Source organism: Sapajus apella, unplaced genomic scaffold (genome assembly GCF_009761245.1).
Source record: "Sapajus apella isolate SASKATOON/1434 unplaced genomic scaffold, GSC_monkey_1.0 scaffold72, whole genome shotgun sequence".
In the NCBI taxonomy this organism is placed as follows: Eukaryota; Metazoa; Chordata; class Mammalia; order Primates; family Cebidae; genus Sapajus; species Sapajus apella.
Window position 1 is genome coordinate 3,191,165 of NW_022437012.1, and position 72,089 is coordinate 3,263,253.

Sequence of the window (72,089 nt, forward strand, 5' to 3'; positions counted from 1 at the left end):
ATCACATTCATGGATATTAACAGCACTGATTGAACTCCTGTTTAAAACCCTGAAAAAAGGTACCAATTCTTCCAAATTTTTGAATCTAGCCTTGTATTCAGCACCTACATTTCAGGCCAGACTGAGGAAATATAACCAGCACTGTGTTGTATTCCTCACATATGGGTTAAGAAATCAAGAGTTAGGATGTTTGGGATATAAATACGCACAGATGCCTCTTGTCAACACAATGAAAATTCATAGGGACATAATATAGGTGAGTGGAGTGTGGGCTTTGATGTCAGCTGCACAAGGACTGAGTCCTAGTCTGGCCATTTGCTAGCTATTTGGCATTAGGCAAGTTGCTCAACCTCTCTGAGCAGTTTTCTTATTGATAAAAGCATTAACGCGAATATACATAATGTTGCCTGCACACAGGAGTCCAATCGATGATAGCTATCATAGAATGAAAAGCTTCTCACATTTTAAAACTAGACCTTCAGAATAGGTTTTAGGCCTCATTATTGACATACTTATTAAGTTCATATGTAGGCATAGTCCATCCTAGACACGAGCTCAATGTTCTTCAACCCATTCTCTGTCCCTCAACCCTCATCCCTTACTTAGTAACCTAACTGGGCAATTCAAAGTAGTGAAGTCCAACTGTGCTAGACACATTCAGAATTCTCCCTTGGTTTCCCTCATTGCCCAAGTTCACATTAGGTCAACCTCCTAAAACATGGAGGTTGAGGAGGCCACTGGAGGGCTGAGGGATTAGGATGGGTCAGGGAAGCCTCCTGGAGGAAGACTGTGGAGTCTTCAAGTGGAGACTGGGGAGCGCTCCTGCACAGCCTGAGGGAAAACCTGGTGTGATGTACATGTGTGTAACCACATTGTGGTTACAAGGCTGGACCATCATCTACATGGAATGGACAAAAAAGCAACTTAAACTGAAAAATAGATACAAAATGATTGTATTTGGAAAGACATTTCTAAAATGTGACCTAAAGTGTCTCTTAACCTTTCTATGGCTCAGTTTACCTGTGGAGGTTATGATTATACCTACCTCATAGGATAGTTGTAAAGTTTACCTAAAATCAACAAAATGTGCTATATCCATACAATGAAATATTATTCAGTCATGAAAAGGAATGAGGTGCTGATGTGTGCTGTAACATGGATAAGCCTTACAAACATTATGCTAAGTGGAAGAAGCCAGACACAAAATGACACATATTGTATGGTTCTCTATACATGAAACGTCCTGAATAAACACATCTTAGAGACAGAAAGCATTTTGGGGTTGTGAAGGATGGGGAGAGAGGATCATGGATAGTTACTGGTAGGTATATGGTTTTGGGGGAGGGTGATGAAAATGCTCTGGAATGGACTAGTGGTGATGTTTGCACAACATTGTGAATATGTGAAAAATACATCAAATTAATGTACACTTTTTAAAGGGTAAATGTTATGGTATGTGAATCAGCCTTAATTTTTTTAAGTGTAAGCATATAATATAGACAATTGGCTTGGCACAAAGCCTGGCAGATAGAAATGCTCAGCAAATACTGTTAAGATTATTGGAAAGGGCAAAGTAACAGAAAACAGTTAGATATGGCCTTAAAGCCTGGCTATTCCAAACACTAGCTGTGCTGAGTGACCTTGGGCAAGTTACTTGAACTCTTAGATTCAGCTTCAGCAAAGGTTATTTGGAAGGTTACATTCTTGTTGTAGGTATCAGGTAATACATAAAGCTCCTTTGCACAGTGAACAGCCGGGGTAGATGCTCAGTAAACCATATTCCTTTTCCTCTTTATTTCCTAATAACTCTCATTTCTGTAAAAACCGTTAGAACACAGTTCTAGCTGGCCATGGGTTGGGGTTCCATCTCCGGAACTAATGAGAACCCACCAGAGATGCTTATTGGAATCATGCAAAGTGCTTTCCTAAAGAGCCCCAGGGCAGAATAACCAGAAGAGCAAGTGAGGACTCCGGTGTGACAAGAAGGCAGAAGTCACAGCAGGGAACACAAATCCACACCCTAGGTCTCAGCTAGGCTGCAGAGTAAGTCAAGGGATCAGAACAAAACAAAGCAAGCAAGATCTGGGCGCTAAGACAAACCTTTCAGAATAAAAGCCACGAAAAACGCAACAGTGTTAGGGCCCAAGGCAAAACCAGGTCTGTTTATTTAAAAGATATTAAACTAGATTGAACCTAAGACCTGATATCTGTTATTCCAACTAGTCAGTAAATCATTCTCCCTGTCTAGAAGCCTACGAAAAGGGGAAGGAGTCAGAAGACAGAGGGGGAAGGGCAGAGTGGGTCCTAGGGAACTGGACATGATTAATCATCACCACCTCTCCCTGGACAGTGCAGCTCAGTGTGCAGCAGCTGGGGGTGGGAAATCTTTTCTTGAAAATTCTTCGTCTTCTTATCCCACAGTCCAACAATCCTGCCAAAACGTTGCCACAGGATAAATTTTAGGACAAAATGTAGTGATTTGTTAGATGCAAAATCTCTGAGATGGGAGGCTTTTGCTAAAGAGTTGAAATTGTTGCACTGATAAATGGTGATGTTGTCTACTGCTGGCTGTCTCAGGAGTTTGGGGAAAGAGGGAGATTTTGATCCCATGAAGAAATTTCTCCTAGTTGTCCCTTAATCTGTTCTGTGATCAATATTAACACTGTCAGAATACTTAAAGTCTTTTTCCTTGTGGTCACCCATCTGTGTATAAATTCATTACAAAGGCCAGATACAGGACAATAAAGTGTCTGCAAATAAAACAAGGGAAGATTATTTTATTATAATCCATAGAGAAGGTACTCGGTCAGGAAAATAAATGACACCAGACACCTTCACTGCTAATGGTGGGGCTGATTCAGTGTTTTTTTTTTTTTTTCCTTCATTCTTCAACAGAGATCCATTTCCTTAAAGGCCATGGTATTCTGAGGCAGAGGCGTGCACATGTGTTTTTGCTTAGGGCCTGTGTCTGCAGTGATGTCCAGACTGTTTCTTGGGGACCTGGCCAGCACAACTTAGTAGACGTTCTGTGTTTCAATAATTTCTGCTTTCAGAAGAGTATACTGTACCTCCAGGCAGAGTCTGAGGTTTGGAGCCTGCCGGGAATGCGACGATAACAAACAGTCTTAAAAGCCTTTGGCTTCTAGGACCATGCAGGTTCTCTTGGCAGCACTCCACTTACTGATTAGCGCATTCACCCACTCCCTGACACACATAGCCACTTACTTCTACAAATTGAGATTCACAAATGTGCAAATCCGTGTGCATCTCGCACACCCACATACACACATACATACCCAAACACCCTTATGCACACAATTGAAAATATACCACATGCACGCCTGTACATTGCTCGTGTATATGGGAACAAGCATAAAAACTCACACACACACACATACACACACACACACACACACACATTCTTTATGCACATGAACATGTTGGTCCTCATACCCATGGCAGGAATTCTGTGACAACTTTGCGGTGTCCAAATGATAGTAATATTTATAGTCTTCTAGACAATTGTGCCCTGCTATAAAAGTGACGTTTTTTAGGAGACATAATGAAAACAATAACAGCAATTGTCTCACCAATTGTAAGGCACAGTCTATAAATCACTGTGCCTTACTCCCCAACAAAAGAAGCAAAGCATTGTTCAGAACAGAACTGAAATGTGACCAGGTATTAAGATTGGAAAGGCTTTCAAGCGGAAAAATCAAGGCACCAATATTAAACCAAGCCAGTAAATAAACAAAGTCTGATTTGGCCACCAGCAACTTGAGAAACTTCTGGTTTAAGGTGGATGACGATCTGAGAGTGATATTCTGGTTTGTCAACCCACACACATCTCTGTGGCTTTCAAATAGAGACAGGCTTCCTGAGCTCCTTCCAGCTGGGGGATACTATTTTTGCTAATGGCGTTTTTAAGGGTCCAAACAGGCCGTTTGCTTACATAAGAAATGCAATGGAAAGAGGCAACATCCTTTTTGTTGTCATTTTCCAGTTTGGCAAAACCACACCTTGGAAGTAAAGCAGAAATTTTGGAGGCAGTTCACCTAAGACCTCAAACCAAATTTACAGACAGCTGGGTGAATTCTTTAATGGTACTATATTTGTTCCTAAATAGTTGGCAATGGGAAGTATAATTTTCTTAAATTCATCCCTAACAAGCATTGACTCTTCCGCCTTCTCCCTATCCTATGTGGGACCTCCCACTTCCCCCTGCCCATCTCAAACCCTAATAAGCAAATCCCTGTCTTACGCCATCAGCCTCAGAGAAACATGAAGGAGTTGTTCTTGAGTTGAGTTCACAGCTGCTCTCTCAGGGCCATAGTAGTGTGCCGGGAGAGCTGGAAACCTAGTGGACAGAGAAACCAAAGTGGGAGGAGATTAGGGTTGGGTTGGAATGTGGGGGTGGGGGGAATTTGGGCAAGAACTTTGAGAAGTTAGAGCCCAGGGTGCTGCCTGGAATTCCAAAATGGGGAAAGAGATCTCAGCTGCTTTCATATGGAAATTTGCCTGGAAGCAGACTTTGTCTCTGCTTGGAACCGAAGCCAAGACCAAGTTCAGTGAACCTAACACACCGTTCAATCAACCATTGAAACCCAGGAGAAGAGAAGGCAGGAAAGGGAGGGCAGAGGGTCAAAGAGGCTCGCCTTTCATTTGGACTTGGTTCCGGAGGTGACAGTAAGGAGGAATTAAACACTGGAAACAGCTCGAAGGCAAAATCCCTTCTATCGGGAAGGTGCATTCTGCCTTGCTTTAAATGAAAGAAAAGAAGGGGAGAGAAGAAGAAGGCAATTGAAAAAGAAAGGAAGAAGGCAAAAAGAGAGAGAGAAAGATGTACACAATAACAATCACTCAAAGCAATGATTCTGCAGTTGACAAAATACACGCAAATACATACACTGGGTGTAACTTAAAGAAGGAAAGAACTGGCCTATAGTTGGCCAAGAGTCCCCCCTCCTCACCCCCTTAGATAAAGGCTTTCAGAGACCTGAAGATTGTTAAAGCAGATACTAACTGGACTTCTGAGTTTACTTTTGGACTCACTTTAACTTTCTTTTGTTTTTATTGCATCTTGAAAAGAAAGTTGAAGAAGCACCTACTCTTTGCAAAAAGAAGCTGCTATAGTTTCTTCCTACATACTTTTTTGGGGACTAGTTTCCTGTCTTTTGTCCTTGATTTATTATTGCCTTTATTTGTTCTCCCCATTTGGTTCATTTTATTCTGATTTTAAAAGAACAGCTCCAAAGACCCTTCTATTTTCATGGAAATTGCTCAGTAGTAACAATTTCAGATAGCTTCCAAAAGAATAATCATCACGCTGGCTGTTTTACCCAATATGCTTTGCAGCATTTCACATAACAATTTGCTAATTAATGACAAATTAAATGGAATTTGGTAAGAAGAATCAGAGGTTAGAGTGCTGGTGTATATTGTGTGTAAAAAGGTATGCAAATATCTTCAACCCATTTGTGGTTCATCAGTGGGAAATAATAGCTATTCTACTCGACAATTTCACATGCAGGAGCGCTGCTGCATAGAAGCAGAATTTGGAAACCATACATTGTTTTAACTTTTTTTTAACAGTTTTTCAGATTAGATACTGTTACTTCATTTTAAAGACACAATGAACTTAATCCTTTTTGTTTTAGTAGATGTAAAATCATGGAAATTCGACTATACTTTGCTGCTTATATTAATTACATATTTGCAAGCAAGAAGCAATCTTTGGAAGTTAATGACTAAAGTTTTCATCTTTCATAAGACGAAAAAAAAGGCACTGACTCCAATCTCCTGAAGCAACTTCTGGAAAACTATAGTCCAAAGACCAAGTCCAGCCCTCTACCTACTTTTCTAAATAAAGTTTTATTGGAGCACAGCCACATTCATCTATCTATATAATGTCTACGGCTGCTTTTAAACTGCTACGGCAGAGTGGCAAGAAAAGTCTTGTGGCCCAAAAAGGCTAAAATATTTACAATCTGTTCCTTTACAAAAGGTTTGCCAACCTCTGTCCTAGAGGGTAAAGCTAGGGAGAGAATATTTATCATAAAAACAGAATAAAAGGCTTTAACTTATAAAATATCAAAATTAATTTAATGTGTCCTGTTACTACTTAAAGCCCACAAATGGTCACCATCACTCCAGCTGTCACAGAAATTTGCCAAATGTTCTTTCTTGCCCAGTGCACATGTAAGGGGACATGCGTTCTCTCTGTGTGCCCCAGTTCCTGTGTAGCCCAGTGAACAGGCCAGTCACCTCAGGGAAACACTGGTCATGCCTAATAAGAAAAGGCCTTGCAAAGAGTGAAGTGTGTCTGCCATCCATCGAAGTTCTGGGACAACACAGAAGGGTTCCCATGTCAAATACGGTGATTGCTTTGGACGCATGTCAATTAATTTAGTTTTACTGCTTTTGAGAGTGAGACAAAATATCTTACCTGTCTTTATTATTCATCTTTATCTTCTTTTCAAAATATTAATACTCAAAAGGTATTTGGGATCACAAAAATGTCTTATTATATTTGGAACATTCCCCCCTGGGATATAGGTTGCTACACCCACAGATTTATTCAACTTCTGAACATTCTATTTGTGTTGAGGAGGCAGAGAGACAGCCCAATACAAAACATTTCTTGCACGCTCCCAACTTGGTACCACCAACAGCACCTGTCAGATCACAGCGGAACATCAGCTTAAAGGGACAAAGTTGGTAAGTCAACTTAATGGAATATTATTATTTCTCCCCATTAGTAGGTTGATAAGCATCTGAATTGGCTAGCTGCTCCAGCAAAATCTCAGTCTCTCAGCACAGTGTCAGCCTCTTTCTCCTGCAGCTTCTGGTCTTTACAATACACCTGTGTGAGCTGAGTATGGCGGCTCACACCTGTAATCCCAGCACTTCGGGAGGTTGAAGCTGGCAGATGACTTGAGGCCAGGAGTTCAAGACCAGCCAAGCCAGCATGATGAAACCCAATCTCTACCTAAAAAAAAAAAAAAAAAAAAGCAGGGTGTGGCAGTGGTGGCACATGCATGAAAGCCTGGCTACCCCGGAGGCTGAGGCATGAGAATTGCTTGAACCTGGGAGGTGGAGGTTGCAGTGAGCCAAGATCACACCACTGTACTCCAGCCTGGGCAACAAAGTGAGACTCAGTCTCAAAAACAGAAAAAAGAAAAAAAAAATTTGTATGCATTGCAGAACTGACATTTTAGAAAAAGCACAGAACTAGGAGTTTGTAGCTTGACAGACTATGTGTTCCAGGCGTGTGACCTAACCATTCCAGGTTAGAAGAGGAAATTGGTTTAGCTCAGGATGGCCAAACTCAGTATCCCTGCCACCTCTCAATCAGTCATTCAACAATTCTTCAGCACTGTACTAGGTACTGGGTAAATAGCTGGGAAGAAATAGACAGGGTCCTGTCCTCAGGAAGCTTGCTGTTATATGACTGTGTTGTGAGAAAAGGGGGAGAAAACAAATAAACACATACATATAATGGCAAATTATGAGGCATGCAACCAAGAGACATTAATAGAAGAGGTTTTGCATCAGGCAGGGAAGGCCTCTACAAATAAGTGACATTAAAATTAAAACTTAATGGATGGGATGGGCAGTGGATCATGCCTGTAATCTCAGCACTTTGGGAGGCTGAGACAGGAGGATTGGGGCCAGGAGCTTGAGATCTGTATGGGCAACATAGTGAGATCCTGGCTCTACAAAAAATTAGCCCAGCGTGGTGGCATGTGCCTGTAGTCCTGCCTACTCAGGAGGTTAAGATGAGAAGATCACTTGAATGCAGGAGTTCAAGTTTACAGTGAGTTATGATCTCACCACTACACTCCAGCCTGGGCAACAGTGAGAGATCATGTCTCCAAACCAGCTAGAAAAAACAGTGGTGAAGTGGGGAAAGTATTCCAACTAGAGTGTGCAGCATGAGAAAAAGTGCTAAGGCTGGAAAGAGCTTTACACATTTAAATAATTAAAGTAAGATTTGCACCCATGACAGACATCACTAATTGATCACAGCCCTCTTTTCTGTTGAAAATAGACAAAGTCTCAGGATTCTTAACATAGCACTCCAGGCAGCCACTACTAATCCATTGGAGTTGGCAAACACTGAAACCTATTTGTCATTCCTGGAATACCCGGTTAGAGAAGGCTCTCCCAGGCCTGCAGTTTCTGATTCTATGATTCTCATTTATTTAGTATTTGAATATTAACTCTTGATCTAAACACTCTTCATGTGCCTGTTTTCTTCCAATGTTGTTGAAAACAACATTCCTAGAGATGATGAGCCTTCTCTCTCATTCCATTCCATTCAGTTTCCACAGGCAAATCCCCTTTCCATACATGCATTCTGAGGGCTCTTCCAATTCCCTTTCCCTAGTGGAATCTCACCCATATGTATCAGTTATCTATTACTGTGTAACAAACCATACCAAAAGCTAGTGGCTTTAGACATCAGGTTACCTTTTCCAAAGATTCTGTGGTTGACTGATCTGTTCTCAGTCACAACAGATTGCAGATGGGCTGAGTTCATCCAGGGCAATAGGGAGAGCAGAAATGGCTGGGCCTCTCTCTACTTGGTCTTCATCCCAGCTTCTTCCATGCATAGCAGTCCCAGGGTAGAGTTATAACAGGGTGAAAAGGAAGCTTCAAGGCTCTGTAAGGCATAGTCTCAGAAGTTTTATCACACGGCTCCTTCCCATTCAGCGGGGCAAAGCAAGTTCACATCAGGCCAGTTCACATCAGATCCACTTCCTTTTTCTTGGGAAAGGCAGCAAAGACACATTGTAAGGGGTGTGCATCCAAGAAAGGGAGGACTTTGTGGACATATTTTTTATATATAGTCCAATAAGAATCTATTTCAAAATTGCAGAGGTAGACCAAATGGTCCAGCTGCCTCACTCCTAGCTTATTGTTCTCTCTCTGCCATTAAACCATTAAATACCCCTAGACCTTAAGGCACTATTTGCAAGTTGGCATTAGGAGGCCTAACAAAATTATCAAAATTCTTCAGAGCATGGCTGGCCAGAGCATGATGCAGCCAACAGACAAACGAAAGCTTCCATCCTGAAATAGGTCTGTTTGCTTCTTTGGTGACATCGAGTCACTGACGTTCAAGTTCCTGATTAGCTCAACTCCCCAAAAACTCAAACTTTGAACCGTCCAGTGCTTTTCCTTCATGACTTAACTACTTATCACTTTCTGCCTTATAGAGATTGTGTTGGATTCGGCAGATGGACAGATTGGAATCCCAAATGCACCTCATACTACTAGCTGGATAGCCCAGAGAAAATTTCTTTGCCTTGGTTTTCTCATCTGTTCCATGGGCAAATAGTAAACTTGCAAGGTGGATGTGAGAATAAATGGAAACATATGCAAAGCCTCTAGTAAAATTGAAGCATACATTAGGTACTCAATAAATATCAGCTATTACTTGTTATTAATGCTATTTGTTCAGGGAAAACTTCATGTAAGAGAGAAGCTTGGACTGAGTTTTGAAGAATGAGTAGAATTTGGGTGCTGGCGAGCTATCAGATGGAGAAAGTAGCAGAAGAAGAAATGCATACCATAGGTAATTTAAGGGTAAGTGGACTCACATGGCTGAAGTGGTCTTGTTTTTACTGTCAGCCTTCCTCCACTGGTTTAGGAGATAAAGTAGGAAAGGAGACTAAGACCAAATATGCAAGAATTGTGAACGTATGGATAAGAAGCCTGGGCTTTTTCTAGCACAGCTGAGGGCCATGGAAGGAGAGAGGGACAAAACGAAAAGCAGGCCATCAGGGCATGATCAGAAAAATTAGTCCTGTCATGATGGCAGGGTGGCTAGACGAGATAGATCAGAGACAGAAAAAACCATTGGGAAGTGAGACGGTGTATGAAGGTCAAGTGTGTTTGATCATATCTTCCAAACTAATGCTTCTCATCTCTTCAACTGAGGCTTTGGGCAGTTTGAAATTATGTCCACAAATTCTTTGACACTGCTCCTATGGAAAAACAGAGTCTATTCCCTCCCCTTGAACATGGGTTCACCTCAGGGACTAACCTATAATGAGTAGAATGTGGCAAAAGTGGCATTGTGGACTTCAAAGTCTAGATCATAAAAAGCAATACAGCTTCTGCTGGTTCTTTTTCTCTTAGGATGCCTGCCCTTGGAACCCAGTCCCCAGGCCATGAGAAAGCCAGGTAGCCCCATGGTGGAAAGGCCACATGTTCCAGCCTCAACTCCAGCTGGGGTCCCAGCTGACAGCCAGCATCATCCTCCAGACATGTAAATGAGAGAGCCTCCAGATGACCCCACCTTCAGCCTTTGATCCCCACAAGCTGATGCTAAGTGGAGCAGAGATGAGCTGTCCCCACGGAGCCTTGCCCAAATTGCTGATTTGCAAGCAAAGTAAATGTTGTTGTTATTTTAAGTCACTATGTTTTGGGGTGTTTTGTTACACAGCAATAGTTAACTGGAGCCAGCTGTTCTGGGTACTGGCTTGGTGTTACACATACACTGGTTGATCTCGTACTTGTCAGAAGGTCAATTACCCAGAAATCATAATTTTTGGGTGGAGTATTCCCTATCACATCACTCTCTCCATTTTCTTCATACCATTTGTCACAATTTGCAATTACAGTCTGTATTTGCTTGTTAGCTTGTTTTCTTTGCCTCTCTGTCTAGAATAGAAGCTCCCCAGGTACCCTGATCTTGTCTGTCTTACTCACTGCTGTATCCAATTACCTATTCAGTGCCTGGCACATGGTGAGCACACTATAAATATTTGTAGAATAATGAATGAGTAGATAAACACTATGAAACTTAGATATATTCAATTCCATTACACAAGAACCACTTACAGAAGACGCGCCAAAGTTTTAAGAAAAATAAAAATGTATGCAGTTTAGGATTTTTTTTTTTTTTTTTTTTTTGAGACAGAGTCTTGCTATATTGCCCAGGCTGGTCTCAAACTCCTAGACCTTGAAACCCAGCAATCTTTCCACCTCAGCCTCCCAAAGTGATGGGATTATAGGCATGAGCCACTGAGCCTGGCCCACTTTAGGATTTTAATGGAGGAAATGATTTGCATTTGCTTTTTTGTTTTTTTATGAATTGGTACCAAGCAACCATTGGGCCATTGTTACTACACCATCTTAGCTGGGTTCACAGAAAAAGTGCTTTTGGGATGCTTCCTCTGAGAGCCATTACCCACATCATGTTGTCAAACCCTCAATAGCTCCATGTGGCAGATATTCCTATTTCCAATTCAGGGATGAGGACACTGAGGCTGATTGAATGATTCAGTACCTCTCTCAAGAAACACAGCTTTGAAGTGAAGAAGCCAGGGTACACACTCAGGCGTGACTCCATACTGGCATCACCTGGGCTAACAAAATTCAGGTGGACCAAGGAAACCTGAATGGATATTTCTCCCCTGTGAGGGCAACCCATGGATGTGCACTAGCTGTTCACAGGCAATTCTTCAGCTTCTGCGGGGATGAGGGGGTAAAAGAAGATACCGTTCCTTCCTGTCTTTGTCTGTGAGGCTGCTGCACCAGAACGCTTTAGACTGGGTAGCTTATAAATGACAGAATTCATTTCTCACAATTCTGGAGGCTGGGAAGTCCAGGATCCAAATACTGATGGATTTCATGTCTGGAGAACCGTGGCTTTCTGGTGCTTCTCACTGCGTCTTTACATGGCAAATGGGATCAGGGAGCTCACTAGGGTCTCTTTTATGAAAAACACCCATTCATGAGGGCTTCACTCGCATGACCTCAACACCTCCCAAAGGCCCCATCTCCAAACACCATCACCCTGGGGATTAGATTTCAACATATGAATTTTAGGGGGACACAAATATCCAGACCATAACACAGCTTTCATTCTTTCAGTCATTCAGCAAATCCTCTCTGAGCACATACTATGTATCTATATTGCAGAGGCCAGACCTTATCATAGGCACTGCCTGTGGGAAAATAAAATGCAGCTCCCCCCAGTCCAGAAAGGGAGGGAAATAAACACAGGCACGGGGAGTGAGGAGGCGATGTGGCAGATGCAAACCAGACGCCAAAGAGGACTGACAGACTCACCGGAGATGGTCTGTGGCCCTGTCCCAGGGCTCCATGATAAATTTCGTCCTTAATCCCAGCTTCATCGGCACAGACTCCCCCTTTCTCCTGAAAGGGGTGCACATCCAAGAAAGAGAGGATTTTGTGGACAGATTTTTTTATATAGCCAGGAAAGAGTCAATAGGACTGAGAACAAGCCTCCCAAAAGAGGCCACGTGGGCAAGTGCCAGTTTCTGCAGCCCACCCCAGGTGCCCCACAGCCCTCCCAGGCTGCATCCTCCATCTCCTCCGCCCCCCACTCCCTCCCGCCTCCTGGGCAGGACCGGCCCATCCCGGGAGCACACTGACTCCGCCCAGAAGTGGGAAACACAGAGGTCCCAGCAGGCCCACCAACGAGATGGTCAAAAGCAATTTTAACGGGGTCCAGTGACAGGGTGAAATATTTTTGTTGTAATATTGTCTCAATAAAAAGTATTGTAATATTTAAAATGTAGTATTGATCCGCCTGTGAACACCATAAATCCTTGCAGGCTTTGAGAGCCTGACCGCAGAGGCTGGGCTCGCCGGGTCGTGGGTGCGGGTGTGTGGGAGGGGAGGGGACCTCGGGAAATGCCGGGCCCTGAAGAGCCCAAAGTCACCTACAAGAGCGGGGCGAGCTCTGCGGGCCGGGTGTCCCTCCAACATCAAAGCGGGGATGCCGGGGGCCCTGGCCGACGCAGAAGAACCTGAGAGAAACGTTTAAACAAAGGAATCAAAATGTGAAACTGAATCACCTGCTAGTGTTTTATTAGGCCTTGTTCCGAATCAATACAAGCCCCGGGGCCCACGAGTCCTCACGCTGAAAGGGAATACTTTTTCATCCTAAAACGAAGTCAAGCTGCTTAGGTAAAACAGATGTTACCGTTGAGTGCCAGCCCCCCGGCCCCTCCTCCCTCACCCCTTCTTCCCGCGCTGCCCCGAAACCCAAGGCGGCTGGGGAAAGCCGGAGCCTTGGAATTTCTCCCTCCTTCGCCCACAAAAGTTTTCTTTTCTGTTTACCGGGGAGGGAGCCCCGAGGGGGCCGGGTGGGGGAGGCCAGGCTGCTCGCAGAGGATTCGCGGGCGAGGTGGCGACGTGCGAGGCGGAGAAGATTTTCATTTCCTGTGTTGCGGGGTGCAAATAATATCAGCATGAAAAACCTGGCGGGGAGATCGGAGATAGCAGTTTTTACATTGATAAGTATTTGTTCATTTCCTGACAACAAAAAAATATAAATCTCTTCAGAAATTAAGCGGCGCGGCCTGTCGGGCGCGTTCGTGGCGCGCGGGCCGCCCCCGCCGGCGTAATCGCGGCATCAGCCATCGGCGCCATCGCGGGCGGCGGCCGCGCGGCGCCCACTTTTTGTGTCACCGATTTTCTCGGCGGGCCCGATTTGCATTTTAATGGAAGTAGTTTATAGACTTCTCCGCTGCCTTCGGAGTGCCACAAGTGGCATCATTAAGTGAGCTAAGCCGGATTAATGCTGATAGTAAAGTCAGATAATACAATAACAGAGGCCTCCGTTCCATTTGCATTAGGTGAGGAGCGCGGGGCTGCCTGGTGGCTGGCGATAATTTGTAAGCGCGATATGTTGTACTTGAGAGGATAAGATTAAATTTAGTGGGTTTAACTGTCATCCCAGTAAGTCAATTACTTCATCTTTTCAGCCTTTGAATTTCTTTTATAAATAAAATAAATGGAATATTGAGCTGCTCCGCGGCCATTTCGAGCTCCCATGAAGAAGAATTACACAGGCCGAGCCAAAAAAATAAAAGGCTTCGGATTCAGCTCCATAAACAAAATATAAACTCCATTCAGATGCCAGCATGGCAGCAGCCCCGAAATATTGTCCATCTCTCATATCACAAGCATGACAGACTCCATTGTGACTTTAGTTTCTCCATAATAGGAAATATTTATGTTGTGCCTGGGTGTTTTCTATTCCTTCCCCTCTTATTGTGGGAGGCAAACAGGCCAAGGCAGGGCCATGTGCTTCCCCCATTCCCTCCCTCGCCTGCCTCTCCTTGCCCTGCGCTAAATATTTAGTGTTGGGGGCGGATATGAAAGCAGCCTCGTGACCCCAGGAGATGCCTCAGATTTCAAGAGGGTCGGAGATCAACAGAAGGGGCCAACTTCTTTCACGCCCTCCCCCTCGCCCCCACCTTGGCCTGTTGCCCCTGTAGATGGCTTCTCTGCATGAAAAGTTTAGCTATCTAGCATCAGCAAGCGGAATCTCAATAGAAGAACCTCAACATCTTCATTTATTCAAAGAGAGTTGGAGGGGCGGGGGAAACAAGGAAGAAAAAGAAAATCAAGCAGTTGAACCCCTAGAGGTGGCACCAGCCAGTGCAAGTCATGTTTTAGGAGACTCCAACTCTGCTGTGTTCTCTACACATTAATAAACATGTACTCAAAAAACATAGGTGTCTTTCCTAATCATTCATTCATGCATGGGTGGATGGATGGATGCATGCATGCATGAGTGAGAGAAAGACACAGACAAGGCATAATCTGTGTCAAAACCCTATAAACTGGCAGCTAAAGAGCTCAGCACAAAGTGCAGTTGAACCAAATGGTAAGAATCAGGAGTCCAGCCAGACAGTCTGACCGTGTGGGTCATGCCCTGCCCTGTATGGGTCCTGTCGAGCAAAGGGAAATCATGAAGGACTGTCCTTGAGAGGATTACCTACATATACTTTGCAGAGACCAAGGAAAATATTCAATAAGCAGCCTTTAATAAAGTGATCCACTGTGATGTATGGATAAGAATGAGAGCATGAAAGAAAGGCTCTCAGGTTCCTGCCCATCTTCCCTCCCTCTTCTCCTATACCTCTTTCATGAAAACACTCTCTTCAGATTGCACCTGAACATGCCATGCATTTGCAAAGATTATTCCATCTTTTTGGAGTGCTTTTCTTTTCTTCACCTGCTGAATTCTAGCCTTTTCAAGACCCATGTCATCCATTCCTCTGTGAACCTTCCCCAGACCACACAAACAGATGAAGGCTCTGTGTGTAATCTCTGATACAGCAGCCCATGTACTGTTCCTCAAGCATTTACTGATACGCTGCCTCTCCTACCAAGGTCCGAGCTCCTTGAGAAAATGACTCTTTTACTCACCCATTCATCTCCATCAAGTGCTGAGTTCACAGCTCAGTGCTGTACTGAGTGCTTGGAACACAAAGATGAACAAGATGTAGTTCTTACCCACAAAGAGCCGAGTCTAGGAGATGAAATGGGCCTATAAACAATTATGTTACAATCTTAGAGTATCTATTTTCCTGCTATTTGGCACAATACTTGACCTGTAAAACATGGTAAGCAAACGTGAAATCAATGAAGTTTCAATGAGACGTGGAGATTTCCTCTGAGAGATTCTGAAAACCCTTAACACAAAAGTTGTGAGGCTGCTATCACATCTTTTTCTGCACCTTCTTTGTCTCCAGCCCTCTCCACCTTGACTATCAATGTCAGATGTTTCAACAAAAGAACTAGAGTAATGTCTCCAGAAGAGGCAATGGGTCTTAAGAAGGTAACAGCCTAAAACCATCTCAGATGAAACGGAGCTGCTCAGTGACTTTTGGGAACCCTCAGACCTGGTGGAGACCTCTATCTCAAGTCAAAATGCAACACTCACTCCAAGCAGAAATCTCCCTAAAAGACGTTCACACTTTCAACACTTTGTGACCTCCCACTATGTGCCAAGCACTCTTAAAGACTTTAGAGGAATATAAAAATGAATCATATTTCATCTTCAATCTGCTCAAAATTCTCTTTGGGTGGGAATTGCAGAGCAGCAGATAAGTATGTTATTTGTTACCAGGGAGTTGTGGATAAAAACAGCCTTGCTCCTGTATTCTGATTTTTTCCTTTAGTCGCCTGTCAATAATCTGCAAGTAAACTATTATTAATAACAGTAATGACAATTTTTATATGTCATATATTTAAAAAACATTTTAAGTGCTTTGTATATCCTGTATCTCCTTTGTTAAGCGCCAAGCGCTACCTTCCCCCACTTCCTGCCCTTAGAAAGGCTCCAGAGGCCTCAATAGAGATCCCAATTGGGAAGCCTTTGCCAGGACAGAAATGACAGATATGCGTGTTTGTGTGTGTCTTTCTCTGACTTCATTCCAAAGCCAAATATATAAATGACTTTTAGATTACCCCTTGTTTTGTATTATCCATGCCTCTGCCCTTCACTAGTGCGGATAATGGAGAGTTCACTGTACTGTGATTAATTATGCAGCCAGGGCTGAGAGCCAACAGCCACAAAGTGTTAGGAGTTTCAAGCACTTTAAGACGGATGAGGATTTTGTTTCTTGGCTTGTTTAATTGTTTAGCTTTTATCTGGTATTGAGTGATTGCCCACTCTCTTCCAGGCACTCTACCAAGCACTTTTATACACGCTGTCTCATTCAGGGCTCACAGCAACCCTGTATCGTGGGCACTATTATTATCCCCATTTGATTGTTTTTTTGTGGGTAACTATATGTTTTAATAAGAAAATTAAAATGTGAAACTTTCAGTGAAAACATATGGAAACAAAATCGAGAGGTTATATTTTTATAATAAGGGAATGCTATGTCCTTTAAATTGTGAAGATTAATTTCTCGTCACTAACAATGTTACCTAAACTAATATACAGAGACTTCAACATTTTTAGTTTATTAAAAAAGCATAAAATACTAAATAGAATTTATTTTAGGGGTGTATTTGAAATTATGCATACTATTACAAGCCCCCATTTCTGTAATTCATTAACTCTGCAAAGAATTCATAAGTTATCCCCATGTTAGAGCTGAGAAAACAGGGTCAGAGAAGGCATGTGACTCTCCCAAACTACTAATGATTGGCAAATATTTTACAAAATATGATTAATGACTTGATTAGTAACCGATGCATTATCTAAGTATCACAAATATTAAATGTGTATTCTCTTTTAGCCTAATTGCCCTAATAATTTCTCTTTAATATCTTCAACATAGGATCCAAAACACTGCAGGATTCCATGTAAAGTTTTCCTGTATCCGTGGACAATTTAGTAAAATGAATTCTGATCTTTTGGATCCATGCTCAATGCATAAATGTTAGAGGTTAGACCTGAAGCTGTGGCCTGGCTGCTTGGGTAATGACAACATATCACATTGTAAGTTTCCTTCTTTACATATGTTCCTTAAAATAAAGGAGAAGACGAGGTACTAGCAAGCATGTGATATGTGGCAAGAGGCTATACATGCATGGACTCATTAATCACAGCAATCTTGAATAATCTTAACACTATTATTCTCTTTTACACAGAAGGACCAGGGGCACAGCAAAATAAAGTGTACACAAAGCCGCAGAGGTCAAAACCAGCTCTGTGGAGTTGCAAAGTTCATATTCCTTCCAGCCCTCTTGGAATTAAGCTTATAAACTATAAAACTACACTATTAATAATGCACCATCAGGGACCTTGATACAATGTTAGTCTGCATCTATGAGACATAACATATTTTTGGTCAAAATATTTCCAGACTATTATCCCTAAGGCTAATGATGAATTTTAGTTCTTCTCATGTGACTTAGACTTATTCAAAACAAACAAATAAACTTTGTATTATTCACTCTGAGCCTATACATTCTTCACTTTTTAGCTCCAACTCTACCATTTCTTTTCTTTCTTTCTTTCTTTTTTTTTTTTTTTTTTTTGTCTCTTAACCCTATTCCTGTTTCTACTATTTCCAAATGTGGTTTTAAAACCATTCCATTGTTCCTATTTTCACACATAACATTTCCAGTTCCTCTGTAGAAGCTTTTCCCTAAATGATATTTGCTTACCAATTTCTGTATCTCACTTTCTGCCCACAAGATTTTATATATATATATATATATATATATATATGCTGTGATCTTCCTACTGCAGCTTTCTTTCCTTTTTAAAAAATCTTTCCCTACAACAAATGAGAAATACTTGGTCAGCATATATCATGTTCTATAGCCCTTCATGGATTTGAGACGCTCACTTCACTAATTTATTTTTACATTTTAGCCAAAAAAGAATGTGCCAAAAGAAAACAGACTTCAAATAGAATTTATCATTTCAAAGCACAGTTTCATAACCAATTTGACTTCAGTTGTTTTATTATTCCAATTAATCTCTTTAAACCTCTCTAAAGAGTTGGCATTTACATTTTTCATTTCCATCATTATGAACATTCTTCTAATAATAATATTTCCTAATGCCTACACCATTTCTGGGTTTGATTCTGTGATACGTGGAAACGTTAATCAGCAACCTAAGCCTGAGTGTTCTTACAGATATCAGTGTCCCATTTTCTCTAAAATTAGCAATGTCACGCAAGCTTTCAGATGCCGTAATTACAACAGCAACAGAGCAGAAAAGCTCCCGACAGCCACCCAGGCTTCGGCAGCCTCGGAATCAGCCCACCCCATCTGGAAACATAAGCATCTCTTCCTCTCTTTCACCTCTGGCTACTTGATCCCTTCTGCTGGAGTCCTCTGCTTTAAAACCCCCAATGCAATCCAAGTTTTGTTTTCAAACTTGCCACTCCCTTCTCCCTAAATGTCCATGCATCTTAGCTTCTAGACCAACCTTGGCTCTTTGTCCAAGACCCCAGGTCACAAGATTCTCAGTCCTTAGTTGCATGAGCCAGGAAAAGGCCAAACCAAATCTTACAGGAGGCAGAGAGGACAGCAGTCTGAGCAGATGATGTGAGGAAGGCTGAAAACATCCTTGTCCTTAGACACTTGGCGCATTTCCCCCACCTAGAACACCCATTTTGCTAACTCCTTGATTCGAAGGCTGTGGAATTGGGGATCTTATCCTTCTGCTTTCCAGAGCTTCAACCCAGTGGATGTTTACAAAAATGTATGGCCTTTTCCCTGATCAAATATTTTCCTTCCATCCCTACCTCCTTTCCTTGGCAGGCAGCAATACTGAACACCCAAGCAGAAACCATTTCCCTCCCTTTCTTAATTTGTTACTTCTTCTTTGATGAGAGCAAGGTAAGGTGGCTTACTCCTGTGTAACCTTGGACATGTATCTTGACCTTCCTTCAGGTACCTTCCACAAGAATGGAAACCTTGTGTGAATGAAAGTGAGATAAGGTCAGATACCATGTCTTACTCAACAGTGCACCCTGGCATCCAGCATAGAGACCAAAATAGCATATGCACTTGATAAATATTTGTTGAATGAATGAATAAATTGAACTGCATGCTTTTATGATCTCCTTCTGAAATATCATATGTATTTGGTAATTATTTGTTGAATGTAATGAATAAGTATAGGAGGACAATACCTCAGTGAGTTTTGAAGGAATAGCTGTAAGGATTGAATAAGATAATCTGCTTAATATAAATTTATTTCCATTTCACATGGTGACTTCTAAGCAAAAATCACATAGAGAGATAAGGTGAGTAAGAGAAAAAGAAAAGATTAAAACAAGATATAAAGATGTCCAAAGGTTAAGCAATTTTTTAAAAAGCCCGTGTGGTGGTTTTAAATGTCCACAAATTCCTTCATATTTCTTCTTCATAAATGGAACCTAATTCCCTTCTTCTTGAGCAATCTGAACTTTGTGATTTATTCCTAAGGAATAAATACAGTTGGATCTTGAACAACAGAAATGTGAGCTGTGAGGGTCTACTCACATGCAAATTTTCTTCCACCTCTGCCACACCTGAGACAGCAAGATTCACTCCTCCTCTCTTGAAGACAATGAAGATGAAGACATTTGTGAATAAATAGCAAATATATTTTCTCTTTATTATGATTTTCTTAATAACATTTCCTTTTCTCTACCTTACCATATTGTAAGAATGCAATTTATAACATATAAAGTATGTGTTAATTGGCTGCTTATGTTATCAATGAGGCTTCTCGCCAAGAGTAGGCTATTGGTAGTTGAGTTTTGGGAGATTTAAAAGTTATATTCAAATGTTTGACTACGTGATGTAGGAGTTGATGTTTGTCACTCCTGTGTTGTTAAAGGGTCAACTGTAAAGTGGGAGTGACAGTGTTCAACTTTGGAGACCGGATCATAAAATGCATGGTGGCTTCCTGCTTGTCCTCACGGATCACTTGGTCCTGGAAAGCTGCTGTCATGTCATGAAGAAAGGCTTACTTGGTAAGGAGCTGAGGCCTCCAGCCAACAGGCAGAGAGGAACAAATTCCCTAGACCAGCAGCCATACAAGTGAGTTCAAAAGTGAATCCTCCAGCCCCAGGAAAGCATCCAGATGACTCCATCTTTGGCTGACAGCTGGTGTACCAGCTTATAAGGAAACATGATCCAGGGCCACTCACCTAAACTGCTTTCAAATTCCTGACCCAAAGACTTTGTAAGATAATGATCGTTTGTAGTTTTAAGCCAATAAATTTTAGGATAATTCATAACTGAAATAGGAAACTTACAAGAGCCCCATAAAACCTCTTGCCAAGAGGCCTGTGCAGCACTCTTGGGCTCAGAACTCCTTTGCTTCCTCCGGCAGATTCAGTCTTATGTCTGTTCATGTCAGGTCTTGGGCAAGGAAGCATCAGCTGACCCTCTCCTTGTGGAGTGGACCTCTTCTTGCATCACCTCCATAAGTTTCCTCTCACCTGGAAATGTACTTTTGATTTAACATGATTGACCAACGATATGTATTTACTTCTTCTCCTTTCAGTTTTTCCTGATTCTATTAGCTGCTCCAGTTTTCATTGCTGTGTCAGCTTTATATCCCTTGCCTCCATTTTTGCCTGCATGGGCAATCCTCAGCAGAGATCAAAACATCCACAGGCCAAAGAGAGCCTTAAATGTTCTTTGTCTGACTGGCATTTTGTTTGGTTTTAAGATGTGAGCTGTGATTTGAAACCTGGAAGGATACTTTTTTTTCTTCATTGATTTCTCTGCTTTCATTTTCTGCTCTTTATCTTCATGTGTATTTACTTTTCAGGTGATTATAGCATTTATAACCACTTTATTGAGGTATAATTGACATGCAAAAAGCAGTAGATATTTAATGTATACAGTTTGATGTGTTTGGAGACAAGTACACACCCACAAAACCATGAAAGTATCATCACTTCTAATATCATAAACATATCTATCACCTCCAAAAGTTTCCTTCCACCTGAAAGTGTACTTTTGATTTAACATGATTGACTGACCCTATGTATTTAGTTCTTCTCTCACCCAATAAAAATAACAGCAAAAGAAAATATAAAAGATATCAGGCAACAAAGGCTAAAATAACCGGAGAGGAGATAATAGGAAACAAAAGATTTTAACAGACTTTTAGATGCAGGTAGAAGAGTGACAATTGGCTTAGAAGAGTGGAAAAAGTCCAAGTTGGGAAGCTCAATATGGGTACAATCTGTCAACTAATGATTGTATTCTCACTTTTCCCTGCCCTGCTTAAGGAATTCTAGTAGCTTGACTTATGAATAGAACGCAGGAGGTTGGGGGATAAATCTTAAACTGAATGATCCCATGGAGAAAACATGTATATAGGCTGACATTAGACACTCCCCACCACAACCAGTGAAAATGTGCCTTACTGCTTAACTGCTCTCCAGAAGAGCCCACCAGTTAATAAGCCTCCTCATATACACAGAGCCACCAACTAACTTTTAGTGCCCTACTTCTACACTTTCACAGCCAACTAAGGATCACAAGTAACAAGACAAAAATCACCAAGAGAAAAGTCAAAGATAAAAAGAAGAGGAAGGAGAGGAGGAGGAGGAAGAAGAACAAGAAGTAGAAGGAGGAGAAAGAGGAGGAGAAGACAGCAGTGGAGGAGGAGAAGGAGGAGGAGGACAAGGAGGAGAAGGAAGAGAAAGAGGAGGAGGAGGAAGAGGAGGAGGAGGAGGGGATACCTGAAGAAAAAGAATACATGAATTAGAAAAAAACTATAAGAGATGTGATCAACAACTTAGAGGAATAACAGAACGTATGAAACAAGAAAAAGACACTGTATTAGTTTCCTATAGCTGCCACAAAAAATATGAAAAATTTGGTAGCTTAAAACAACAACAAAAAAATTGTTTCACAGCTCAAAAGGCCATAAGTCTGAAACCAAGGTGTTGGTAGGGTATCTGGTGGAAGAAATTCCCAAGCAGCAAAGCATTCAAGACATGACTTGAGTGCTGTTAAAGGCATTCAGTTTCATAAGGGAAGCAGAGCATAAAAGTTTGGAAAATTTGCAGCCTGACAATGTGATAGAAAAGAAAATCTCATTTTCTGAGGAGGATTTCTAGCTGGCTGCAGAAATTTGGATAAGTAATGAGGAGCCAAATGTTAATCCCCAAGACAATGGGGAAAATGTCTCCAGGGCATTTCAGGGGTCTTCATGGCAGCCCCTTCCATCACAGACCCAGAGGCCTAGGAGAAAAAAATGGTTTCATGGGCCAGGCCAAGGGTCCCTGTGCTATATGCAATCTAGAGATTTGCTGCCCTGCATCCCAGCTGCTCCAGCCGTGACTAAAAGGGGCCAAGGTATACAGCTCAGGTCATGGCTTCAGAGGGTGCAAGTCCCAAGCCTTGGAAGCTTCCATGTGGTTTTCTGTGCAGGTGCATAGAGGTCAAGAATTGAGATTTGGAAACTTCCACTTAGATTTCAGAGTATGCATGGAATCACCTCGATGTCCAGGCAGAAGTTTGCTGCAGGGGCAGGGCTCTCATGAAGAACCTCTGCTAGGGCAATGCAGAAGAGAAATGTGGGTCAGAGACCTCACACAGAGTCCCCACTAGGGCATCATTTAGTGGAGCTGTGAGAAGAGGGCCACCATCCTCCAGACCCCAGAGTGGTAGATCCACTGACTGTTTCCCCTGTGTGCCTGAAAAAGCCACAGACACTCAATACCAGCCTATAAAAGCAGCTGTGAGGAAGGCTATAGCCTGCAGAGCCACAGGGGTGGAGCTGCTCAAGGCCATGGGAACCCACCTCTTGTATCACTGTGACCCAGGTGCAAGACATGGAGTCAAAGGAGATCATTTTGGAATGGGACTTTAAGATTTGATTGCCCTGCTGGATATTGGACTTGCATGGGGCCTGTAGGCCCTTTGTTTTCAGTCAAGTTATCCCATTTGGAATGACTGTTTTCACTCAATGACTGTACCCCCGTTCTAGATCCCCCTTGTATCTAGGAAGTAAGTAAACTTCTTTTGATTTTACAGGCTCATAGACAGAAAGCACTTGCCTTATCTCAGATGAGACGTAGGAGTATGGACTTTTGAGTTAATGCTGAAATGAGTTAAGACTTTGGGGGACTGTGGGGAAGGTATGATTGATTTTGAAATGTGATGACATGAGATTTGGGAATGGCAGGGTTTGGTTGTGTCCCCACCCAAATCTCATCTTGAATTGTGATTCCCGCAATTCCCATGTGTCATGGGAGGAACCGGTGGGAGGTGATTGAATTATGGGCAAGGTCTTCTTTCCTGCGCTGTTCTTGTGATAGCGAATGGGTCTCATGAGATCAGATGGTTTTAAAACGGGAAGTTTCCCTTCACAAGCGCTCTGCCTGCTGCCATCCACATAAGACATGACTTGCTCCTCTTGCTTCTCCTTGCCTTTCACTATGATTGTGAGGCCTCCCCAGCCACGTGGAACTGTAAGTCCATTAAATCTCTTTTTCTTCCCAGTCTTGGGTATGTCTTTATCAGTAGCATGAAAACAGATTAATACAGTCCCTAACTAGCCTTCCTGCAACACTAGGGCAGGTGGATAAGTTGCAGACTTCAGGGACATCTGGATTTTAGATAATGTTCAGCTGCTGGCATAGGGCTGTGACGCATTGCTGGGGCACACATTTTTGGAAGAAGGCTACCTCCTCTCCCAGTGCCAGCTTCTGTGATCACTGATGGGCAGCAAGACCAACAGTAGGGAAGAACAGCTGGACACAGGGAGGGAACAGCGTGTGGAGCAGGGATCCACTGACACCTATGAATCTGTCACCACCACTCACCTCCTCTAATTATGGTTATGTCCAGCATGTGATGGCTGCTGCTTCATGTCCACCTCTCAATCTTACATAGATTTCTCTTAGGCTGGCTGTAACTCCAAACTATACAGGGAAAGATATTTGGAAAAACGTAGTTTCAATGTAGCTAGGAAGATCAGTAGAAAATCAACACCATGGAACCACTCATGGAAGAGGATTGTAGAAAACATAGTTCTGAGTTAAGCAAGCTGATACAGTATGAAACCACTGCAAGAAATGAGGAAATAATGCAGCAGGTAAAACAAAAGTGTAAAGAGAAAAGTTAAAAGTTTAAGATTTAGTCCAAGAGTTCCAATATCCAAATGATAGAAATGTTTGGAAAAAAGAATAAACTATCAGAAAAAAATTGTCAAAGCAATTAAGAAAATGCCTCAGAAGGAAAAAGAATTATCTTCCCAATTGGTAGGCACATCTGGTATTTATGATGAAAGGCTCATTGGGTATGAAGTGCAAGGAATACAAGAGAACCAAGGCACATAATTAAAATTTCGAAACAGCATAAGCAAAGATAAGATACCAAAAGTCTACAGGAAACCAGCATAAGAGAGCACAAAGTAGAGACTGAGAATCCAAAGCAACAATATTGGAGGTTCAAACATAATTAAACAATGCCTTCAGTATTCTAAGAATAATTATTTTGAATTTCCCATCTAGGAGTCTATACTTAGTAAAAATAATCAATCTTATAGACAGAATAAAGATATTTTCAGACAAATAAAACAAACAAAATAATGTACTTCTTAGGTACCCTTTCTGGGAAAGCTACTAGAGTATATACTCTGGAAAAAACAAATATGGAAAAAAATAAAACAGAATACAGGAATTCAATGCTGGAAAGTAGCAAAGGAAAACCTCAGGGTGACAATTATGTAGCATATCTACGGAGTGATTCATTTATATGGGAACAGAAAAGTCCACTGTCTTCAAGGAAAGGCTGAATCAACACATTGACATTTAGAAAATCATGGTGTGTTTTTGATAGAGCTATTGGAAACTTTGGAAGAAAATAAAATAAAAAGCCAGGGAAATGGAATCATAAGGCAATTGTTAATTCTAGGAAAGACAAAAATGGAAGTTTGAAAAAGAAAATGCAATCTAGTGACATACCTAGTCCATTAATTTTTTTGTATAGCGCTGATGATACAAATTCTGACTATCAATTTAACCAACAATTCTGCCATGATAATATTGAGATGACAAAAAGGTGAAAGTGGGAATGGAAGTTCATGTAACTGCAATAACAGAGTGTTATTGCTATGCGTATAGATTATTTTAATTTCTTTTTCAGATAGCTCATTGTTAGTGTGCAGAAACCCTACTGATTTTTGTAAGTTGATGTTTTTATCCTGCAACTTTACTGAATTCATTTATCGGTTCTAATGGTGCTTTTGGTATATTCTTTGATGTAACATTATGTCGTCAGCAAAGAGTGACAGTTTCACTTCCTTTTTTTATTTGGATGCCTTTTATTTCTTTCTCTCATCTTTTAGCTCTGGCAAGAACTTCCAATACTACGTTGAGAAGTGGTGAGAGTGGGCTGCTCTCACCATACAATCATCTGTTGAGATGATCATATGGTTTTGTGTCTTACTATGTTAATAGGGTAAATCACCTTTCTTGATTTGCATTTCTTGAGCCATTCTTGCATCCCAGGGGTAAATCAGACTTGATCATGGTGAGTGATCTTTTAATGTACTGTTGAATAAGGATTGCTAGTATTTTCTTGAGGATTTTGCATCTGTGTTCATCAGTGATATTGGCCTGTAGTTTTCTTTTCTTGTGTCTTTGTCTGGTTTGGTATCAGAGTAAGGCTAGCCTTTTAAAATGGGTCTGGAAGTATTTCCTCCTCTTCAATTTTTTGGAAGCGTTTGAGAAGAATGTATTAGTTCTTTAAATATTTTTGTAAAATTCAGCTGTGAAGCCATCTTATCCTGGGCTTTTCTCTGATGGAAGACTTTAATTACTCATTGAATGTCTTTACTCATTATGGTCTGTTCAGATTTCCAATTTCTTCATGATTCAGTCTTTTAGGGTTATGCGTTTCTAGGAATTTATTCATTTCTTCTAAGTCAACATCTCTAATTATCAGAGAAATGCAAATTAAAACCACAATGGGATATCATGTTATACCTGTTAGACTGGCTATTATCCAAAAGATGAAAGATAACAAGTGTTGGCAAGGATGTGGAGAAAAGGGAACTTTGTACACTGTTGGTGGGAATGTAAATTAGTACAGTCATTTTAGAAAACGGTGTGAAGGCTCGTCAAAAAACTAAAAAAAGAATTAACATATGATTCAGCAGTCCCATGTCTGGGTATATAGCCAAAGAAATTGAAATCATCTGGTTTGAGTCGGTGTTCGGTAAAAGAAAAAAATAAATAAAGAAAAATAAAATAAATTGAAATCATTTATCCCCAGGCCATGTTCCTTGCAGCATCATTCACAATAGCCAAGATATGGTAACAACTGAAGTGCCCACCAATGGATTAATTGACTTAAAAAAATTAGTGTGTGTATATATACACACACACACACACACACACACGCACGCACGAACATATATAATAATATAATATATATAGCATATGTGTGTGTGTGTGTGTGTAATACTATTTAGCCTTTAAAAAGCTGGAATTCATGTCATTTGCAATAGCATGAATGAACCTAGGAGACATTATGCTAACTGAAATAAACCAAACACAGAAAAACAAATACCACATGATCTCACTTATATGTGTAATCTAAAACATCCAACTCATAGAAGCAGAGAGTAGAATACTATCAGAGGCAAAGAGGAGGGAGGATGGAAAGGAAAAGAAGAGATGTTGGTCAAAGAGAACAAAGTTTTAGTTAGTCAGAAAGAATAAGTTCTGTTGATCTATTACCCAGCATAGTGATTATAGTTAGTAATATTGCATTGAATATTTCAAAATAGCTAAAAGAGTGGATTTTTAAATGTCCTTGCCACAAAGAAATGATAAGTATTTGAGGTGATAGATGTGTTAGTCTGATTTGATCATTCACAATGTATATACACAAATCAAAACACCACTTTGTACCCCATAAAGATATATAATTATTAGTTGTCAATTAAAAATAAAATAAAACTTAAGAAAGGGGTGGCCAGATTATGTCAAAAACTGATAAAGCAAGAAATAGGGTAAATGCCAGAAGAAACAGCTATATGGTCTTGGGCAAGAAGGTGGCAGGATTGTGCTATGTTTTTTATCATAAACCGTTAATACTATTAGAGTTTTTTTTAACATGCATATGAGTTACCTTAATAAAAAGATTTTAATAGAAGATTCACATAAAAGTCTGTATTTCTGATTTTCCTTTGAAAAACAGAAGAACTGGCATCGCATGCCTGCATTCCAGAAGGCAGTAATTTCTGAAGCTGAGCAAGGGCAGGTGCCCTTCAATTTGCCCCAGTCTCCACCACTTCCATATGTCTGTCTATTTGCTGTCTAGGCTTGTAATGGTCCATTAATGTAGAGTGTGAGGGTGTCCCTGTAAAGTTACTCAAGAAGGAGGAAAGGAAGAATCTAGAGAAATGAAGCAGCCTCTGCCAGCAAGGCTAGGCAGGACATATAACAAGAGAATCCTGGGGCACTGCGAGGAAAGAAAAGTGTCACTGGCCAGACAGTCAAAGAGTAAGAGAGAGCTGGCAGTGAGGTGCATCTGAGGAGGAAAGCAAGGTCCGCCCTGGAGACCAGAATGGAGATTGAAGAGCAATGAGTACATGTGAGTTACAGGATGCTGAGAAAACCAGTAGTAGGTCTGGAGGAGAGCTCAAGTTTGGCAAGGCCAAAGGGTCCAGGAGGAAGGCTGTGATGCAGAAGAGAGGGCTGTGATCTGTCCTGATTGGCTGCTGCCCCATGCTTCAAGTCAGAGCACCCTGCTTAATGGCCAAGGTACGCAATGTTCAATTGTGTTCAGATCTTGGATGCTCCCATGGAAAAGTAGGTCCAAGAAAGGATCGGCTTTTATTTTTATGTAATTTTCATTTATAGTCCACATTTTTCTTCATCAAGAGGTAGAAGGCAGAGATCTGAATAACATCCCAGATGTCTAAAGCATGCAAGGCATTCTCCAGCCTTGAGAATTGCTTAGAAGGGGAGGCACTGGGTGGGCCTCTCAGACCAGATGTCCTGGGCAGCCCCAGGTGATCATCTCAGCCTTACCCAAAGCTCTCTGGGAGCCAGGGTCTGCTTTAAAGCATCCTCTCCTCTGAAAGTGATGCCGAGGCATCATTTTCTGCTCTTGGCAGCAGCACAAACCTTTCACTTAGACCTGATGTACTGTGTGAAAACAGGAGTTTGCAGGCCATTTATCCCCAGGCCTGTCAGCCAGGAGAGAGGCATTTCCCTGAGGAAACATCAAGAGGGAAGTTGTATGTTCAGTTCACCAAATAGTACCAAGGCCCCAGCCCTGAACTCTTCTGACCAGAGTTAGCTTGTTCCTTCTATGAAACGGGCTGGTGTATTCTTCTCTGTCCCTTGACAGAACCAAATTCACGTAGGTTGATACAGCTGTGGGACACATGGACATACTAAATCTAATTACCCACAGAATCTCCTGCCTTGTTGTTACAGTAGGAGAGAGACTAACCACACTACAAAAAAAAGACATCAGGCCTCAACAGGTCTGAGGGCAATGGGGGGATGCCATCATGCCCTGAGTAGTCAACATACTGAGTACTTTTACAGAGACTTCGGGGGAAAACATTGCTCAGAGAATATTGCAATGTGTATTTTTTCCAGATGTGAGGGTGAGCTGGCTCCAACATCTGCCACCCAATACATATTTGCAATGCTTTATGGCACTTTTTGTTTACAAGCCTGATCTTCCCCTTTGGATGGCCAGCCCCTCGTGGGCCAAAACCATGTCTCACACTGAGCATATGGTGAGCAATCAACTAATTGATTTATTAAGTGTAGCAAGGGTCAGCGTTTCCGGGGGAAAACAGTATGCATTCCCATTTAGAGAATCTTGAGATACTGGGGTAAGGCTCTGAAGTCATCCTTCTGTATCCCACACTTGGCCTCCTGGGAGAAATGACGGAGGATTTGGAGATGCTAAACTTGGATTCCAAGACTGAAATTTGGTTAAAATTTAAAAACAAAGAAGGGGACAATGGAAGGAGGAAATTGAGTCCCTAGTGAATACCAGACACTGTACACTTTGGATTCTGAAATCCATGTTATCATTTCTGTTTACAGGTGAGGAGAGAGAGACTGAGAGAATTATGTCTCCTTAGTGAAGGGAGCAGCAGTGGCCATCAGCACTGGCCTTTCCTTACCAGTCGCAAGCTCAACCTTAGTCTCTTCTTTCTGCCAATGGTGCTGGTCCTCTAAGATTAGGTTGGGACCACCATGGTGAGGAACAAAGACTAGGAAGGTGATGCTGACTAGAAGAACCATTTATGCACTACTGTATGACACACTTAGAGATCGGGGGGAGAAAATAAAGAAGGGCTTGGATGCCCTGGAAAGACATTGGTTGGGGCACCTTAAGTCAAAAACAATTAGGATTATTACTCATACCCTTAATTGTGCCCCAAAACTGATGTGACATAAAAGAGCAAAGGTACACACACACACACACACGAACATATATGTAGCCCATTATCAAATATAAGAATCCCCTTTCTGAGAAGATCATTCTTTTCACATGAGCACCCACTTCAGAAGAGATCTGTGCTGCTGTTAGGAAGTAAATAGATTCTAGCCTGGTTCCTTGTTGGCCCTGATGTTCAACTAGGCCACACATTTCCCCCATCCATATTCAGTCAGAAATCTTCCTGAGTATTCTGGGCAAAAGCATCCAGAGACCTTCCCAAACCTCCACATTTGTAATGATAGAAATGTTATCTAGGCTGTTGGCTTTATTTTGAATCACATTTCCAACATGTTTTCTGTACAAAGTCCCAATCGAATGTTCATGACTTTACATCTTAAACTAAAACTACATTCCTCACAAAACACCATTTCTCGCAAAAACACCAAGTTTGCTTTTTCTGCTTCACAAGAATTCCATGTCTGGATAAGTAGAGAACTACAAAGTCCTATTACACTGAGCACTTAGTGTGTAGTTGGATCACTCACTAACTGCAAACCAGTGATGGATCCAAATCTGCATCTCAGGACAGTTATAAATCCCTTCATGTCGTAGAACTTCCAGGGCATCTCCATATCCTACTAATATAATAATCAAAACAGCTGATGTTAAACATGATACCTTTCAAAGGTTCACATCAGAGGCTGCAAACTGGGAACCCCGAAGTTAGGTCCATCCCACAGACATATTTTATTTGGCCAACACAGCATTTGAAAACATGGCTTGGTTCCCAACTCTTCAAGGGTTCTCCATAAATGATCTGGATTTCTGGCTTCTCTTGAAAAGTTGGAGGATCTGGACCTACTGCTTGGCACCAATTAGCTGGAGGAGTGAAGTGGTAACTGTCAGTGTAGGTGAGGTATACTCATCTCTGAGATCCACGGTCCTGTTGTCCTACAGCCAGTCCGTTCCCTATTGACCAGCTCACTTCTTTCATTTACCCAGCCCTCCTGGCATTGGTGGGCTTTTAAGATTTTGACCCCTGATCTATATAGTTTATCTAGAGTTTTCCTGGACACGATAAACACATACCCAGTTCTACTCTGAACTCCAGACTCATATATGCAGGTATGAAATATGACAGCTACTTGACATGTCTTTTCAACTGTCTCATGCCCACCCAACATGTCCAAAGTAGAGCTCCTCGTTCCTTCTGTACCCCCTCTCCAGAAAACCCTTATCATTTTAGCGTTTTACATCTTAGCAAAGGACATGAACAAACACCAACTTAGTTGTTTAAGCCAGAAATCTGAGAATCATCTTTTATTACTTCTTCTCCCTTAGCTCTCATATAATCTATCAACTCTTCTTTCAATTTTACCTCCAAATTATATCCCAAACTTTGCACCTCTCTCCATCCCCAGCATCATCTAAAAGGACCAAGTCACCATCCTTTCTCATCAGAATTTTTAGAATAGTCTCCTAAAATCTTGCTACCCATAGTGTCATCCACAGTCACCTGTATAAATTTTGTTAGGAGCTTGCAGAAATTCAGAATTTTGGTCCCCACTCTATACCTTCTAAAAAAGATTTAGAATTCTAACAAGATTCTTCAGGTAAGAAGCTCTGCGCTAACAGTGCTAATTTTCCTCCCACCTACCAATTTTTTACCACTCAAGAAAATGACCCTTTAAAATGAAAGTTCAATCACTTCATTTCTATATTGTTTTAAAAAACTTATATTGGCGTTTTGTAACATTAAAGTTATATCCAAATTATTTAAAATGGCCAAAAATATCCTGCATGGCCCAGCTCTTGCAATTTCTACCATCTCTTCCTATACTACTGCTACTCTAGTATTGCACTGCCAACACATAAATATCTAACAGGCATCTCACACATAACATGTGCAAACCAAAATGCTCTGTTTCCCGCCCAGATGAGCTCCTTCTTCTCTACTTTTCCCCATCTCAGTAAATGGTGCCACCACTCACCCTATTGCTCAGGCCCACATTTCTGCGTATTTGTGTTAAACCCAACAACAAGCCCTGCTGGCTCCACCCTTGAAGCATGTCATGACTCCAAGCCTTTCTTCCAACCTCCCACCCTAGTCCAAGCCTCCTATCCCTTTCCCTGAGCTCCCCACAGTAAGCTCCTCACTCATCCTGTGTCCGCTTTGGACTTTCTGTGTTTTATTTCCCACATTGCTTTTGGAATCCTGTTTTTAATCAGATTAAGTCACTCCCTTCTTAATGCCCTCAAAGGCTCCCTTTCACACCCAAGCTAAAACCAAACCCCTGGCATACAAGTTGCTAGCTATAAAATCTGTCCTTAGCCTACACTTCGATCTCAAGGTCTACCACTTTCCCCTCCCACACCAGGCTCTGGTCCCAGGACCTTCTTGGAATCCTCACACATAGCAACTTCATTCTCACCCAGGCTTTCTGCACTGCTGTGCTTCTGGTTAGGGGCTCTCCCCTGCGTCTTTAGATGGCTCACCGTAACTGTTAGGTGTCCACTTCAAGTCATCTTCCAAAGCAGCCTTCTCTTCATCCCTTTTAAAAATAGGATCAGCGCTTTCTCACTCTTTCTGTACTCAGCTTTGTCTTCATAATACTTACCTTGTTTATACTTACCTTTGTGGTCTCCCTCAATGGAATGAATGCTGCCTGAGGACAGGTGTCAGCACATCCCCAGCACACAGATAAGTTTGCCAGATTTGGTAAATAAAAATACAGGATGCCCAGTTAGCTTTGAAGTTTAAGTAATCAACAAATAGCTTTTTAGTGTAAGTATGCTTATACAATACTTTTTTTTTAAACTTCTGGCCAACACAGTATTTTAGAACATAGAACATTGGCTTGATTCTCCATACTAGAGGTGCAATTGTAAGTTGGAGTATGAATTTAAAGTTTCAGTATTATACTTAAAAATTATTTGGTATTTATCTGAAATTCCAATTTATGTTTTCTGGCAATCCTAGCAGAATATTGCCTGGAATTTCACACATCTTCAAAACATTTTTGTGAAATATGTGAATATAGAAATAAAAAATAATTAAAAGCTTAAACTTTTAAAATTGGTTGTGATTAATGGTCAGGAAATGCTTTTCAACCTCTGGGGAAAAAAGTCTCTCTGGATATTCAGGACAAGAACACTGCTCTAATTAGTGTTTATTATAGTGATCATCCTTGGGAAATCCATTTTGCCTGTATTTATGCTTCCCTTTTCACAGCAAATTACTGGTTAAATAAAGGCTAACACTCTGATCTGAGAGAGCAAAAATTGTTAAAATTTAAAAAGTAATTTAAAAAAATAGAATATCACAGAAACATCATGCATTTGGAATAGTGATAAGGTGCTTTCACATATATTTCTTCATCTGAGCCCCTAAGCAGCTCTAAAGAGGTTGCAGAGCAAGCTGGTTAGTCTCATTTTACATATGGAGAAACTGAGATTCCAAGAGGCTAAATGATTTGTTCAAGATTGTATAGCTTGGAACTGATAAAGCAATACTTTGAATGTAGATTTTCTAACTCCAAGTCCAACATACTTTCCACTGTATCACATTACTTTCATAAATATGAATTGCAACTACATTTACCAAGAAGAGCCTCTTTCTTCAGCTACAGAAGAATCACATGTGTAAACAGAGGTATAATCCACTCTCTTGGTAACTGCCCTTTCCAGTTGTGGATGTCAGCCAATCCTTGCTCCTTGGCTAGGACGGCTCTGGGATAAAGTGGGGCATCTTTTTAAATATTTTGCGGCATTTGTCTTTTCGATGTAAAAGACAATCATTTTAATGTTCAATCAGCTAGCTTCAAATACATTTTATTTCAAGTAGTTGTCTCCACAACTAACCAAGAAACTGAAGACAGAGTCCAAATTTGTGCTTCAAAATCTGTTTCTAGTATTAATTTTGAGTGGAAACAATTTTGGTTGAGTTTGGGGATTATAAATATCCCCCAAGAGTGTTTCAGCTTTTGGCTGCTTGTCTCTAAGTTTCACTCTGGTTTCAACCTAGGGGGTTGTTAGATTAGAAGTAGAGTTGGCATGTGGTTACTCTGAACGCCTGTAACCGTCTTTAAAACATGATCTAGAAATGTTGATATTATAAATGACCATTTCTCCAAAATAAGGTTTGCAAGACTTGAAAGTGAAGTGGGATGCCAGAAAGTCTTCGAAGGAGGATTTCCAGTCAGTGATATCCGGTTACCTATTTTATAACAAAGAATAAAGAAAACTCTTGGGGCAGCAATTCATACGCTTTTGGATCTAAAACAATGGGCTCAGTGGGGACCCTGGATTTATAACCCTTTGGAGGAACTAACTTTACCCACCCATGCAGGAGCCATGAATAATTTTAGAAAGACAGACAACTGAAAAAAATTGCTAGGCTATTAAGCGACACCAAAAGTCACCTACAGTGAGGTGGTGTTTCATTTGGAATAATGCAATAAGAGAAGCCATGCCTACAAAACCCTATGGTAATATTATATCAGGAGAGAGATTGTTTAAGGAAAAATTAACTAAATTTTTTAGGTCGGTTATGACTCCCCTAGCTAGGAGTTCAAATCCAAGCACATCACCATGGAAATATCATTGAAAATCACGATTGTTTTAAGAAAACACTGTGTGTGGAGGGCCTGTCTGTGAGCATAAACTTAACCAGTTTGTGTAAGGAAATAACCCCATTAGTGCTGTGTGTAGCTCACAATTCGATAGCTTTTGTGTCCCAGTCTCACAGTGTTTTCCTCCTAAGGCTTGCAAGAGTGTCACCATTGAATGGAATGAGCATTGTGCGGCCTGTAAGAGAAGGTCATTCCTGAAGTCAGCTGCTCAGGATGGAAGGAGAGGGAGAAGAAGTGCTCCGGGATTAACAGGCTGAATTGAGGCTAGAATGAATGGGGTTTTATCCCTCTATAAAAGGCCAGAACTGGTAGAAGCAAAGGTTAAAACTCAGGATACTGAAGCCATATAGCAGTCCGAACAGAGAGCATGAAAGTAGATACTGGAAAGAGGGCCAAAGGGCCAGAAATTGGCAGAGAGATAATGGAATGGAGTGTGAGGACCAGGACCTAACTGCAAATACGTATAATCACCAAACAGAGCTGAAATCATTTCCTACATCAAGTTCCTTGGGAAACAGACTGAGAAGGCAAAATCCATGCCTCAGGCTAATAGCTTTGTCTGTCGTGCTTTGTGTTAATATGTGTGTGTGTGTGTGTAGTCAGCATCTCACAAGTGGAAAGAAGTGGTTTATTAGGGAGTGAGGGAAGTAGTGTTGGGAAGAGGGAGGAGTTGAACTTTGATACATTCTCAACAGGCCTCAGCTGATTCCATGCTCAGGAGCTTGGATGCCCTTTCTGAGTTGTTCCTTCTTGGGGGAAGGGGCCAGCCCTTTATAACCACTGTGGACTGACCAATCATTGGATGCCAGCTGCCCCCAGCAGGAGACTGTGACCTTGGACGCTGCCAACACTCCCAGCAGCTGAGGATATGAGCCCCTCCATCCTAAACGGGGTCTGGGTGGTCTACTGCAGTGTCGGGGTATACTCTTGGTCTAATTCTTTGTCCAATTCAGTTGGTCATCAGCAGCAAAAGTATCTGTATGGTTGGTCTGGTTTTAGGGTACAGGGCAAGGTAAATATCCTCAGCAGAAATGGAAAATTTTACAGAGAAACTGAACCATCTGGGTACCTGCGGGAGCATGGGCAGTCTCTAATGCTATCTTCTACTATCTTTTGGGATCCCTGTTATCTCCCCTAAATAAACCTAACTAAACCACCTCCACTAAATATAATCAAGTTAAAACCTATTATAAATATTTTATTGCAGTTAAAACGATACAACTGATTATTGTCCAACACAGACGAGAATAGCTAGTAATATAACTAATCAAGATTCTTCTCCTGTGTCTTGATTTTAGATGTAAACTCCAGGAAGTTATCAGTTGAGAACAGAGTCCTAAAGGATCTGTGCATCAAACTTCACACATATTTATGGAATGCAAATTAGTTATGTATCCTCATGACAACAGATGCCTTAACTAGGCAGAATTCTTTATTGAAAGCAGATTTTTTAAAGTTTTGACAACAAAAGTGCAATTCTTTTTAAAATTGAAAATATCATTTCCTACACTCTTGACTCGTCTCTCAGTTTGTTCTACTTTCTGCCCCCGCCCCCAGCATTTATCACCTACTAGTATGTTACACTGTGTATGTATTCATTGTCTGTGTTGCTCATCTGAAATTACAAGCTTCATGAAGGCAGAGATGTGTGTCTGTTCACTGATGTGCCCCGAACATTGCCTGATATGCACTTGGCACTCAGCTAATATATTTTAGATTTAAAAAAATAAACCATACAATTGTTCCCGCTTCCCTAGGATGTCTTGCCCTTGTTTTATCTTCCACCAGATGAGTGTTTGCTCTCAGCCCAATCTCTGAAAGAGGAGAGTTCATTACATTTTCTCTAGCTCATCTTCATGGCAGAGGGGTCTGGAAATCCCAGTCCTAAAGCCTACAACACAGTATTAAGACAGTCTGGCACAGCTCTGAGAAGCCCAGACTATCCACCCAAGTCTTGTTCTTCCACTGCCATTGTCTTCCCACCCAAACTCTGAGTGCATGCTCAACCACCTCCAGGTCTAAGAAGGATGCATGGCATCCTTCTGGGCTGTGCAGGGAGAGTGACATCTTCCATAGGTGCTGTCTCCTCAAACTCGTCACTCCCATTCTTAGCACTGTTTCTCTAATGCCTCCATTTCTGATTAAGTCAAAGCTATCAGATCTCCTTGCCTTGGCCTAGGACATCCTGGCATGGAAGATACTTCTTTGCTTCCCCATGAGCAGAGGTGCAAAATCTTTCCAGATAGCCCAGGGGCAAGACAAATTCTTCTTTCATCAGATGTCTCCACTTAGGACAATGCAGCCTATTCTTGAGGAAAAGAAAATTCAACAGCATTCCAAATCAGATGGTATGCCATGGAAAGAAAAAACCTGTTAGCCACTGCAAGCTGTGGTCCAATCCACCATTCTTCTTCATTGTTAAGGACACACTCTTTGGAATTGATACCTAGCAGCAAGGTTTTACTTCTAAACAATCTACATGGAAAACCCCTCCAAAACTCTAGATGACAACAAAACTGTTGGTTTATTAAATACTGGCCTTCCTTCCTTCCTTTCAAGAGAGAAAATATTCTTTTATAGTTACAATACACACTGGCTTGTTGCAGTGAAGGCTAATAGATTTGTCTATCGTACTTTGTGTTAGTATGTGTGTGCATAGTCAGCTACTCACAAGTGGAAAGAAATGCTGCTTTTCATAGTTTTTCTTTTTCTTCTTTTCTTGATTTGCAGGTCAGTCTAATCAAAATAGGAAGAGAGCTCCTTTCCCATTCCCCGGTCCCCAGCATTGCCGAGAGAATATTTCAGGCATAAGCTAAAGCAAAACTGGCTCAAAGGTATTTAAAGGCATGGAAAAACAATCTGAGAATTTGCAATTACACTAGGGCTTACAATTTTTCGACAAAAGATAAACATTTGTTTAAGTCAACCTGTATTCCTAGTGTGAAGGTATGCATATGGGAAAATGTTGACAATGCAAACAAGGCCAAGAGGTGTGAAATTTAAGCACATTATCGCTCACTGTCAGACGCTAATGACTCTCATCAAGGTAGAAGAGATTGGTTTAAATGCAAAAATGATTATCCTTGGCAGTAGAAGCACAAGTGAGACCTTAGCCAATTATTTGGGTTCTTGTTTTTCCTGACAATACTCCTCATTTGTTCTTGGCTGTGATGCACATAGAAGAGTGGAGATTCATGTGCCCCCTATGGACGAATGCTGTTCAAGCAGTATTTCTATCCAAAGCATAGTTCTTTCCCAAACTATATGAACACAAACAACATGGGCAATGATACATGTTATGAAAGTCCTGACCTAATGGAAATGCACACAAGTCCAAACACCTACCAGTAAGTACAAATAGGAGTAACTCATTCATGAAGATTTTTTGGAAATGTCTTATATACAAAATCATATCCTCTTTAACCAACCAAAAGATCTGGATGGAGAGATGTGACTTTAATGCTATTGATTAAAGTACACTCTTTTTCTTAAAAAAAAAAAAAAAAAGATCAAGAAGGTTAAACTAATTTACTCCTAGTATTTATTATCTGTGGAGCTGTTCAGGTAATGAGTACAATAAAATTGAATGCACTGTCATCTTTATTGGGATGAAGGTTACATACATAAGCTCTGCTTGTTTTAATAGGTTTATTGTACAGTTGTAGACATGTGCTATTGCACTGGGATGGATATGCTTTGAATATTTTTATAATTGTGGATAGTATAAAAGTCATTTTCTGTTAGATTGCACAAATCCATTACATTATGAGAAGGATACATTATTGTAACAGGATTAATGTGCAACACATAAACATAATCAGTAATATTCTGTTTGATAAATTATCTCATTTTAATCGGAATGTAAAGAGATTTCGGGATAGTTCTTCCTTTGATTTGCATAATTGTATTACAGACAGGCAAATTGCATTATATTCTTCATTAACAATAGATGGCTTATATAACTATTGTATTTTTGAAGGCACTGCTCTTACATTCATCCTGCAATTTGTCATTTTCTGACATTGCTGGGGAGCTTAGTTGGGAGAGAATAGAACCTAAAAAAGATTACTTGATTTTCGCTGAGTCCAGTAATATCTTGGCATCCGATTATTGCACTGTGGTTATGCTATTGTTTGTTTTAACAAATTGCAACCTAGTGGCAAAGAACTTCTTTTAAAAATCTTCTAATGTGAGGACAATTCAGCCCTTATAGATTTCCACAGCGAAATATCAGCCCTTCTAACAAGCTCCACATATAAAAATGTAAATTAAAATTAAATTAGAGCCATATGATTGATTTTATGTTTTCACCCTGACAAATGCTGTCTCTGAGGGAACTTCCGTTTCCTCTCTCCAACCCAGACAAAAGCTAACAAGTTGCCTGATGCTCCGAATATTCTTTAGGGACACATGGTGTTCACAGTCACTCGGTGGTGATTATAAAGCAACTCCCTTCTTAATGCTCAGCTAATGATAGCTGTCAGCAGCCCTTTAAAAGTGCAGCGCAACGCTGCAGCATTTGGGTGGGTCTGAAATCTTTGGCTTTCAGGGCTGGAAAGAGACCCTTTCTATAAGACCTTCTTAGACTAGGGGACCCTGCCCTCCTCATGTCCCCACTGGGATGCTGAGGAGACAGCACTGGAGCAGATACCACCTATATGCCCCATTTCCCAGTGCATGACCACAGCAAGCCCAGAGCCTGTTACTCAGCAGGGGCAACACGCATGTGCTGCAAACATGAACAGATGAATGGAGACAGGAATCCCAACAAAAATTCCAGAATCTCTGGATGAAAAGCTGAAAAAACAAAAAGCTTTCACACTCAATGCAAATTTTACTTCCTACCACTGCCTCCCCTAAATTGAAAATATGAGACCCTATTACAACCCCTTAATAATTTGCTTTTTCTTTATCTGTGCTTGGAACTGAAAAGCTTCCAAAGCACCTTGATCTGTACTTTATTTGGAATCTCTCAACAGCCCCATGACGCGGGCAGAGCCAAGTCACAGGTGCTGAAGAAAGGATAAAGGTTTACAAAAGCCCTTCCTTATTGTCCTCACCAACCCTCCCACCCCACTGGGAGCTAACATCTGTCCTCTGTGGATCGACTCCCTCCCTACACCCCCTGCCGATTCTTCCACGCCCCACCTGCTTGGCCCCCTGCCTGCTGACTGGTGTCTGCAACTCTCACTCTGTCTTCACACCTGCCCTCTGTTCTACTCGATTGCCTAGGATGGAGTGCAAAGGCACAATCTCAGCTCTCTGCAACCTCCACCTCCTGGGCTCAAGTCATCTGACCCCCTCAGCCTGTCAAGTAGCTGGACCACAGGTGTCTGCCACCACACTTGGCAAATTTTTGTATTTTTTTGGTAGAGACGAGGTTTCGCCATGTTGTCCAAGCTGGTTTCTTAACTGCTAAACTCAAGCAATCTGCCCGCCTCAGCCTCCCGAAGTGCTGGGACATTCTACTCTCAAAAGTGACCCTCCATCTGGTTTTTAAGTCCATGGAAACTACATCTTTATTGGCTTATTTATTTTAACCCATAGGCCTTTTTTCCATTTACATAGCAACTACCAACAGGGTAATGGTTCAAGGGTGGATTCAACAGACAGGTAGCCACACTTCCAGGAACCTGCTCCCCTCAGTAGTCAGACTCCAAGATTCAGAGGCTCCTTAGTCAGACTCCTCCTACCCCCATGGTGGAAGCTACAGTCTCCCCCGGATTTAACTTCTATTTGTATTCTCCTCCCCACCTCTCTGACAGGTATAGATATTCTAGTCATTTCCAGGGGCTCCTAACCCTTAGGCAGTTAATTCAGCTAGTGTGATCATGCTGGAGGGAGCTGATGTGCCCTCCACATGCCCAGTGTTGTATACTTGCTTCAGCTCTGGCCTTGTCCTTCCTCAAACCTGATTGCCGAATAGTCATAATCTCCATGGAAATTTGCCTGTGAGCTTTTCAAGGGAGTCATGGCAGGAACTCTGCTAATCTGAGCTCTCAGCTGAGTGCAAGCTGAGTTGTCGGCAGGGATTCAGGCATTAACAGATATGTGTGGGGAGCCCGGAGGCAAGCTCCAGAGGAATCAATGCCAAAGGGGCTTTGTGCACAGACACAACTAGAAGAAGAAGAGAGAGAGAGAGACATGGGGATGATGCCCATCTTCTGATCAGTCATATAAGAGCTGGAGGCAGAAGAAGATGCTCTCAGGGAAGTGAGGCCAGAGTAGTCCAGAGAGGCACACACACAGGTGCATTCTCTGTATAGACGGTGGGAGCTCCACTACACTGGGAACTGGAAGCTAGCACCTCTGTGGTTTGGGAGCTTAGGAGGCTCCAGGAAATAGCAATGTTCTAGGCAGAAGATCAATTTTCCCAGGAGGGTCCCAAAATCAATGCCAGAGCCAAGCGTCCATCCTCAGGAGGTATGCAGGCACAGGACCTTTGTGAAAACTCCCAGAGGTTCATCAATGAACATTTGTAAGTGCCCAGAGATGCCCAGAAATAATGAGAGGGGAGGCGGCTCAGGACTGCTGCATGCAGGCAGCAGCACAGAGGAGAGCTTGGACTGCCCGTAATAATGGAGCATACCCAAGGGCTAATGAGAAAGCTGGGGAAAATTAGATTTTCTTCATGGATCACTTCATTGAATTAGAAGTTATACATACCAAGTCAGCTAAATTGGGGCCCTTTTGGTCAGTTGTGGCCCTTCAAAATTAAGAAGCGTTGCAAACTCTTTCTAGCAGATTATTCTCGAAGAACAACCTCCTCACTGGTGAAATAACACAAAAAGGGAGACCATGGTTGCAAGCTCTCTTAAGACAATGAACTTTGCATCAATGGCCCTGCCCTCTGGTGGCTTACAGGTAGCGAGGAGAGGGGAAACTGGCTCACAAAACCATTACCAAATGAATGCCAAGATATTTAATGTATTTAAGCATCCAGCCGTGTGATGGTAATGGCTTAAATATAGTCGGTGTTTCAGATAAGCCGCACTCTGCGGGGGCTAAAGGAAATTTTCCCCATTGCCATCTCAAGGCTTGCTGAAAAACCAATGTGCAAAAGGCAGATTAACTGGCAAAAAGGCATACAAATATATGAATGCTTACACAGGAGCCTTCAGAACGAAGGCCTACAGACACAGGGGACATTGTCCATTTAAATGCTTAGATGCAACAAAGTATGGACAGCCATGTAGACATCTGATTGCATAAAAAGAGTACAATCTAATGGCGATAGGCTGAAGGGGAAGATCCAGCAAGACCTGTCTGCCTAGGTTCTCTAAGCCTCTCTGAGCATAAATTTTTTTTTTCTGGGTATAGGGCAGAGTCCTTTCTGGAATGAGGGTCCTATGGCCTACAGTCAAATAAGGAGGTCAGATGATTTCTTTATGGCCAGTTTTTACACAGAAAGTTGGAGGGAAAATTAGAGTAATATTTTTAGGTTTTTATGGCTGGCTTTGGGGAAGAAGGGTTCTGGTTTTCAGGACCCATTCTGGGGAAAAAGCCATTCTAGTTTCTAAGGGTAGCCTCAGGGAAGAAAGGGACAGGAAAAGAGACAGGAGGGCAGGAGATCAGAGGGACGTTTTTGCTGCTGTAGTTGCTGCTGAGGCCTTCATTTTAAGGTACTGTTTTCTGAACCCCAACAGACTCATTTTACAAATGTTCAACAGCAAGTAAGTAAAGGTCGGCACTCTCAGCTGGGAGGTGGAGGAATCAGGATGTGGCCCTTGATGGTGTGGCTCCAGGATCTCTGCTGCTCATTCTGTGTTCTGCCACCCCCACCCACTTAGTGCTTTGTGCTGTGCTGATTCAGGGAGGGAGATCCAGGTGAGCTGGAGTGGCCGAGGAAGCTTGAAAGACCAGGCTGAGAGGCACACAGGCACAGTCCAGGAAAGAAAACCCATGAAAGCCAAGGCTCAAAAGCATGTGTCTTCTTTTTGAGCTTCTCCCATGAGCACTGAAGGTCAACGACTGAAGCCTTGTCTGTGGCACTTCATTTTTCTAAGGTGATCCAGCAAGTTAGTGGAGGCATCCTGACTCCTGGTACAGACTGGGGTGTGCCTCACATCTGTTACAGCCACTTCCTGCTCACTGCCCCATCCAATTGTCAGATAACACTTGTGTTACAGAATCATAGAAAAGCAGATATCCAGACATTTCCTCCAGGTAATCTTACCTGACTCCCATTTTAGAAGTTTCAAGTGCCCCTATGTTGACACATCAGTCCCTGCTATTTCCTTTGCCTTGAATGTTGTCTTCCCACATGCTGTCTACCTAGAAAACTCCTCACCTATTACGAACCAACTCCTGGAACCCACAGCTCTGTGACCCCTTTCCTCTTCTTGCAGTCGAGGCGATGGCCCCTCCTTAGTCTTTCACTGTTGTCTTTCCTGGCACTTGTCACGCTGCACCCACCCTGCAGTGACTATTCTCCTGCCACCCCTTCTAGGCCCACAGATAAAATGGTGCCCCCTCTGGATCTCCATTGCCTGGCACAGGATCTGGTACTGAGCAGCTGCTGGAAACACATGCCAGCCAAAGGAAGAATGGAAAGAAGGAAGGAAAGAATCTGGCATCTCACTCACAGAGTAGATAGAACAGAGACAGAGCACACCATGGCATGCATTCAGGGTGGGGTGAACAATGGCCACAGATACCCTAATCCCTGGAACCTCTGGGTGTTCCCCTTCATGGTGACAGAGACTTTGTGGATGTGATTGCATTAAGAAGTTCAAGATAAGGAGATGATCCTGGCTTATTCAAGTGGGTGCTAAATGCAATCACAGATGTCCTTAGAAGAGAAAGGGAGAGGGACGCTGGGAACAGAATAGGAAGAAGGAGATGTATTAATAGAAGCAAGGGGAGTGAGCAAAGGCCGTGAGTCCAGGAATGAGAGTAACTTGGAGAAGACTGAAAAGACAAGAGACAGACCAACCCCGAGGGCCTCCAGAGGAAGCAAGGCCCTGCTGGCACCTTAATTTTAGCTCATGAAAACCCGTTTTAGCCTTCTGGCCTCCAATACTGCAAGAGAATAAATGTGTGTTTTTGTAAGCCACCAAGTTTGTGGTAGTTTTTTACAGCAGTAACAGGAAGCTAATACAATATTTTTTTATTATAACCGCTACATGATTACATGCTGGGCACCCAGAATACATGCTGTACTCACTCCCACATCTCACATCCTGCATCTGGCCTGAACACCCTCGGAGCCTTCTTCTTTGTGCACACTATTCCTTGTGGCCAGCTCTGGGTCACCTCTGGCTCATTTGCATATTGTAATCTGTCCCTGCCAGTTTTCCAGAGCTCATGCAGGAGCTGAGGCATCTCCTTCAGGCTTCTCATGGAACCCAAGTACAGGGCCAGGGAGTGAGAAGCAGGCCAGCCTGCTGCACTGCACCACCAGCAGGAATGGGCTCTCTGGGCTCTCTGGGAGTGTAGCTGGCTACCATGGGCATTTCTGCATGGAGGGCAAGCAGCAGTCAATGGCCAGTTAAAAAGGGAGAGGTTATTTTGTTACAGAACTAGCCTTATACAGAATTTAATAGGGGAGGTCATATGAAGGCCTCCAGAAAGCCCTACTGCTTCCAATTCTATCCCTAGTCATGTTCATTCATGCAACAGATAGTGATTGGACACCTTCTAGGCATTAGGCATCAGACTAGGAATTAGAAATAATAAAAAAACAAAATTGAAGCCTACTAGAAGCCCGGAGTCTAGAAAAGGAGATATATATTGTAAGCATATATTGCAAGCAAAATGACAAGACACACACACTTGTGTGCACACACACATGTACACATGAATATATACATGCACAACACGCACACATACACAAGGGGGTAAGTGCTTTCAGGGATAAAAGTACAAGTATTAATGTAATTCAAAGTAAGGAGAGGCTGATTTTATCCTCAGTACAGGGACATTTAAGTCAGACATTAAAGGGTGAAAGGGCTTTCAAGGTGAAGAACAGAGATACAAATTCATGGAGGGGAAGAGCATATGCAAAGGCACGAGAGCTGAAAGGGCACGATGTGTTTGGGAAAGGCTGTGTAGTTCCCTGTGGCCAAGGTTAAAGAGCTCAGGTAGGAGAAGGCTTGAGAGAGAGGATGGGACCCCGTGTTAACAGTCCTCTAAAAATGGATTCATTTCCTGGTTTTTCCTTTTACTAGTGGTATAAATTTGGGAAAGTTTATTAATCTCTCTGTGTCTCCATTTCCCTATCTATTAAATAAACATAATAATATCATCTCTCACACATGGTGTTGTGAGGCTCTCTGAATTTACATATGTGCAGGGCTAAGCACAGTTGCTGGCAAGGAGAAAGTGGTTGTTAAATGTCGGCTGTTATTCTCATGAAAGATTGTATACATTGTCATGATAGAAATGACACTTACTCATTCTAGAGCTCTATTCTGTAACAGATGCTCTTACAAAGGACATCTCATTTAATCCTTGACTCTAAGAGGTTGGTGTCATTATTCCCATTTTTGTAGGTGAGGAAATTAAGATAGATCAAGAGTCTTTTCCAGGGTCACACAAATATGGCATGAAAAACTGTGAGCAGAAAATAATTCTCTGGTCAAATGAGTGTGGTCACACCCATCTGTGCACCATAGAACTCTGCCCTGAATGTGGGCACTGGGGACTACAGGGACTTTCTAAACAGAAAAGCAAAGTTTCAGATTTACTTTTTTGAAAGAACACCCTAAAAATACAGCCAAATGGCAAATATGAAAAATACTCAAATTACTGATAATCAAAGAAAACATATGCTATTTTTTTAAAGAAAAATACCAGTGCTAGTGAAGGTATGATACAACATGCACTTTCACATATGGCTTATGGAAAAGCAAGTCAGCATGACCTTTTTGCAACATAGTTTTGTGTTGTGTTCTAACCTTTAAAATACCTAGATGTTTTAAACCTATCATGCTGCAGCTGAGACTTGATCCTTTAAAAAGAATCCAAAATTTGGGAGAGCTTTATGTGTAATAAAGAGTACGAATAGTAATAATAAAAAGGAAATTATGATACTATCATATTACAGGTGCTTTTGAAATAACCTGAAGTAAAAATAATAATGAAAAGCATTGGTTAAGCTCAATATAGTACCATCTAAAACATATAAAAATATGTGCAGGGGAGCTTCCAGGTTGGCAAACACATTAATGGGCTATGAGTGTGACATGCTCCCAAAGGGAAATCGCTGCCCTTTCCCCACTGTCCCCCACTCTCTTCCCTTGCCCTGTATATCTGTTTCCTTTGGCTATTCCTGAGTTACACTCTTCCTGAGTTACACTCTTCCTGAGTTACAATCTTTATCGTAAACTGGAAAACATTAAAAAAAATACGTGCATGAAAAACGACCAGAAAGAAATACATAAAAACGTTAGCAGTCGTTGTTTTTGAGTAATCAGATTCTTTTCTTTTTCCTACGTTTTAGTGTTTTAAAGATGTTCCACATCATACATATATTACCCTTATAAGCAGCAATAAATAACCATCACAGAGTGGAGAATAACTTCACATCAGATGTTATTTGGGCAAAGAGAGTAATTTCTAAAAATGTTAACAAAATCTATAAAATTCCAGTATGTAAAGCAGATAAAAGGAAAACAGTTCTGGGTCAAGTAGGCCTGAGGATCCCGAAAGCTTTGTCTCTCAACCCAATCATGTCTGCCTAAGCCAGAGGCACCCAGGGCATAGTATAAAAACCAGTGGTAAGCTGGGCATGGTAGCGCCTGCCTGTAGTCCTAGTTACTCAAGAGGCTGACATGGGAGGATCACCTGAGTCCGGAAGGACAAGGCTGCAATGAGCCAAGCTCCTGCCGCCACTGCACTCCAACTGACAGAGTGAGACCCTGTCTCCAAAAAAACCAAAAGCAGTCGTGAAGGCAGGTCCCCAGTTTTGTAACCAGCTCATGCCCTTTCCAGGAAGGCTCAGGTGTCTGTTCCTGCCTCTGGGGTCTTTGACTAAGGTGAGTGAGTTCCTTAGGCATGAGCACCCATTGGGTATACAGACCAGGACATGATTCAGCAGCTGCAGAGCCAATGACCAGTGCCAGGAGCTGCAGTGACATCCCCAGCAAGCAGCCACCTCATGGGGACATCACCCTGGCACCCCACCCACCAACTGTCCCCTAGGAATCAGACACTGAATGTGCTTATAATGATTCAAAAATCACTGACTGCAGCCCCAGGAGCTCAGGACTCTAACACTAAAATCCTGGACTCTTGACCTCCGACCAGATGCTGACTGCCATAAGCTTCTGGACATGCAACTGGTTTTTGGTAACATCCCAAGATTCAGATCAGTGGGACTTTAGAAAACCCTTAATTTTATACTAATATCTATTCAAAGACCTTTCCTGACCTTTCTTTTTCACTCAGTTTCTTCACTGGTTGAATTCCACTCCCTCCTCCTCTAAATGTGAGACAAACACTTTTACTCTAGGGGTACCACTTAGCTTGAAAGGAACAAAAATAAGATTGCTGCTTTTCTCACCACTCATTTGCCTCATATTACAGTAAATGCTTTTCGAAAGAGAATTAGTCAAGATAACAGTTTTCTTTCAGCAATAGCGTTTCCACAGCAGGCCATGCATGAGGCGTGCTCAGCCTTGTGAATTTTTGATCAGTTCTGGGAGTTACACATTTTAACCCAAATAAATATATTTGGCTCAGTATCAAATGAAAAAAAAAATCATTCTTAAACTTTTCCTCCCTTTCTCTTCTTCTGCAGGAGCAAATTAACTCCACATATACAAAATTGGGGCATCAGCTCAATGTAAAACTCCCAATTCCCTATACCCTAGGTGAATTTAATCTCAAGGACCTCAAATAATTAAACATAAATGGAAGCATTAACTTTGAGGCAAGTAAGAAGTTCAACAGTATTTAGTCAATCTGGGGATTGCAGATGCAACCTGTACCTGACTCCAAGTTGAATAATGTCCCCCAAACTGATTCACTGTGCCCCTTCAACGGGCTGCCCTAAAGCCTTCCTGTCTTTTCCCACCAAGAGTTACAGTGGCTTCATTGTACCAATGGGCCTGGAGCAAATCCCTCCTTGAGACAAGAGAAACAAGTCAAAAATCATATTTTTCTTGGAAAGCCTAATTAAGTGAAACTATATTTAGAAACAAATACACATTTCTTCCTCTCTCACTTTCAGTTGCTTCTTTATAGCGTCAACTATCAGATGACCCTAGATACCACTCACCCATCCATCCTGGCAAATCCCTGCTGAAAAAGCCTCCAGGATCTCCCACAACTTATATAAGTGGTCTAGGCTTCTTAGCCTGGAATTTGAGCCGTTAGCTGATAATAAACCTTAACACTATAATAAAAGTGACTGAGACTTACTATAGCATCTCCTGTGCAAAGCACTTTATGCATATTGTCTTATGTAATCTTACCTATAGAAACTCAGGAGGAAGGTTTTATGATCTTTGTTTTGCCAAGGGAGAAACAAACTTAGTGTGGTAAATAACCTGACCTGGTGAGTGACGGAGGCTGAACTGAAACCCAGGCTATCTAACTCCTGAATCTTCTCTTGTGACCTTTTGGCTGTTCAGTTGGAGCGTACTGAGGGGCAGTTCAGGCTCCAGGCAGAGGAGCAAGAATCGGGACATTCCTTCTTCCCCATCAGCCATGAGCGAACACAATGCAAGTGAAATGTAGTCTTTCATTTTATCATGCAATGAGCATAATTAGGAAACAATGAGGAATGACAACTAATAATGAACCTCTTTTCTTCCTAATTAAAATTTAACGACTGTATTTCTTCCATTATTTCCCAGAACAGCCGTGTATGGTATGTGTTAACAAGATTCTCACTGGGCTCAAACGGAGGCCTGAGTTCTCTTATGGCCTGTCACAGTCTTGCACATACATGCCAAGAATGTACCTGCTTTGCAGGTGGCTGCCATTCTGCCCTCATGTCCTGGCAGCAAGAAGAAAAATAAACCTGGATGGGTAGAATGGGGTCAGATTGGGGAGAGTTTTTCTGGGAAAAACAATTGGTAGGTATGATAATTCCACAGACACGGGGGAAAGTTTTGTAGCCAGCTCATGCCCTTTCCAGGAAGGCTCAGGTGTCTGTTCCTGCCTCTGGGGTCTTTGACTAAGGTGAGTGAGTTCCTTAGGCATGAGCACCCATTGGGTATACAGACCAGGACATGATTCAGCAGCTACAGAGCCAATGACCAGTGCCAGGAGCTGCAGTGACATCCCCAGCAAGCAGCCACTTTGGGTTTTGGGGACAGCTAAAGCTGAGTTCAAATTTCAACGCAGCCAACTGTTTGTCATGTGACCTTGGGCAAGCTCATTCGCCTCTGGGAGTCAGTTTCTTCATGGGTGAGTGGGAAGAAAGTGTCTCCAGTGACACTGTTGGGAGCCTTCAGTGATGAGAGACATGGGCGCCAGACACTCAACACAGCGAGCAGGGGTGTGTTGTACACATCTGTAATCTATGGTTGCCCAAAACCTCTGAAACAGTCCCTTTGCATTTGGATTGTTCTCTGAATATGAAACCTACCTTCCCATCAGAGATTCCCCAGAACCACATTTTCCAACTTCCACTGCCATTAGAGGGCAAATGTGATTTAATTTTACTGATCAGCTGCCCCTGCAGTAAGCTTTGATTTGGAGCAGTTATAGGATGGATGAGGTGGGGCGTGGCCCTCTGTTTTGCTAGTAGAGGGTGGCAGAGTGACTGAAGAGGGAACAGCTAAGGTGACAAATTCCTGGTGGCTGCAGAGGAGGCAGTTGTTTGGTGGGCCAGTTCTGCAGTGGGCACTGGGAGTTACTCCTGAACACCCTGCCTAGAATCTATTTCTTCTGTCCTCCCAGTGGTTCTGTGCATTTTCTCTACCCACAAGCATATCACTTTCAACTAAAACTGGCCAGAGTGGCTTGTGTTACCTGCCATATAGAGCCTGACTCATAGAGGGAGCGAACTGACCACTCCATCTAAGTGCTGGCAGAGGTAAGTGCTGGCATGATGATTGTCAAGAGGCTGCTAGAACAACCCTAGTAGGAAGGATGAGACCAGGAAACTCCAACAGGTACTTATTTCTAGGAGTCTACCACCTACATGTCTCCTGAACCTCCCTCTACTCTCCATCCCATTGCCGGCCCCTTGGGTTGCATCTACAGTCCTCCCGCAGAAGGCCACAGGAGCCCCCAACGAATCTCCTGCCTCAGGACCACACCCTCACCAGCAGCCAGGGTGAGCTTTCAAAACCAGCAGTCATCTCACATCCCCTGCTTAAACATTTCCTGGAGCTTTCTTTATCTTTAGGACAAAGTCACAATTTTCTTATCATGGTCTACCACAAGCTTCATGATCTGCAACCCCCACCCCCAGTCCCTTTCTCCCACCCACCTCCCCCTCTGACACAATGTCTTAATCCATGCTTCACTTCTAGAAGATCCTCCCTTTCCCCCGCCCCACAGGTTTTGCATATCCTCAGCCAGTATCTCTACCTTTCCTCTTTTTGTGCCTAGTGAACTCCACTTTGCTTCCCTGGGCAGCCTCTACTGTCCCTGGTCTCAGATGGGCCTTCCCAAGCATTTGATTCTCCTGTCATAGCTCCCAAGCTCCTTTTAGGGAGTGTTAATTTGGCATCTGTCCGCTGAAGATTAGTGTCCATCGTGTCTATTGTTCCGACATGCCCTCAGTCTGGAAGAGGACAAGACTCAGTTAGTGCACGTGATATGATGAGTGTCACTTCAGAGCTAAAATAGTTTGGAAGTTAGTGAACCTTCTCCATGCTCATCCTCTACCCATCTACCAATGAAAGGAAAGGACAAGCAACCCTGGGAGTGGCAAGGCTCCAGGTGGAAGAAGCTTGGCTCCATGAATGCCTATTTTGAAGCCTGCCTGTCAAATACCTACATTGAATTGATAGGACATAAACCAATAATAAAGTGGTATTATATTAAAACACTGAGTATTTGGGTAGCTAGCTTTACTCTAACTAACTAGCCCTGCTCAAGTCTTGAGGAGATCATGGAGTCTGTCCTCTGCACAGCTGTATCCCCAGCACTGAGCACACTTCCTGACTCAGAGTAATGGCCCCATAAGCATGGCTTGCATGAGTGACAGAGAAAGAAATCTACAGGCCAAGGGAACAGATAGTACTGTAGTTGGGGGATGCAGGCATGGCAGAAATCAAACTAATTCAAATACCAGGAGGGTTTAAGAAGAGAAAGGGGCAGGTCCATTAATGAGGCCCATCAAATACAGTGAGAGGACAGCCGTGCTGGTGCATGAAATGCAGGGCCAGAGAGGAGACAAGTTATCGCATTTTTCGTACAGCTTCCACTCACACGTCAAAGTCTCATTTCTTTCTCCCAACACGAGTTATACATCCAGGCGGAGTTCCTGGCACGATCCTCCAGAGAGAGGAAAACAGTGCACGTATTTTTCTCTCCATCATAAATACCTGAGTGACTTGATGGCTCAATTGAAAGCACTGAAGTGTAGGGACAATTTCCTCTTTCAATGCCTGTGTATACATCTGCTTATGTGTGTATTTATAGTGTGCATATGTATGTGTAGAATGAAGCTCGGCTCAGTAAAACTAAACTGATCTCAAATATACAATGTGGTCACGTTTCCTGGAAGGGAAATAATAAACTCTTCTCAGGATTATAAAATTTTAGAGCTGGAAGGAACCTTAGAAACTATCCAATTCAGATCCCTCATTTTACAGCTGGGGAAACTGAGGGGAGGAAAGCCAAAAGCCTTGCTCCGGACTTAGCAGTTGCCTGGTCTCCAGCTTCCTACTCCAGTGCCTTTTTCACTTTCTTAGTGTGTAAGATTTTATCTGTAGCCTAGGGAGGATTAATAAGGCTACTATTCTTTTGCACACTGTCAGAGGCATTCGAATTTAAAGGATAGATTGCAAGTGACTTCAGGACCTGGCCATATAAGGGTCTGTCTGTACTGGTCAGCAGGATGTCCAACAGCTACTGGTCTTGATCTTGTGTCCACGTCCCTCTCCTTCTAAATTCTTTCCCTGTGTCCCTCTAGAGTGCTTAGCCCCACTAGAAACCCTCATGAAAGGTAATGGTTACCATTACTTGAGACTTGTGGTGTGTTCCAGAAACTGTGATAAGCAATTTACATAAATTATTGCCCTCAGTCCTAACCACAACACTGACAGGTAGGTGTGCTGTGTATGTGCCTGGTTCTACAGGTGAGAATATGGAGGCTCAGAGAGGCTAAGTAATTTATACAAGATCACACAGTCAAGGAGACAGAGCCGGGATTTGAACTTTGGTCTTTCAGGTGTCAGGACCCATATTTCTACCTTGCCACAGTGACACTGCCTCTCCAATAGAAGAACTGAGAATAAAGCGAGGTTGAAAAGACAGACGCGAAAGTCATCCAGGAGATGTCAAGACTAGGAGGTGTGCATTTTGGTGAGATGTCCTCATTCAATGCTGACAAGACATCAGACACTCACTTCCGCATGTCCCTCCCCAGGTGGTGCATGAGCCCCAGAAGTTCCCTCTTTTTCCTACTTGCCTTCTACGCCTCCTGGTGAGACTCCACCATTGGCAGATCCACCAGCCCAGGCTAGCCACAGAGTCCATAATGTTCCCATGTGAAATACTGAAACTGGGAATTTTCACACAGAGTTTGCACTCTGTAGTTTCCCCTGGAAATCATCTATACATCTGCACCTTCCACCAAGGCCTTTTCTTCTCATCTTTCACACTACCTGCATGTGAAACGAGGTTGACTCATTTTAATTTCCTGCTACAGAACGCATAGCACAGTGTCTAGGAAGCATCTTAAGAGAGAGTGGCATATGCATATACGTGGCACGTATATATTCATGTAGATGTAATATTCTCTCTCTATATATATATGCCATTTATCTGAAATACATAATATATATTTAATTATTTATTTCAATGTTGTCCAGAAAAAAATAATTTTCTAAAATATTAGTAGGCTGGAGAAGTCCTTGTTCTCTTTCCACCATGATTTTTAGTCCCAGGTAGCAAGGAATCTTGGGTCAAATAGGAGCTTTGTCTTCCCCAGGTCCACAAGGCTTACAATTCTGAAGCTTTGGTCCCTTGAGGAATGCGCCCTCTCCTGTGGGCTCCATAAACCCAGTGCCTTTGATGAAAGCCGACCTCCTCATCTAGCTTTCTGTACTCCCAACTGACCCAACTTCTCTGATTTTTCAGATTTTTGATGAGTGATCTTTGCATCTTGCAATCATCTGCACACATGGACTGAGATGTTGGCAGTCTTCCAAATAGCTTTTAGAGATCAGTAGGTTGCAAAAATATCATTTGGCCGGTAAACTGCTCACAGAACAAGCTACATTTCCCAGAGTCCTCTCCTTCAACCTTACCCGTCCCTACCCACCCCTGCCTCTTTTTCTTTTCTCCACCTCGCTAGACACAATGACACCCAGCACTGGCCTGAAGAATGCATCTTTTTCTGCATGAGTATACAGTGTACACACACACATACACGCTGATATTCATGCACTTCTAGGCAGAGGGAAAAGAGCAGAGGCCACATTCATTTCTGTCTCCTGATCCTCATAGCTTTATTCAGGCCCAGTGAAAGAAAAAGAAAGAACACTCAGGAATTTTTTTTAACCCTAGTCAAGTGTTTGTGGACTCCACAGCTGCACATGTCATTGGTGAGAACATGCATTAAGATCCTCAGAAGGTGTTGGAAGAATGAATGAATGATCACGTAGAAAGCAACCTGCACACACAGTGCTGCCTAGATGCTTGCTCCTCAAGGCACACTGCAGATGCACAACGAGTGGGCTCTGTACACTAAGTCTGACTTGCCCAGAAAGCACATATTGCAGGCAGCATATCCCCATGCAGGAGAAATATCTCAGTGACAGGAGCTCCACAGTTCATACCCTGAAAGCACCTGATGCTTGTACAAACAGCCACCATTTATTGAGCACTATCCACTCAGGCAAGGCAAGGTGCCAGGAGTTTTGTGCCCATTATTTCTAAGCTTCCCAACCCTCTAAAGTATGCATCATTGTCCTCACATCATATTAGTAGCGAGGAAACTCAGGCTCAAAAAGGATAAAAAAATAAGCAGTCAGGATCTTGAAGGTGAGATTCAAATCTAGGTGATTGGGCTCCCAAATCCCATTCTTTCCTCTACACCATGTACATCACCACCCTCCCCTCAATGACAATGCTAAACATCATAGTTGAAATTCAACCCACTAATAAGGTTAACGACTCTCATTGTCTGAAACTAGAGAGAAAAGCCGTTCTTTTATGTATTCAACAAATATTGGTTGGGCTCTATGGGAATTTAAAGATAAAGAACTCCTTTCCCACAAAGAGCATCATCACTGAAATGCATCGTCTGAAATATATGAAAACTTAAGTAGCCAGTACTATCATGCCATGGATTGTCATGCCTTCCTAGACTTACATGGACCCTTACAGCCGATCTTCAGGGCCCTGGTTGTAAAGATGAAGAAATGGGGTCCTATATGGGCAAACATTTGCCCTGTCATGTGGTGTTAAAGGCAGGTTTCAACCAGAACTTTGGTGTCTAATTCTCTATCCCTAGCTCTCTCCAAAGGTTTTAAGAATGTGGCTTCACAAAGCAGTGGTAGACAAGTAAGCAATTCTCCTGCTCAGGGTTATGTGGCCAGCTAGCTCTGGTTTTTAAGGTGGACTGAGGTCCGCTGGCTGCTGTGAGCATGAGTGCACAGGGAGGGCAGAGTATATGATCACACATACCTTACTGACTACAGCACAGCCTACTGAAGAGGTCACAGGGGAACCCAGGGGAAAATAAATATTGCTATGTTAGAGAAAAAAATTATAAAAACCAGACACCCTACTCACATTATAAATGTCATATCATGTTGGTGCCTAATCAACACTTTGAAGCGTTCACATTGTTTTAATCATTCTTCTATTGGAGAACAAATGTTGCATATATAATTACACTGCTGTATTGTACTGTACAAATAACCATGTAATGACATCGTTGGAATTTCTTGGTTCTTCATGGTAATGCCAAGTATAATTACCATGTAATCTGCCGAGAGCAAACAAGGTTGTAATTATTCCATAATCCAATCTAATTATGGGGCAACTGGATTGTTGTTTTGTTCAGGAGGAAAATATACATGCAACGAAAAGAAAATGAAATACATTCTCCCCAACCGAGGGTATAGTAAGTCAGGGGGCTTGGAGATGGTTTTTAGTAATGCCATCATCTGCTTAGATGATGAAGTACTTGCTTATTAGACAGTCAACTTTTGAAGCCCATCATCTTTAATGCTGACTCTGGATTCACTGGATGAAGGGGCCGTAAAGGAAATTCAGAGAGGGAACAGAGGTGACAGATGTGGACAGAGCCTCTAGAGGCAATCATGTGTCTAGTGGAATCAAGAGGATGGAGAGAGGCGGGCCCTCATGCAAACTTCTCTTCCACAAGCCTGTCCTGTGATTCTGACACATGCCTGGGACGGCAACATAAAAATCACCATGCATATGTTCCCACTCAATTCAGCTAAATTAACCAACCACGCTTTGTCTCTCCTGCTATAGGCCTTTGATGGTATATGCAAGACTGGGCCTCACAGAGGAGCCAGGCAAAGAAGACAGAGAGGAAGAGAATGAAGGAAAATGGGAGCGGGTGTCGGCAGGACGTGTGTTGTGTGTAGGTTGGTGGGAACTTTATTCGTTTCCTAGGATTGCTGTAACAAAGTACCACAAACTGGGTGGTTTGCAACAACAGAAATGTATTGTCACACAGTTCCAGGAGCTACAAATCCAAACTCAAGGTCTCCACAGAGCCACTCTCCCTGAGGAGGCTCTAGCTACAATAACTCCCTCCCTCTCGCTCCCTTCTGGTGCTTGCTGGCAATTTTTGGCCTTCTTAGCTTGCGGCTGCCTCACTCCAATCTCAGTCTCTGTCTTCCCATGGCATTCTTCCTGTGTCTCTGTCTCTTCACATGGCATTCTTTCTATAAGGACATAAGTCAGTTTGGATTAGGGGCCTACTCTTCTCCAGTGTGGCCTCATCTTAGCTAATAACATCTGCGATGACCCTCTTTCCAAATAACATCACATTCTGAGGTACTGGAAGTTAGGACTTCAACGTATCTTCACAACTCAATGCGTAATAGGAACCACTCATTTATACACGTGTTCAGCATGCAGTTATTAAGCATCTGCTCTGTGACTTGTACATGATTATCGCCCTGCTTTGCTTCCTTCAATTGAACACTTACTGTGTCACAAGCAGTATCTCATTTAAGTATTTTACAATTTTATGAAGTTAGTGCTACTCTTGTTTTCATTTACATACGAGGAGGCTGAGGCTTAGACAGGTCAGATAATCCAAGATGGGACTGGGATCTTAGTCCAGGCTTTCAGTCTCCAAGACCTGCACTCTGGCTTCATGTCCAGCTTTTCTACCCCTATACGTTAGTAGGACACATAGAGACAGGAGCCAGAGGGCCTGAAGAGAGACATCGGACTGAGGTCAGTGGAAGGCCACCATCGCAGAGTAGCCTGTATCATGGCTCAGAAGGGAGCACTGTACTGTGGACAAAGAGGTCTCTGAAATTGGGCATCCAGGTAGGAGTAAAGACAGGAAGATGGAGCGTGTGGGTGTTAGGATGGAAGGACAGGGGATAGGCATAGTTTCAACATGAGGGAGCCCATCCCACCCAATGCTTCCAGGACCACTTGTTGGCTTGCTCCTACCGATGGCAGCTTTCACTCTGCACCATCTTGCAGGGTGGGTGGGGCACACCATATCTTTGTCCCTCCACAGATGTGGTGCCCAACTGTGGCCCCCTTCTAAGGCAGTCAGGGAGGGGATGGTCCACCCACCCCACTACCTTTACCTCCTCGCGTTAATGCCTGCCTGTGAGCCATGTGGTCCCCTGGCCTCAGAAACTTGCTTCCTTTCTCGGGTGCTGAAAGCTTTCAGGGAAAATTCCAGTTACACAGTCTTAAAACAGAGTAAATTCTTTATTTAGGGACTAATCTTGTCAGGCTCATCAACCCTGGTGTTGACTGCTTTTCTAACCTGACATCAGTTAATCCCCACTGGCCAGAAGTTAGCCTCTTCAAGAACAAGATGAAAAGTGGTTTGGGGGAGGCAATATTTAAAGGCCTACACACGATAACATGCCTCTGCCTCTGCAAGTCTAGTTCTGGAAAGGGTTCAAAAACCTGTTTGTGTGAATGGATGTGAAGGTCTTTTTAGGGCTGATCTTGCAAGATGATGCTTTTGGTGAATAATGTGGAAGTGTTTATACTTTAAGGCAGAAGGCACATGGCCTAACTATGTATATTTATCAAATATGGCACAGATGAAGGGCAGACTGCAACCAATGTGGGGAGTTTGGAAGCTGCAGAAATGCCACAGAGTTTCTCTAGTTGTGAAACGTCAGGGGAAGGGGCGAAAACAAGCCTTCAAGGGAATCCTCCAGAAAAATTGATATTTGTAATCAGTTACTACATTCTGGGCATTGGACGCATTTGAACTGCACAGTGAAGTTTCATGAGAAATATATCCCCTCACCTACCTCACACTCATAACAACCCACCACGGTATTAACAGTGTTATTTCACTGAAGTACAGAGAGGTTAAGTGACTTACTAAAAGTCACACAGTTACTAAGTCATAGAGGCTGAGATTTCCCTTGGAAGCCACATACTTATAGAGCAAAGACAATTACTATATACCACCCAGGCCTGGGATTACTGTCTTTTATTGCCAGGTGACCTGTGTTTTTTTCACCTGTAAGTGTTCAGCTCAGACCCCTCTGCTATCAGAAAGTTCTTCTGTGAGCCCACAGAATGAAAACGTCAGAGCTCATACAGATTTTATGTTTTATCTTGGTCACTGGTTTCAACTGTGTTTTGAGGAGTCCTAGAGGTTCACTCTGGAGCCACTAGGAAGGGGGCTGGGAATGAGTGAAAGCATACCCAGGGGGTGGGAATTCGCACCCCCACACAACGCTGTAGACTTTACATGCTACTTGCTACATATTTACACTTCACATGTTAGACTTCTTTCATAACCTTTTATTTGGAAAAGGACACTGTAGCTAAGATAAAAATAATGATAATATGCTAAACCTGGAAATGCTCCCTTATTGTATCTTATTCTCTTTTTATAGCTAGGGAAACAGAAACACAGGGAAGGTAATAAGTTCCTTACTCAAAGTCATAGAACTAGAAATGGAACTCAGGTCTCTGAGCTCCAATCCAATATTATTGCTAATAATCCATTTTTCTTCCTAACTCTCAGATCCAACCAGATCCTGACACTGTATAAGATTAGCAGATGTATGCACATGTATGTAGGTATATGACATGAAAAATACATAAATATATCATAGAGTTGTATATATTTAACCAGCTTCTCTGAGCTAGGCTGTAAATTCATTGAGAGCTTGAACCATATCATTTTTAGAGCTCATGACTCTCATTTTCCATGACCCCATAGCTATTCTCAAGCAAGAATCATCTCTTGGGAATTTGTACATTCCTAATGCTTAGCAGAATGCATGACATATAATAGATCTTAATAAATGTTTATAGAATGAGTAAACAACTCTGAGAAACAGTTTTTAAGTATCTACATAAGTACTTCCAATGACAATATAAACATTACTTGTGAAAAAATCCATGCTGTCCTTCAGTACCTCCAGGTGTTACACTGAGTCAAAATTTATCCCCAGTGTATTCAGCTTCGGCTAAGTCTGGTCTACTCCTTTGGATCCAAGTTGAATGAATCCCCTTCCACTAAAAGCATGGCATATATTTTGAAAGAGATATCAGGTACCTTCCATACCTAATCTTCTTTTTCTCTCTGTCTCTCTCTCTCTCTCTCTCTTTCTCTCTCTCTCTCTCTCTCTCTCTCTCTCACACACACACACACACACACACACAAACACACAAATAAAGGATTTATAAGGTGTGTGTGCATGTATATGCACCTTATAAATCCTTTATTTGTTCCTCCTTCTGTCATTCTTCATATAGCCATTAGTGTAATGACCAAGTACTCTGTCTATATTTAGATTATCTGGATTCAGAGCCCCTCGTATCACACATGTGAGCGTGCACGCACACAAACACACACACACACACTCCCTCTCTCTCTCTCTGTTTCTTCCTCTCTCTCTCTCTCTTATGAACACCTCTTATTCCTGTTTCTTTCCCCTGATGAGTTCTGTGATTTGCCCAACCCAAGATTCTGTTTTGCTCAGAGATCCTGTTAAATCCCTAATTCAGGAACATCACAGCAGGTCTTAAAAGAGGCAATAGTTTTCCTACTTAATGACAACTTCAGAAATAAGTGATGGAAACATGGCCAGAGTTAATGCACAAATTTAAAAAGATATGACAATATTATCAACCAATTTATCCAATATATTTGAACAATAGAATAAATGAACATATTTCTAGAAAAATGAAATGTCCCAAATCTAACATATATAGCACGCTTGAGTAGCCTGATAAATATAGCTATCAAAGCAGTGATTAGCTGCTTCACACACAGTACCTCACACAGAGAACATCAAAGAGTTTTACTACTATTTACCACATAAATGAAAAAAAAAATATTATAATGCTATAGAAAGTGTCCCAGAGAATTTCTCAATTCATTTTATGAAACTATTATTGTCTTGATATAAGAAAAAAAGATACTATGAGAAAGAAATTTACAAGTTTAATTCATAAATATCAATACAAGTATTTTTTAAAGTATAAACATATCAAATCTAATGCTGTATAAAACTGATATATGGGAGAACATCAGAAACACCCACTTTAAAATTAGGAACAATACAAGGGTGCCTACTTCTAACTATTTCATTTTGTTGCAAGACACAGAGAGAGCCTATTATAGGATGTGAAATACATTAAGATTGTAAATAAAAGTGTAAAACTGTCTTTATTTAAAGACATGGTTAACTACATAGAAAAATCCTAAGGAATCTGTGCACAACCCGGAATTAATAAGTTAACATAGGAAATTCGTGAAAAATAAAGCCAATGTACAAAACCAAATTACATTTCTGTATATCATGAACATTTGGAAAATAAAAAATTTAAAATAATACCACTACAATAACATAAAAACATACTTAGAAATAAGATTAATGAAAAATGCAAGACCTTTAGACTACCAATTATTTCTTTTATTGTTAAAAAGAAATAAAAGAAGAATATACTATATTCATGTATTGGACATCTCAATAGTGTTAATGTTTCCATTCTCCCTGAATTGATCTATAATCCAAAATGCAAATCAAAATCCCGGCAGGCTTCTTTTTAAAAATCGATGAGCTGACTTTAAAGTTTATATAAAAATATGAAGGAGCTAGAAATTGCCAAAACAATTTTTTTTAAAAAAGGACATTCTGTTTTTTTAATGGACAAAATATTTAAACAAATACTTCCAAAGAAGATATAGAAATATCCACGAGTTCATGAAAAAATAATCAATGTCATTAGCCATAAGGGAAAATAAAATTAAAATCATAATTAGACACCATTTCACATTCACTGGAATAGCTAGAAGTAAAAAGGCAGATAAAAGGCAAAACTAATCTGTAGTGACTGAAAGCAAAATAGTAATTTTATAACACTAAGAGTGAGGGGATTGACTGTAAAGAGACATATAACAACTTTTGGGTTGCTGAAAATGCTCTGTATCTTGATTATAATGGAAAGTTACATGAGTGTAACCATCTGAGAAAACTCATCAGACTGTTCACTTAAAGGGATGCATTTTATTGTTTGTAAATTACAGTGTATGGTTTAAAAAAAATGACTATACCAAGAGTTGAAGAGGATGTATTATAACTGAAACACTTCATATGTTGCTGGTGGAAATACAAAATGGCATAACAACTTTGGAAAACCATTTGGTTTATTGTTTGTTTGGTTGTTTTTATAAAGTTTAACACAAACTTAACTCTCTGATCCAACAATGCCTTTCCCAACTATTTTCCCACGTGAACTGAAAATAGATATCCTCAAAAATATTTACCCCAAATTAGAAACAATCCAAATGATTGTCAGCAGATAAATGGATACACAAATTATAATATATTCATTCAATGGAATACTCTGAGCAATAAAAATGTGCAAATAAACAGCAAGTAGACAGAATCATGATTTAATCTCACAATGTTGAGTGAAAGAAGCCAAAAACAAAAGAGTACATATTATATGATTCCATTTATGTAAAGTTTTAGAACTGGCCAAATATTTATGGTGATAGAAATCAGATTAATGAATGCCTTAAGCAGAAGCAAAGAATAGTTAGATGGAAATGAGCAAGAAATTTCCCAAGGTGATAGGAATATTTTATATCTTGAGTGGAGTGGTGACTATACAGGTATCTTCATTTGTCAAAATTACACACTTAAGAGGTATATGTTATGGTGTGTAAGGTATACCTCAAAGAAAGTTGAATAAAAATATATTGAAAAGTAGAAAAAATACAATAATTATTTGAAAGTGTTAAAAAGAGATCTATGGGCAAATAATTAAAAATAATATCAAATGTTTTCAAGTTGACTGTATAATAGGTCAGTTTTCAAAAGTTAATTTCATTTCTATACATCAGCAACAAATAATTAGAAAATATAGGTGTTGTATTTTAAGAAGACATTTTACAATAACAATGAGACCTTTAAATTGTTTGGGATTTATCTTAACCAAAGATGTGCAAGAACTATACACAGAAAGGTATCCAACTTTACAGCAAGGAGACATTAAAGAAGATGTAAATAAATGGATGGCAATTTCATTCCTGTGAAAAAGAAGAGTTAAGACTGCGAAAATGTCAAATCTTCCCCAATTGATCAATAATTTAACATAATTCCAATCAAGATCCCCACAGATTTTTTTAAGGGAACATGACAAGGTGATATTAAAATAAAAGTACAATAGGACAAAAACAAGAATAAGAGGAAGGAGGTACATACTGTAATACATATCAAAGCATGATATAAAGCCAGGGTAATTAAGATAGCATGGTATTGGAAGAGGGCATACTAACTGACCAAAGGGATAGAAAAGAGAGCCCTGTAAGACCTAGTATGGAAAGGTGGGAATGGAAGGATCGTTCAATGACTGGAACTGGGCGATGTGGTCATCCTTATTATGAGGAAAAAAATTGAATCGCTACCCCATACCATTCACAAAAATAGGCTTGAGATGATTTACAGAGTTAAATGACAAAATAAATAATTTACAAGTCATAGATAGGCGAATATCCTCTTGAACTTGGGAGTAGAGGAAGGATTTCTTAGACAAGACACAAAAATTACAAACTTCAGACTGGCACGGTGGCTCAAGCCTGTAATCCCAACACTTTGGGAGGCTGAGGTGGGTGGATCATGAGGTCAGCAGTTAGAAACCAGCCTGACCAACGTGGTGAAACCCGGTCTCTACCAAAAATAAAAATTAGCTGGGCGTGGTGGCACACACCTGGAATCCCAGCTACTTAGAAGGTTGAGGCAGAAGAATCGCTTGAACCTAGTAGGCAAAGGTTGCAGTGAACTGAGATTGTGCCACTGCACTCCAGCTTGGGCAACAGAGTGAGACTCTCTCTCAAAATAAATAAATAAACAAAAAAATAAACTTCAAAAGGAAACAAATAAATCTGAATACATTCAAAGAAAACATTTCATCAAAAGAGAAAAGACAAACCACTAGCTGAGAGAAGGTATTTGCAACATATTTAACTAACAAGGGATTTCATTAGCTAAAATATAACTAATATATTTGTATATAATATATTAATAACTAATAATAATAATTAATATATAAACAAATTAATATATTTATATAAAACATTGTTAGAGAAATATATTATATATTATACAAATATAAATTTAAAGAATTAGAAAATATTAAAAGACAATTTAATAGAAAAATGAGCAAAGTATAAACATTTTACAGAAAAAAAAAAAGGTGGGTGATCAACATATGACCAAATAGGCAACCTCATCTGCAACCAATGAGACAGAAATCAAAACCACAGCTGGCAAAAACTAAGACTGAAAACATGATAGGTTGGATGAACAGGATCTCTGGAACACAGCAGATGGAAGTGGGAATTGGTATTGTCCTGCACAACTGAATACTCCCATACTTTATGAGCCAGTAGCTCCTCTCCTGGACATAGAAGAGAAAAATCTGCACATATGCACAAAACACACTTTCAGTAATGTTCATAGCAGCACCCGTACATAATAGCAAAAAACCTAAACAACCTAATTAACAGATAAATAAATTGTATATTTCCACAATTGCATATAACATAGCAAGAGAAATTAATAACCTACAGCCCTATGTGACAATGAGGATGCTTATTTCCAACCAATGTTGACCGATGAAAAAGCAAGTCTGAAAATACCAGATTGAATATGACGCCCTTTTTATTAACTGCAAAAACAAGCATAATTGAGCAACTTTTTGTATGGTATACATACAAATGTGTGAGATATATACACACACACACTTATAGAGACATACAGATGTATATTTGCATATATTTATCTATGTATATGTATATATGGGTATATACGCATATGTACATACAGAAATACATCTATGGTAAAAGTATGTAAAGTTAAGTAAGATACTGATAAACAAAACATTCAGAATAGTAATTACTTTGATTAGAGGAGACAGAAAGTTGGCAAAGGGGATGAGCATATAGGTTATGTTCCAGCTCTTGGGTTGTACGATTGTTGCAGACAGAATAATGGTCCCCAAAAATGTCCATGTCCTAAACTGCAGAACCTGTGAATACATTATCATTATCTTACGTGGCAAAAAGGAGTTTTGCAGATGTGATTAAGTAAGGATCTTGAGAAGAGGGGATGATCCTGGATTACCCAGGTGGGCCCTTTGTGATCATAGTGTCCTTAAATGTAAGAGAGGGAAGCAGGAGAGTCAATGTCGTGACATGATGTGAGAAAGACTTAGCTGGTCATTGCTGATTTTGAAGACAGAAGGGGCCATGAGCCTGAATGTGGGCAGCCTGGAGGAACTGGAAAAGGCAAGGCAGCAGGTTATTTCCCAGAGCCTCCAGAGCAACACGGCCTGGCCAATAGCTTGACTTCAGCGTGGTGAGACCAATTTCAGAATTCTGGCCCCTAGAACTGTAAGATGAAGTTGTGTTGTTTTAAGCCCCCGAGTTTGTGGCAATTTGCTACAGCAGCAATAGATAATTAAACAAGACAATCATTATATTATTAAATTAAACAAGTAACAATCAAATAACTAAGTAGCTTTAAGGGACCAAAGATGAGTGTTATAAACCAAGGACAATAATTAGTCCATCCCTGTCCAATGGAACTTTCAAGAATAATCTTTTTATATCCATGTGTTTAATTTTTAACTTAGAAAAGTGATGTGTGTCCAACAATCCTAATATCCCTAAGGCATCTCTCACAGAGATGTCAACTGAAAGAGCATCTGAACCCCTCGGATTTGGGCAGCTTCCCCAAGGAGAGCAGGGATCACCGAGAGGGAAGGAAGTGCAGAGACCTGGGATTTTTACTTCTGGCTCAACCACTACTACTAAGAAAGTGCCTAGGTCCCAGTGTCAAGATTATTACGCCTGGCTGGTGGTTTTCAAATATGCTTAGCACCAAAAGTCTTTTCTCACAAGTGATCACACATGGGAGTTCAGTGAGAAAGGCTGAGCATCCTTGCCATGGAGAGGGAGTGGGAGGGAACTACCCTGAAGTCACAGGGTGACTCAGTCTAAAAGATCAGATGTGGCAGCAGCCAGCAATCCCTAAATGGAAGGGAGTAACAAATGGACAAGCCCTCCAAGGGCTGACCCTCATAGGGCAGGGCCCGTTCCCATAGTCACCATCAGTTTTGTTAAGTAACAAACAACTTCAAAATCTCAGGGGCTTACAACAGTTAACATTGATTTTTCTCCCTCACAGGTCTGTAGGTCAGCTGGTCCAGCTCTGTATAAGTCGCTGATCAGGTGCAAATATGTTCCACACTTCATTACAGGACCATGCTTTTCTGGCAGACCACAAGGACACAAAAGGGTCAGGCAAATCAGAGATATGCACACATCATTCTTGCTTCTCTGGCCAAGTCACCTGGCCATCAATAGAGTGGGAAATGTACTCCACCCTCTCCAGTGGGAAAGACTGTCAAGCCACATGGTCCCAGCCATGAGTGTGTTACCTGGTCATAGGGAAGAACTGAAGAACTGAGAGCAAGGATACAATCTTCTACACAGTCCACAGGGCTCTGACAGGCAGGGGTCCAGCCTGTCCTTCAGGGCAGCGCAAATGTTCCTGGCAATGTCCTTCCATTGCTATCAGCACAATGGCAACTACAATAAATGTCAGGATAGATTGTGCCTAGGAAAACTAGTTTCTTAGGGTGTGCCTCCAAACCCCAAATCCATGGAAACTTTTTCTCACCTCTTATAGGAAATTAATTCCTTGCTGGGTATAGCAGCTGCCACTGAAAAATGCTTGTTCTCTGGGCCATCCCCTTCCTGAAGGTAAGCATCCCTTAGGCACAATGCCCTGTGAGGCCCAGTTCCTCCCAGCTCGCAGCAGAGCTAGTCCTGAAGGTTGTTAGGGGCTGAATTATATCCTCCCAAATTCACATGCTGAGACGCTAACCCCCAGGTACCTCGAAATGGGACTGCTTTTCAAAAAAGAGCCTTTAAACAGGTAATTACATTAAAATGACGGTGTTAGGATGGGCTTTCATTCAATCTGACTGGCGTCCTTCTAAGAAGAGGAAATCTGGGCACACAGACACCAGGGAAGCACATGCACAGGAAAAAGGCCATGCGAGGACGCAGCAAGAAGACGGCCATCTGCAAGCCACAGAGAAAGCCCGCGGGAGAAACCCAACCTGCTGATGCCTTGATCTCTGACTTCCACCCTCTGGGGCTGTGAGAAAATAAATGTTGGTTGTTGAAGCTGCCCACTCTGTGGTATTTGTTAGGGCATCCTGAGCTGACTAGAACTGGAATCATTGTGAGTTTGTAGTGGGGCATCCTGGTCCCATCCCACCTCAACTGCTGGATGGAATCCAGCTCACGTTAATACTCTTACTTCCTCGTCATTAGCCTCTCATTCCCTGGATGCCTCCATTTGCTTGATCTCAGGGCTTGCTCCCCACCTTACATCACCTCTAAGGCACACAACATCCAGGCATTAGACCTGCCTCCTTTCTTGAACTGGGTTGGCTCCCTGGATGGATTCATCACAGAGCTCTATTCCCGGGGTCAGTCTTGCACTGGCCTTGCTCACCTCCCACTGTGAGTGCTGTAGACCCACCGTTCTGCTTACATCCCTACCATCCAACACACTAACACTTTCCCTAAAAAGGAACTAAAGGATGATAGAGAGGAAAGGACCACGAGAAAAAGACCAGATAAGGTCTTGATTGTCTCCCCTGACAAGTATCTCCTGTTTTCCCAAGGCCAGATTTATGGCAAACCTTTGTTCTCCATCTGCAGCCATGTGTTTACCCACCAGAGTAGAGAAAACGTGGTGTGATAGTCAGTCTTGCCTTACACCTGGAAAATAAGCACCTTTCCTACGGCAGTTTGCCTGGTTCCCTGTGCCCATTGGGTTTAAAGGATTAGAGGGTCTGACACCCCTGTCCTCTGAGCTAAACTCTCCACAAACGACAATTTCAGCACAAAGAAGGGAGAAAGCAGTGATGAGAGAGGAAAGCAATGGGTTGCCTCTGTATTCTCTTGATCTGAATTGCTTTTCAGGCCCTCACGCTGAGATTACTCTTTTGTTTTTGAGCTTTTGGTTTTGAATGGAGCTCTCTCTCTCTCTCAAATCTCACCAGGGACTGGGGAGGGAAGAATGAAGCAAACGTCAGTGGCAGAGTTGATAATCCTACAACCATTGACTTGAAGAGCTGGCCAACAGGACCACGGCTGCCTAATCTGCTGTGTCAATGCATATTATTAGCAGCCCTTAATTGATGGATTATTGACGGAGAGAGTAGGGTGCGTGCTGAGAGTCTGCATCGTGTGGGCCTATTTGAGGAGACTTAATCTGCAAATGATAGACAGGGTGTAGTGCGATGGCTCCTCCAAAGCCCTTATCTGGCATTGGGTGAGGCCCAAGAGAACCAGCCTCAGGAGGATGAGCCCCAGCCCCGGCTTTCTGCCAATTGGTCCAGGCCTTTCAAGGCCAACCAGCTGCATGCTCCTCCCAGATCTGTCCTCAGGCTTGCTGCCCAGGTTGCAGTCTAAACTGTGACTTGCAGGCTTTTATGTCTGAAATTCTACCACAGCCAGGGGGAGCGGGAGGAGGAAGGGGTGGTGGAGAGAAAATCTTACCACTGAGATAATAATTACTATTTGTTAAACTGCTGAGGCCTAGGTACTGGTCCCCAGCAAGGGCCAGGAGCAGTGTCCTACCTGGTGGGTAAGACCAGCCCTCCACATTTCCTAGGCCCAGCTCTGGAAACCTAGGAAGACCAAAAAACAGGAGGTGGCACATTCTGAAGGAAGAGACACAGCAAAGATCCCACTTCATGATGAATGGGAGACTATTCCTCAGCGAACCTCTTGGTGCCAGTCACAGATGGAAACTCCAAAGAGGATGGGCTGATGGGATAATGTGGCACATTTACAAGTGTAGGAATGTAGGAATGAAAAAGAGTAATTTCTGTGTAATTTTTCAAACGGCCTGGAGTCCAGCCTTTGTTTAACTCTGCCTTCAGAGTGATTTCTGGTTTAGATACTCAGGTCTTCCTCCTCCCCTCCTAAACTGCAAATGGGCAGACATCTGACACTTCTGTATCCCTCAGATTATAGTTTATCAGGAACCTGGGTCTACAGAAGCACTGACACCTCATGAGGGGCTAATTTTCTAGTGATGGGAGTCAGCAAAGCAGACTCCTCCTCCAGCTGGACGAATCTTCACTCAGAGATGGATTAAATCATAAATAAGTTTGAAGGAGCTCCATTCAAACTCAAAGATCCCTCTTCCTCTTGAAATCCAGGGGGAAGGAAGGCAGGAAGACTGGAGCCAAGAACGGTGTAAGGATCAGTTCCTTCCCACTGTAGCTGGAGCAGGCCTCCTGCTGACAGTGATGTCTGAGAATGTCTCAGTCCCTGAATAAGAACTTGCCCTTCTTTCTATCTCCAGGGGTCCCAGGCAGCCAGACCAGAGTTAAGGCAAACCCTGCTTCTCTGGGAGTGAACTGGAGGGACAGAGTTTGAGTCTTCCTCAAGCACACCAAGGTGGTCAGACATTTGGGGGTTAGGAGATCCTCACGAAAACAACACATCAACCTTTTTAAAATACACAACTGAAACTCACTTCCATTTCAAACCAAATTGGCACATAAAGTCAGTCTACTCTACTACGTGGCTTTGTGTTGGCCAATTTTGGAGCTTGGGTCTGTGGCCTTTCATTACTCTGAGAAGACGGCGTAGTGTGGTGTGGTGGCCAAAGAGGGTCTTGTTAGAAAATCATGCTCACTTAGGACAAAGATGGGGAAGACTCCAGCCACATGCAACTGGCGGCACATTCGCCTGCAAAGAGGTCCTTACTGAGCCGTGTGACTCTGTTGGGATTAATAGGAAGGAGCCAGCATGCCAGCCCTTGGTCTTATGATAAGCTCGGGAACCTGCAATAATTTTCCAGTTTAGGGCAAACTCACTCTGAGAAACGGAGACTAAGAGCCAACTATTGTGCAACTTAAGGTAACACTTAACCTCATGTTTCCTGTCTAATAAATGGGAAATACATTCACAGATTGTTAAGAGGGTAGTTCATCAATGGTTAATAAGTTGTAAAGTGTTTTATAAATAGCAAGGAAGTTTCATACCGTGAAACCTTAGGACTCTAACAAACACACTTAGGAAGAGGAAAGAACAATGAAGGTTTCATAAAGGCAGGTGACATTTCTGGTTTTCTCCCTACGGTATCTCTAGTGTCTGGCACAGAAAAAGTATGCAATAAACTTTTTGTTGAATGAATGAGTAAATTCAGCAGCAGCAACTGGCCCACAGTATGTGGACTACCTTCTCATTTGCTGTCTTTGGTACCAGATGTTTTTCTTTTCTTTTCCCTCTGCCTATCAGGCTGCATTCTGTCCCTGAAGATTTGTCTGCTGCCAGTATCCTTCTGGAAACTTCCATTGCAAACAAATGGTTCCTCTAAATGCCATTTTTCTGAAGACTGTGGAGTTTCAGGAAGATAAGAGACAAACCTGGAAGGTTGGTCTTTGGCAGGAGCAAATGCGATACTCTTCCAGGAAATGTAGCAGACCTTGATGGCTACTGCCCTTGCCTGGACCAGGTGTAGAGAAATCCCTGCCTTTGTTTCCCTCCCTGTCTGCTATATAAACCCCAAGGGCACCTTATCTCAATCTTACCACTGATATTCTGGGTACGATCAGAGCAGACTTAGAAGACAGCCAAGCAAAGCCACTGCCACATGCAGCTGGACCTGGCTTCTGCAGTTCCCAGCTCAGAGCTCCACCTGAAGACTCAAACCCGGCCCCCTTGATTCCTTTCCAGGTGATGCGCGACCTCTCGCTCTGATCTGCCTGCTTAAGAATATCGGAGATTGAAAGAGATGTGTTATTAAGAGACTGAGATACTCCGAAAAGCACTTAGGGACAAAAGTTCAGCAAGCAACCGCTTCTAAGAGAAAACCAATATTATTTTGGAGAGAAAAAAAAAAAAAAAACCTAATGGAATTTCTGGAGTTGAGGCAAAGTTAGCATGGGATCCAAACAGATAATTTAAGGAGTTGGGAATGTTTCCGATTAGAAGGAGGCTCTGAGGGATAGAAGATCAAGGGATAGAGGGCTGAATTCAGTCACCTGAAAAAATATGGGCTGGATGAGAAATGCTTCCCCCTAAAGCTAGAGTTAGCCAATCAAATCATGCTATAGGAGTTCATGGAAATAGGTCTGACTTGGGAGTCAGGATTCTCGATCTTGTCTATTCTAAAATCAATTGGCCACCAGATTTAAACAATTCACTTCTCTTCTCATGTGCAAAATTAAGGGAAAAAATTAGGTGATCTCGGTAGTACCTTAGATTTCTATTATTTATGCCTAAGTAAAAAAGAAAATGAGATTAATTGCCACATGATGGGAGAGAAACAAGCCTATGTCAACCTGGCACCTCTTGTTCTGGGGTTTTCATTTTCCAGTTGCTTTACAGAATTTCACTCTATAAAAACTCTAAGAGGTTGACACAATTCTTCCCATTGAACAGATGAGATAGCCAAGTCTTAAATAAGTCAAGCAATGTGTCCTAGGCTAGAGAGCTGGAGAGTGGTAAGACAAAGATTCAGGTTCCAGACTCTGTTTCCACAACTCCCCATTCCTCCATGGTACCGTGCTCCCTCACAAGCCACATAAAGAACATCAGTGTTGTTTCTTTGTAGTTGTATTATGCTATTCCTCATAGAAAGCGCCATACTAGACAATGCCACTTGCATGCCAAGGGCCAAGCAAGACACACAAGGGATGTCAACATATACAATCCATGCCCTTGCCCTCCAGCTTAGGTGACAGGCTGGCTCAGTGACATCTACTGAGAGTGACTGCTGGGATAAGAGTGACAGGTCACCCTAACATTGTCCATGTCCCATTTTTCTTTCTTCAAGGTGCCATCATCAGCCAAGAGATGGGGCTTTGCCCTGCACCATTAAAATACTTGTGGCCCTGCCATAACCCTCACTTTTCATCATCTCATCTCTTTCATCCCTGTAAATTCAATTCTGGCAAGGGTTGGGTGTTGGGTGGAATAAAAACCTTTCCATGTCTGCCTGCTGAAGTCCAATGCAAAAATAGTTAAATCTCCAACCATTTATCTTCCATCTCCAATTCCAATCCATTGTTCTGAGAACGATTTGAATGGTGTGCTTCCCCACGCTGTGTAATTTAAAATTGAGTTCACACTTAACTAACTTCTTACTGTTAGGAATGTTTCTGCAGCACACAGTTCAGCCTCCTCACAGGCACAGTTCTAATTTGGAGCTCAAACAGAGGGAGGGAGCTGGTATTGCAGGAATGTCAGCCTCGTCACTGGTTTAATGGCTGCATGGTGGCTGAGTAGTTGCAGATGTCAGCAGTTCAGCCTAAGCAACAGTGCCCAGACACACAGGCCTCAAAGTCCTGGCACCTCAGAGTGGGCACATATAAACAAAATTGTGACATAGGATTTCTTTTCTGATGCTACTTTTTGATGTCAAAGCCTCTACTTAATACACAATATAGTAGTTCTAATGAATCTATTCAATCTAATCTTCATAATCATGGCATCTCTAAGGTAGAAAATTAATTGGATGAAGTTAAATATCCCCTTTTTATGTCAACAAAATTGGTTTTTCTAGGGATTAAAGGATTAACGTGCTGCTAAGTCCCCAAAGAGGTTAAAATACTTTATTATTCATTACAAAACACAAAGATTGGGCTATTATTTTTTTTCTTATGTCACTGCCACTCATTTCATTGAAGTGGAGCACCGAGGAGAACTGTTAATGACAATTTCAGAAGCTCTTAATGCTCTTCAAAATGCATGTCTTCTCTGCTTACAAACTCTTTCTGGGTGAAACAGTCTAAAATATATCAAACTAAAGCCTTTTATAGCCTATTGTCGGAACCAAATGACCAGTGGGCAGGATGAACTTTCAGTTAAGTCATCGAAGCTGCAAAATGTGGCATTTCCTATTGATGTTCTCTCTGTTTTTTTTTTTTACCAAAAGAGCACAATTTCCAATCAACAACTGAAGAGATCTTTCCACTCCACACCAAAGGGCAGAGAAGGCTGGACTATGTCATGTGAACACAGGGGCAGTTACTTTTTAAAGCAGAATTTACATACTCTATTCAAAACAAAAATGGGTGATCTCAACTGTTGTCATCCTAGTTTGCACAGTTCTGAGTTGGAAAAATCCTTTAATTCAAGAATGACATTTTGCAACTAGGGACACAAAGGTGAAGATCTGTTGTGACTCAACAGGAAGTGACAGGGTGGCACTAGATTCCAGGTTTCCTGACCTCTTCTCTCCTGTATTGTAGGCCCTCTGCATTTTCCTACAGATGATGGTTTTGTGACCAAGGGCCTGCACTTGAGAGATGAACACTGGGACCCAGACTGAGACCAGGGCTTCTGACCAAGGTCACGGGGTCACACAGTGACCATGCACTACCTCAGCCTGATGAAGTTCAGGCTCTGAGATCACTGGACACTGTTTACCAGGCTCAGGAAGCCTGACCCCACCTTCCCTTCAAATCCATCCTGGGCAGCTCCTGGTCCGCTTTAGGGGAATGTATGGGCAAAGCAGTTAATTCAGGCACATCAGGGAAGCCATATAAAGCTCTATGCTAGGAAAAGCATACTGAGTTAAAACATAAGGTTGGAGATATTGAGATAATGACATCAGATACTATAATAAAAGCAGAGTGAGACAAGGCAAAGAGCCACAAGAGGCAAGACTATGTACAGTATACCACCAGGAGTCAATAAAGGATGCTCTCTTCAAGTTGGGCAATCTAGAAATGACTATTGGATGAGGAGGTGGTTTGAATGAGTCCTGACAAAGAATAAATTTCAGAAATTGTAGAGACGCCAGAAGAAAACACATGAACAGGAAGGCAGAGTGCTACTTGAGAGGTGGTGAGTGCTGATTTTCTTCAAGATCCTTCCAGGAAGCCTTTCCTGATTGCTCTGGGCTGGTTAACTATCCCTCCTCACACTTCCCCAACACCCTAGGCATTCTCCCCCCATGGCATATAGCACAGAATATTATTGTCACATGT